At 33.7% G+C, this 59241-nt stretch overlaps 6 protein-coding genes and 1 pseudogene across 9 annotated transcripts; 5 read left to right on the plus strand and 2 right to left on the minus strand.

Annotated features, from left to right (window-relative positions):
- The first annotated feature begins 3604 nt into the window (after window positions 1-3604).
- LOC114191464 (ARM REPEAT PROTEIN INTERACTING WITH ABF2) lies at window positions 3605-12302 on the plus strand. Of its 2 annotated transcripts, XM_028080636.2 has the most exons (19): window positions 3607-3944; window positions 4087-4244; window positions 6585-6757; window positions 6837-6957; window positions 7027-7101; window positions 7207-7301; window positions 7502-7577; window positions 7944-8051; window positions 8393-8521; window positions 8652-8720; window positions 8904-8963; window positions 9082-9205; window positions 9314-9453; window positions 10210-10273; window positions 10400-10479; window positions 10809-10873; window positions 10979-11096; window positions 11194-11318; window positions 11942-12302. In XM_028080636.2, the coding sequence occupies exons 1-19, from the start codon at window positions 3698-3700 to the stop codon at window positions 12033-12035; spliced, it is 2121 nt and encodes a 706-aa protein (XP_027936437.1). In that variant the 5' UTR covers window positions 3607-3697; the 3' UTR covers window positions 12036-12302. The 2 variants fall into 2 exon arrangements, with proteins under 2 accessions (XP_085532252.1, XP_027936437.1); XM_085676126.1 differs by having other exon boundaries at window positions 3605-3944; window positions 6837-7101.
- Window positions 12303-14491: 2189 nt separating this feature from the next.
- Window positions 14492-15664, plus strand: LOC146884888 (2-hydroxyisoflavanone dehydratase pseudogene; annotated as a pseudogene). The gene has a single exon (XR_014996723.1). The product of XR_014996723.1 is annotated as a 2-hydroxyisoflavanone dehydratase pseudogene (transcript).
- Window positions 15665-17480: 1816 nt separating this feature from the next.
- On the plus strand, window positions 17481-24907 carry LOC114192512 (2-hydroxyisoflavanone dehydratase-like). The gene is made up of 2 exons (XM_085676104.1): window positions 17481-18511; window positions 24536-24907. Exons 1-2 carry the CDS (start codon window positions 17671-17673, stop codon window positions 24688-24690), a joined length of 996 nt encoding a protein of 331 aa, XP_085532230.1. The 5' UTR covers window positions 17481-17670; the 3' UTR covers window positions 24691-24907.
- A 1050-nt stretch (window positions 24908-25957) lies between these two features.
- On the plus strand, window positions 25958-27296 carry LOC114190838 (2-hydroxyisoflavanone dehydratase-like). The gene has a single exon (XM_028079885.2). It carries the CDS (start codon window positions 26116-26118, stop codon window positions 27091-27093), a length of 978 nt encoding a protein of 325 aa, XP_027935686.1. The 5' UTR covers window positions 25958-26115; the 3' UTR covers window positions 27094-27296.
- A 1054-nt stretch (window positions 27297-28350) lies between these two features.
- Window positions 28351-31120, plus strand: RANGAP2 (RAN GTPase activating protein 2). The gene is made up of 2 exons (XM_028081678.2): window positions 28351-28538; window positions 29255-31120. Exon 2 carries the CDS (start codon window positions 29266-29268, stop codon window positions 30847-30849), a length of 1584 nt encoding a protein of 527 aa, XP_027937479.1. The 5' UTR covers window positions 28351-28538; window positions 29255-29265; the 3' UTR covers window positions 30850-31120.
- A 2108-nt stretch (window positions 31121-33228) lies between these two features.
- LOC114191014 (putative ATP-dependent DNA helicase CHR12) lies at window positions 33229-44030 on the minus strand. 2 transcript variants are annotated; one of them, XM_028080143.2, is made up of 12 exons: window positions 43709-44030; window positions 43189-43342; window positions 41928-41992; window positions 41408-41596; window positions 40712-40861; window positions 37300-37689; window positions 36639-36898; window positions 36279-36497; window positions 35789-35996; window positions 35559-35712; window positions 34462-35067; window positions 33229-34122 (listed from the first exon to the last, which is right to left on the minus strand). In XM_028080143.2, the coding sequence occupies exons 1-12, from the start codon at window positions 43841-43843 to the stop codon at window positions 33419-33421; spliced, it is 3234 nt and encodes a 1077-aa protein (XP_027935944.1). In that variant the 5' UTR covers window positions 43844-44030; the 3' UTR covers window positions 33229-33418. The 2 variants fall into 2 exon arrangements, with proteins under 2 accessions (XP_027935944.1, XP_027935945.1); XM_028080144.2 differs by lacking the exon at window positions 43709-44030 and having other exon boundaries at window positions 41408-41613; window positions 43189-43246.
- A 1957-nt stretch (window positions 44031-45987) lies between these two features.
- LOC114190246 (methyltransferase C9orf114 protein) lies at window positions 45988-51674 on the minus strand. Its single transcript, XM_028079053.2, has 11 exons — window positions 51418-51674; window positions 51269-51316; window positions 50735-50899; window positions 50556-50622; window positions 49048-49112; window positions 48537-48615; window positions 47775-47890; window positions 47583-47662; window positions 46932-47001; window positions 46487-46564; window positions 45988-46403 (listed from the first exon to the last, which is right to left on the minus strand). The coding sequence occupies exons 1-11, from the start codon at window positions 51613-51615 to the stop codon at window positions 46341-46343; spliced, it is 1029 nt and encodes a 342-aa protein (XP_027934854.1). The 5' UTR covers window positions 51616-51674; the 3' UTR covers window positions 45988-46340.
- Window positions 51675-59241: the final 7567 nt, after the last annotated feature.

Consider the following 59241-nt stretch of genomic DNA (forward strand, 5'->3'; position numbering starts at 1 on the left):
TCTAATTATATAGGTTCATAATTTCATATTGTTAAATACAAGAATGTTGTTCTGTAATATTTGAATATTTTTAGTTAATTCGCTCTCATTATAATGTAATAAATATATAAAATAAATTACAATGAAGAAAATACAAGTGAGTTAGTAACACACCAACCCGAAATAAGTCAGATTACAAAATTTCTGACTCACAACAAAAGTAAGCCGGGTTGAACTAACATTTTTTTAGCTCAACTTGTGATGAACCAACCCTTGTGAGTCACTTTGGATCATTTTGACACCCCTAATTATAATACAAAATGTAAGATCATTACATATTTTTCTACAATTCAAAATGTAAATTTAAATTTTATACTTTGAATCGTATAATTCAAAAAGTAAAAGTATAATTATTTTTATTTTGAACCGTATAATCTAAGTAAAAAAAAAATATTTTTTTGTGTGTTTTGGATAGTATAATCCGAAACGTTTAGAAATGGTACCATCTAAAACTTAAATTACTTATAAGGATATAATTGGTATTTTTAAAAATATGGGGACGCAGTAAGAAATCATACGGTTGGAGGTAGAAATCCTCTTAAATAAGCAATCCCTTTGTTTCTTTTATTTCTTTTCTTAATGGGAAGTGTACCTCACCATTTTTTTTTCTTGTTCTCTCGTTTGATGCGAATCACAAAACACGTCAGGCTCGTGATTACATGATTTATTTTTTAATCTTTTCACTATTTCCCTTCCCTTCCCCAGCGTTATGTTATGGCCTCAAGCATTTTGAACGATTCAATTTTTACTAGCACATATTTATTAATATTTTATTTTTCTCTGTTGCTAGATGTGCTTTCTGTGTATATGAACATTAACTTTAAAATCCACGAATTATATTTGAGTCTAAAAATATTAAGAACCTCTTTAAAATTAAAATTTACAAAAGATAAAAAGAAATTGGTGAACCATAAATACTCATTTTTTTACCCCTTAATTTTTTAGGATTAGATGGAAGCGAATATCTTCTTTTCTTTATCTTTGTTATTATATTCTTTTTTTTCGAGAAGTAATTTGCTCTGCAAAATTGAATTTATAGACTCGTCTTAGATTAACTTTTTCCTTCTTTTTTTTAAATACTTTGACGTGAGTACGTCCGATTTATAACATTTAAAAGTATATTTGTCACTGTATTTTCCTACATCTTGTATCTGATTATTTTTTTTATTATATACACTCTCATTGTTCATAAATATGAATGTACTTCTTTTGTTATTCTTGGAAACTTCTTTCTCTATCGATATGTATAATTTGTGGGTTATAAATGCATTCGTTTTAATAGTTATTTTACGCTTTGAGATGTATATTTTATATTTTATCATTGAGACAAAGCTACATTTGCTTCTTTAAAAGTATAAAGTAAGTACCTTATGCACCAAACAATACTAAACTTTTATGAAAAACATAATTATTTTTTGTTAATAACTTTAAGAATTAAATCAACTAACACAGACAATTATTAAAGGCTTTAAACATTTATCTTGAATATTTCAAAATTTGGATGATACAAAATGTTCAACAGAACAATTCATCGTTAACAATCGTGTTCCTGAGGTATTGTCCGCTTTGAAACGTTGAGTTTCGTCACGATTTTGTCCTTAAAAAACGCTTCAGAAGATGTAGGGATAAACTACGCTTGACCCCTGACTTCTAAGCTATGTTTAACTTATTGTAACTTATTTAAACTGTGACGGAGTTCAACGTTCCAAAACGGACAATACCTCGAAAACGGTAATTGTTCTTAACGATAATTATTGGACGAACTTTGATTGAAATCGATATATATATATATATATATATATATATATATATATATATATATATATATATTCAATCTTTAGATACTTAATTTGAAATTATACCCACTTCACATGTTCTATTAATTATTCTCTAACATTGGCTATCTTTATTTATATTTTAATAAAGTTACCAAATCTCTGTCCTATTTACTTTTACGAATGAACCAAATACAATTATTAAAAACAACAAAGTAAGGGACGTGTGAAACAGAAAAGTGTAATATTTGAAAGAATCAAGGATTACTACTAACATCAAAGGAGGCCTATGCAATCATATGACAATATAGAATCAACAAATAATTGTCAAGTTCAAAATTTATGCCCTTAGAAGTCAAACCTCTTGCTACAGACTTAAATCCAGTTAGTAGGAACATAGTCAAATCTTAAATTAAATTGATTTTGATTTATATGTTTAATTTGGATAATTTTTTCAATAAAAATTCTAACTACTTAAAATTATATCAGTTCACCTATTAACCAATCATATATTTTTAACGTTGATTTCGTTGACAGAAAGATAGATTCCCGCTTTACAATCAACTAGTTTTTATATTGCAACGATTTCTCTGTTTCTTTACCTTTTGGTTAAGTTTTTAATTTTTTTTTGTTAAAAGTTAGTTGGAGAATTTATTTCTAATTATGAAAATGTGATCTCACGTCATATTTCTTATTTTCTCCAAAACAGCAAAAATGAAAAATACTGTATTTTATAAACACAAATAAGAAAATTGTGCAATGATAACTGATGGTCACACGTGTCTATCAGCACTATAACTGATTTTCAAAACCCTTAGTCAATTATTTATTTCCAACATCCACTCAAAATTGATTGTCATGACTAAAATAATTGATTATCTCATACATTTCTAAAATTGAATCGGACATACTTCTCACTCTTTTTGTCACAGAATAAAATAAAATTAGAGTTCACAAGGATAAAATCTTATTCTCAATAATTTAGGTAAAATTTACTTAGACCATTGCACCACATTGATTTATTAAAGATGTAACATGGGTATCTTTGAATCAAATTTTTAACGAAAAGAACACAATGACAAACTTTTTTCTTTAACATAATTTACAATTATTTATATATAAATTGTTTTTTTAAAAATCTCTTTTATATTGATTTAATTAAAAAGAAATTTCAAATTAATACGTAAATCATTTATAGTTTCTAAAACGGTTTTACTTTATCTTTATTGTCTTTATTGTTAAGAGTATTTGCAAAGAAATTTATCTGTACATATTTTAAATATTTAATGTTTGCGTATTTGTATATTTTTATGTCTGTATATTCACACATGTTCAGCAAGTAATTTAAATATTGAATTAGTGATCCAAGAATCAATTACTTGTAGCATATCAGTTACTACAAGCTTTAAAAATTAAATTCGATGTCTAACAATTGACTGTCATATTTTTATAATCGATTTTCATAGTTCCAAAGGAGATTTTAATTGAATAAAGTATTATTTAATTTAGTTATTTTTATTCTTTAAAACTAAACACCAATAAGGCAGCTTCATTTTAATATTGATTATAAAAATGTCTGCTGATTTTTCTTACTTAGAAATAAAAAGGGCATTGTTCAGTGTTCAGCTTTGGCCCATTCCAGACCCCTAAATGATGTGGCCGGTTCAAAGCCAGACACCTCTGTTCTCAAAGTGAGTGTGCGTGTTCTTTTTTTCTTTTTTCTTTTTTTCTTTTCTTCATTGCTACTTTACATTTCCCAAAATACCCCTTCTACATGTCACCGTTCAAATCTCCAATAGCATTTCTCACCCTCTCCTCTCTTTCTCGCACCAGACAGAGCAAACACTCTGTTCTCAGAACCTTCTTTGCTTTTTCTCTCGTTCATGGAGCTCCAGAGACGCCAGGATCAGAGTCTCTCCCAGAGGAAGGGGCAAAAGCGGAAGCTCGACGAGGAACAGCACGACGAGAGGCAGATCTCGGCGGCGCCGTCCACTGCCGCCGAGCGAGCGGCGCTCCTCTGCGACGTTGGAGAACAGGTGAGCATCCTCGAGTCGACTTTCACGTGGAACGAAGCGGATCGATCCGCGGCCAAACGCGCTACTCACGCGCTCGCCGATCTCGCGAAGAATGGTAAATCGATGCCTCCGATCTCGCCGTGTGTCGCTGCGTTCGTTTGGATTGCGGTTGCGGTGTGCTGTTTCTTCTTCTGTGTTTCCTCGTGTCGGTTGCATGTCCGTGTGTATGAATCGGTTGGTGTTGGTTGTGTTTGCAGAGGAAGTGGTGAACCTGATTGTTGAAGGAGGCGCGATTCCGGCGTTGGTGAAGCATCTTCAGGCACCGCCTCTGATTGACCGTGTCCAGAAGCCATTGCCCTTCGAGCACGAGGTTGAGAAGGGGAGCGCTTTCGCACTAGGACTTCTTGCCGTCAAGGTGATTTCATTTTTCTCTAACTGTTATTTTCGGTTTTATCCCATATTTAATCGTCTGCACCTCGTAGGTCTTAGCTTGTTTTAGTTTGGTACTTCATAATTCGGATTGACGATCCTTCGTGTTCTGCAAATTTGGAATTATGAGTGTAATTTTGGTTGTCGCTTGATTTCAAGTTTTGTAATGTTCAATTCACTTTTGATTGTTGTTTATTTATTTATGCATTTTAATATGGAATGCTGTTCCATTTTTTTTGTTTAATGATGGTGCGAGTGATATATGTAACTTCAAGTGTTGCACTTGTGAAAGTCTTTTTTTTGTTTATATTTAACTGAAAATGCGAAGTTCAACACAATAGTAGTTATTTTTTGTCATTTATACTCTTATCTCTCACTTAATATTTAATTAGTTTACATATATGCATTTATAGTGATATAGAAATGAAAATAAATATTTTATTCAAGTTAAAAAATATTCATATCTTGGGTTATCCAAAAAATGTCCAAAAAGAAACTAAGGGAGTAATAGTAGAGACAGTGTTAAAGATCATGCCTGATGGTGTAATTTGTAGGTTGGGTTTGCTAAATACTCCATTTGATTGTGTTTAAAAGACTTAAGAATAGGTAAATTCCAATTATCTCGATTTTATTTGATGTTATTATTTCAAAAATATCCTTACATTTAAACTTGGGCACCAGTTTCCAAATATGACTGGTGGTGATTTAAAGAATGTATTTATTTATTTTATGAAATTAAGAACATTAAATCAACTTCACTAAGATTCTTAGTTAGTGTGAGTATAGCATAGTACTTTCTGGTCTTCTATTAACGTTATCACATACCAATTAAAGTAATTAATTCAGCTGATCTTTTTGAAAAATGTTACCAGTGTACCTTCTAAAATGAACCTTATAACAAGGGTTGGATTGAGTGTTTGTTTTTATTGCATGATTCATTACGATGTGGTACAATGGGTTGTTTTTGTGCATGACACATGAATATGTCTAGAATCTTAAGAATCGTGATTTTGCTGTTGAATCACACCTCGGAGCCAGCAAATCCCGCAGCCCTCATAGTAGTTAATCACAAAATCAGATGTTGCTGCCCCTCCAAACCTGCAACTTCAGTGCTTCAGTTCAGTGTCCTGGGATTCTTTTTTACTTTTAGTAACTGTTCTCTTTATGTTCTGGCACAAGACAAACTGTGTCTGGGATTGGGATGTCAGTTTTAATTTTTTAACTAAATTAATTAAAATATATAACTTGATTACAGTGCATCTAAATTTGAATTTTCTAATTTTTTTTTCCAAGTGTTCACTACAAGAGATAAAAAAAAAATCTTACATGAGTTTGTCTTTATGCAATCTGTTTGGTAATCATTTATTTATCCCATATTTGAGTTAATTACCTGCTGTTTGGTAATCATTTATTTATAAAGGATTGAGTTTGTCTTTATGCAATCTGTTTGTCTCAAAGCTGGTTGAATCATGTAGTCTACCATAAGTTTACCCTTTCTATATTGTTTTGATGGTAGTCAGCGGTGGTGGAACTTGGTTGAGGGTTTATGTGGATAAGCTAGTTAGTGGGAAGGGGGAGAGGAAAGAGGATGTGCCAATTCTTGAAAACTGTGGGATCTGCTAATTTTACAATATTACTTCTGAGCTTTGGATACTTATTTAAGTATTGGATGAAAGCTTGTTTAAAAAATTTAAATGATCACTAATTGAATGAAATTCAATATATTGGGTGAAGGTTAGAAGTAAGGAAAGGAGATGTTCTTAAACATTCTACTTGGTGCAAAAATCACTTTAGTCAATTGGTGGTGGGTTGAATTCTTGTGAAATTCTTAATTAAAGCAAATGTCCCACATAGATTCAAAAAACAAATAAATTTGGAGGAGGGGGATGGGGAGATTGTTCCCTTTAGTCCTGATGGATATCCACCACTGAAAGCCAGTCTGGCCTACTATGTCCATAATTTTTGTTTGGAACTGTAGGAAGTGTGGGAGATTCTACTGATTTCTAAACGGAAATTTATGTATCCGGTTTGTCAATCACTAGATTAATTTAGTGTAGGTTGTAGGATGTGAATATAGAAGCATTGACCATCTCCTTTTTTGTAACCATGGTGAAGCCCAACATGTGCAGTCACTAGGACTGGTGACTGAGTCATGTTTGAGGGGAGTTTGAATTGTGTATGTATATGACATATAATTTCACATAATTTGATGCAACTTTTAAATTTACTGGTACTTTGCTTCCTTTTCTCTTCCGACATATTTCTTTCATCTGTTAAAAAGAATATAATTGCTAAACTGCTATTTTATTTTGAATGCTTTCTACAGCCAGAACATCAACAGCTCATTGTTGACAGTGGTGCCTTAATACATCTTGTTGATCTTTTAAAGAGGCACAAGGATGGCTTAACATCTCGTGCTATTAATAGTCTCATTCGCAGGGCTGCAGATGCTATTACTAATCTTGCTCATGAAAACAGCAGCATTAAAACCCGTGTCAGGTTTTGCCTTCTTCTAAGGTTAGCATATTTAAAATTTATTTTGGATTTGTTCTCAATATTATCTTGATTTGATCTGTAGGTTGGAAGGTGGAATTCCACCACTTGTTCATTTGCTTGATTTTGCCGATGCAAAGGTACAAAGAGCAGCTGCTGGTGCTCTACGAACTCTGGCTTTTAAAAATGATGAAAATAAAAATCAGGTAAGTTGTTGCTGGAACTTGTGGTTTGGATATTTTACAAACAAGTCACACAACATGATGATTTTCCAGATTGTTGAATGCAATGCTCTCCCAACTTTGATTTTAATGCTACGTTCTGAAGATGCCGCCGTTCATTATGAAGCGGTGAGGATAACAAAATTTTAATATAAATGCAAGATTTTTGCAATAATTTTCAGCTTATCTTTGCCCGGATCTTATGTGGCACATGCTATGAATTTGATATGCCAGGTTGGTGTGATTGGAAATCTAGTGCACTCTTCACCTAATATAAAGAAAGAAGTTCTTCTCGCTGGAGCTTTACAGCCAGTTATTGGATTACTTAGGTTTATCCTCAATTCTGGACCCTGATAAACTGCAATGCCCCTTCCCTCTCTACCCTGAACAATCTACCCTGAACAATGAACATGTTTTGTTATTATTATGTGGCCATTTTTTTTTATTTCTGGTAATAATATTCTATCAAATGTGTTGCCTGAAAGATATCTTCTGATTAACATATATAATGCTATACTTTATTTAACAGTTCCTGCTGCTCTGAAAGCCAGAGAGAAGCAGCCTTGTTACTTGGACAATTTGCAGCAACTGATTCAGACTGTAAGGTAAGCGTAAGCTTCAGAATGTAAAGGACAAAAGTAAAACTTGAATTGGGTGGATAACTCCAGTTTTCAAGTTTGAATCACTTAATATTACACACACACACGTACATATAAATAGCCCCCTTTTATACTTGTATGCCTGAATAGTGAGGAGGGGGAGATAATAAACAATTTATAACGGAACTTTAGTTGGAGCAATCGTTTGGTGACATTCCTATTTCCAATTTGATTGTTTTGTACTATTTATTTCTTGTTAAATAAGATTAGATGGTAATAGAATACTGAACAGTATAGTTACTTCTCTTATGATGTATCATAGATAATTTTCTTTTGACCTTAGTTTTTACTGTCTGTGCTGCTTGATTTTAGGTTCACATTGTACAGAGAGGTGCTGTCCAACCATTGATAGAAATGCTTCAGTCATCTGATGTACAACTCAGGGAAATGTCAGCATTTGCGTTGGGAAGATTAGCCCAGGTTATTCCCTTTCTTTTTTCCTTTTTTCCGTTTATGATTTACTTGCATTAGATTGAATATAAAGTTCCATTATATCCTGGAAATAAGTTAGTAGCATCATTCTCTGCAGGATAGTATTTGGATCTGTAACACATTCAATGGATTTTCATGTTCTCATTAATCCTCGTAGAGTTATATGTGGCTTATCTCTGAGAATGGAAATCATCTTAGTGATATATCACACCTTTTTATATCAACTACTATGCACCTGTGTCCATTTACATGTCGAATTCTGGTTCTTCTTACCAACATATGCATTTCTTTTGGCTGAATATAAATATACAATTTTTTGTTGATTTCAGGACACACATAACCAAGCTGGTATTGCTCACAATGGTGGCTTAGTGCCATTGCTCAAGCTTCTTGACTCAAAAAATGGGTCTTTACAACATAATGCTGCTTTTGCTCTGTATGGTCTTGCTGACAATGAGGTATGATACAACTGAATTTGATTGAAATGAAGATTTTCTGTCTTAATTGCTTAAAAAGCTTGTTACTTTGAGACTTAAGTTAATTAACTATTCTCTGTTTTTGGGTTATTTATTTTATTTTGTCCCGTAGGATAATGTGTCCGATTTCATTAGGGTAGGTGGAGTTCAGAGGCTGCAAGATGGAGAATTTATTGTTCAAGTAAGCTTTCTATTTACTACATACTGTAGCCTTGATTTACAGTTTCTGCTTTCACCCTTTGATGCCTTTACTAAAAAATATTAAAATACTTCGTGATTTCATTTGAACATTTGTAATTGAAGGAAAATAGATTTATCTTATTAAGATCAATGTTGACCTTTATGGAATTGATTTTTATTGCAGGCAACTAAAGATTGTGTTGCCAAGACGTTGAAAAGATTAGAGGAGAAGATTCAGGGCCGGGTAAAATGCCATATTCATGATACGTTCTGCTTTTGGTTGTTAAGACTTGATATCTTTAAAATGATGGGGGGTTTTTATAGTATTCAAATTTGTAATGTGATGTTTTTCCTTTTTATAGGTTTTGAACCATTTGTTATATCTTATGCGAGTTTCAGAAAAGGGTTGTCAAAGGCGAGTTGCTTTGGCTCTTGCGCATCTTTGTTCTGCAGATGATCAGAGAAAAATTTTTATTGATCACTATGGTATGTATCTTAGTAAATGTTTTTTCATGGGTTTGGTTCTCATTGTTTATTGTTTTACAAACTCCTTTTTGTATTTGTTTTGAAGAACTTGAGCATCTGTCCATGCAGGTCTTGAGTTGCTTATTGGGCTTCTTGGATCATCTAGCTCTAAGCAGCAACTTGATGGTGCTGTGGCTTTATGCAAGTTGGCCAATAAAGCATCGACCTTATCTCCTGTTGATGCTCCTCCTCTTTCTCCAACGCCACAGGTAATCCTGTTGGCTTATCATCAGTTTTCACAATTTCACTGCGTAGAATTTAATTATAAAAGAATGTTTTCACGAGTTTTATTTTTCCTTCAACTTTCATTTAACGATATGTGAAATTGTTGTTGCATCTGCTGTTATAGGCTTAAAATTTCTTCACGGGTAAGATCTTTATACAGTGTATACGTACTCAATTAGGTAGTAATTGTAATTTGCTTATATTAATGTAACGTGCTTAGAAATACTTTTTATTTAAAATTTCTTTAAACCCTGGTGTCAAATTTAGTAGTCAGTAGCCAATAACAATTTTTAATAGATTTATATTATTTGTATATGATATTGTTAGACTGAATAAATCATAGTTAGTTTGTACAGCTGTAAGCTTTTACAGGTGTCAGATATTATTAACAATAGCTTTTTGCTGTAAGTGGTGCCTATAAATAAGTCTGTGCTCTCATTTCAAGTGAGCAGAAATCATAAAATTTCAGTTTGTTCCTCTTGTTTGCTTTCTCTAAAAGATATTTTATGACGACTAATTACATGACTATATATAAATACGTGGTCCATTGAATATAACGAGCATCTAATTATCTAACAGCCAGCAGTCATCTTGATCAATGCTTGCTGTTTTACATGCTTGCCTCTTGCATAAGAATCCTGATGCCAAGTTTCTTCTTCACCCTGCCTTGTCTAAATAATTCTGGAATAAGATTTTCTAAAAGCTGGTATGTTTATGATCAACTACTATTTATTTTGCAGGTATATTTAGGAGAGCAGTATGTGAACAATGCTACATTGTCTGACGTTACATTTTTGGTTGAAGGTTGATGCTTTTTGTCCACATTGTTTCATTCTTAAAATTGTAGCTTGAAAAGCTACCATCCCTAAGACGTGTTGTGCTTCAGTTGACACGTGTAGTGAACTTGGTGATCTTTGTTCTTCGTTGCAGGCAAACAATTTTATGCACATAGAATTTGTCTACTTGCATCTTCAGATGCATTTCGTGCAATGTTTGACGGTGGTTACAGGGTGAGTTTATTAATTCAGCTTCACCCATGAATAATCTTTCTCCTTCACCCGACCTCTAAAGCCACTCCAAATAAGGATATTATCCCAAGAAACAATTCTTGTAATTCCTTTACATTATTACAAAACAAGAGTGTTGGTTATAAAAGGAACTCCTTTGTTGACTCCACTTGGTTTCATGAGGTATTTATTTATCACCTATATTTTTTACTGCTGATTTGAATGGTGGATCTAATATTAAGTAAGTAATTACCAAAAAATGTGTTTTAATTTGAAGCATAGAGTGGTAGTTCATATTCTGTGATGTGAACATGTGTTTTATTGCATGCCAGGAGAAGGAGGCAAGGGACATAGAGATTCCAAATATTAGATGGGAGGTTTTTGAGTTGATGATGAGGTCTACTAAATTCTGCAGTCTTGTGATTTATTAAAGTTGGTCTGTGAATGCTTCTAATAATTTATGGACATCTTATATCTCATTGTTCGTTTGATATCTATCCAGATTTGTGTATTGTGGATCAGTTGATGTCACTCTGGATATTGCTCAAGATCTTCTTCGAGCAGCCGATCAATATCTTTTGGAAGGACTTAAGAGACTCTGCGAATACACAATTGCGCAGGTGAGCTAGGAAAATCAGTTTTATATATTTATGTTTCCTTGTACTAAATATTAGACTTGATCGTGGGCTTCTCGTTACCCCATGTTTTTTGTCACAGGATATATCACTAGAGAATGTTTCAAGTATGTACGAGCTTTCAGAAGCCTTCAATGCAATACCACTGAGGCATGCATGCATCCTTTTTATCTTGGAGCAATTTGATAAATTGAGTGCAAGGCCTGGGTATTGATCTGATTTCCTAATTTCTGTGTTTACATCTTGTGGGCGTTTTCTTACCTCTATGATGTCTTGATAACTGTGTATAAGAATTTGGTCATCTGGTTTAGTACTGTTGTGCGTGCTGTTTCGTGAAGAATGTTGTTGAATTAAAACGAAATTTGGATCTTGAGACTTTAATAATCTCACTGATCTATTTTTTCTTTTTATCATCATAATGTTTTGTTTTAATAAACTGTCATCCCCCAGTACGTGAATAATGTCACTGGTGAAAATAGCAAATATTCAAGCCTATTATATCCAAAACTCAGTAAGGAAGAGTCCTTTGGAAACATAGATATTCCATGCTTACTGTGGTACAATGTTCCAATTATATTTTGGATGTAGATGACTATGTATTCCAACATTCAAGCAGCAAATAGAAGGTTTATTTGTATGGTTGTTTTTCTTGTACCGTATTCAGATTGGATGCGAGGGATTTGGTATTTTTATATATGGCCTTCTTCTGTTTATACACAGTTGTGTTTTATAGACAGTTTGAAATAAACAGGATAATTAGCATCAAGGCATTTTTTTTTTGGCCGACTGATTCTTCACCTTATATTTCTGTTTATACTAATTGTTTGCAGGCACTCTCTTCTGATTCAGCGCGTAATACCAGAGATCCGCAATTACTTTGTTAAAGCACTTACAAAGGCCAACTGCCATAACAACCGACTGTAGTATGCACCCATTCTATACTCTTGACCTCTAACCGATTGTGTTGTACAGAATGTAGTAGATGTTATTCCTTTTGTTGTACCAGGAAGGGGTCTCCTGTTTGTGATATACAACTCGGCTAGACCGAGTCTGCTTCTTTTATTTTTAAACGAGGTGTAAGCCCCTGTTCGTCTGTAATTTCATTATCATAGATATAGCAAATATGACCTTCACGAACATTTTTTTTTTCATGCAATGTGATGGTTATATGACTTAACAGTTCTTCTCTCAGATGCCTATGTTCAGGTAATTACCATTGTTAACTTTATGATTGTAGGTGTAAATATTTTTCCCAATGTATATATGGACAAAGTTATAGTTTTCTGCAAGGAAATTGTGCTGCTTGGGTAACTTCTGCCAGACTGTCGAATCCTGCCATTTGACAAGGATATTTGTTTTAAATTATTGTAGCGAATATACTTCATTTCAATATTCGTACGATGAAGGCACGTTTTTGATGCTTCTAAATAATTTTCCTATTATGCATCAAATCAGCAACTCTTAATATGGTTTTTGATTAATGTTTGAGAAGAGAAGTCTTTGAAAATATTTCATATATTTTTACAAAAGAATAGAAATCGAAAAAAGAAAAACTGAAGCAAGGCAAGGCTATGAAGGATAGGCTAAGCCAATCCTGGAACAGGTAAGATGTCATGGAATATCATCCTATTTTTCATTTGAAGCTGCTTGTTGAAATATGTATATGTTTTGGTCTCGGGAAATATGTTCACAAGAGCATTTCCGACACCAATGGATTTGCTCCTGAATTTCCCAAAGGATGTTGCTATATTTGTGAAAGTGAATTTCTTTTGGTTTCCATTTATGGATTATGGAAGATGTTAAATACTTCCAAATGCTCCGTTTCACAAATAATACTCTGATCATTCTTGGGAATCCAAACTCAATCTACCACTTCATGTGTCACAATTCCCGCTATACCCATCCTGTGTCTGATATAAAACCACCACCTACATTTAGTTGAACAAAAGGATGAACAGGCCATTCATCTGTTGCAAGTGTATTTCATCTTTGGCTATAATGAATAACTCTTGAAATTAGTAATTTTCCTTTTTAAAACCTTATGTTGAATGAGAAATTTAGTTTTTAAGGTAGTGCATTCATTAAGCTCAAATAAATAATTAATATTAATAACAGATAAGTTATTGAAACAATTATTTTCCTTTCCAAAGTCATGGATACATGATATTTTAATGTAATGTATTTATTGCGTTCAAATAAATAATAAATACTATTTTTACAAATTAATCGATTTTGATTAGAAGGAGGATAAAGTATTAGCAATATAGAGATGTCTTCTTTTATGTACATATTTCATATTTTTTTAGTCTTAATTATATTTCAAAATATAAAACTGAATAAAGAAATTGTACAAGTGTGAAATTGGGTAGACACTTCAACCACGTAACGCTATTACATATTTCGTTTTTTTTAATCTTAATTATATTTCAAAATATAAAAATGAATAAACAAATTTTACAAGTGTGAAATTGGGTAGACACTTCAACCACGTAACACAATATATAAATCTGTCACATTTTTTTTTTCAACTCTACAATATAATATAAATTAAACATAACAATATATAAATCACTCACATTTTTTTCATCTCTACATTATTATACAAGTAAAACAAATCATGTTAATAATGGTAGTTACGTGAACAATGGTAGGTGACTTATATTATATTGTAATTTTGAAAAAGAAAAATAAAACTGGGATACTTCCATAACATAAATACCAAGTCGACAATCACCTTAATAATTAATATATATCATCAGATATGTTGACAACTTTGACAATTTTTTTTATAATATGATATAGCATCTTTTAATTCGTATAAAAATATAAAAAAATTGAGAAAACAGAAAATAAGAAATTATTTTAAAAACGACACTTCAAGATGTTAAAAAGAAAAAATTATTAAAATTTAGTTATTAGAAAATCATATATATAAATATATATATATATATATATATTTTAAGTCTCGGAAGAAAGAGAAAATTATCAAAAATTTAGTTATTAAAAAATTATTTATATATATATATATATATATATATATATATATATTAAGTAAAAAAAATTAGTTAAAATATTATTATTTTATATTACAATGTGGTTGTTTTTTTAATGGTTTCATTATATCACTGATAGAAATATGAGAGATGAATGATGGAGGACGCGTTAACAATTTGGAAGAGGATTTAACGTGAGATAAGTTTCAATCGAAAGTGTGGTTTTGGACTAATAATCTCTTAGGTAAAAAGACTAACAGCGTAACTTTTGATCAAAGATCGTTCAACAAATGCTTAATCCAACCATTAGTACGCCTAAATTGTTTTAACTTTAGTCAAAGTCGTTTTCGTGTTGTATACGATTTCATGTTGGAAGGCAGCTATAAATGAAGGCCAAGGGTTCCAAGCCAATCATTCATGCTTACAACTCGGCAACTTCAGTTAAAAATGGCTTCCACCACCACCAATGCCAATGCCAAAGAAATCGTTACAGAGATACCCGAGTGGGTTCGCGTCTTCAGTGATGGCACTGTCGAACGTCCGCGCGATTTTCCGATTGTGCCACCGACGCTCCACGACTCTAACACAGGAGTGTCGTCCAAAGACATTGCAATCTCAGACAACCCTCCGAAACCAATTTCGGCACGAATTTACCTCCCAAACATCTCCGATTCCCAGACCGAGAAGCTTCCCATCTACGTCTACTTTCACGGCGGTGGGTTCTTCTTCGAATCCGCCTTCTCCAAACTCTACGACGTCCATTTGCTGAAGCTGGTTTCTTCAGCAAAAGTTATGGTAGTTTCCGTGGAGTACAGACTGGCCCCAGAGCACCCTCTCCCTGCAGGTTATGATGATTGTTGGGAGGCTCTGAAATGGGTTGCATCACATTCTGACTCTACCAAATACCCCACACACAACACCGAGCCATGGCTCATTCACCACGGTGATTTCAACAGACTATTCATAGGAGGAGACAGTGCAGGTGCCAATATCGTTCACAACATTCTTGCCTTTCGTCTTGGGCCTCAGCCCTTGCCCGGAGACGTTAAAATACTGGGCGCTGTTCTGGCCCATCCGTACTTTTATGGCTCACAGCCTGTTGGGTCCGAGCCTGTTACCGGAATTGAGCAGAACTTCTACAATCTGGTTTGGAAGTTGGCGTACCCATCTGCACCAGGTGGGATCGATAATCCCTTCATTAACCCTTTGGCTCCTGATGCTCCCACTCTGGCTCAACTTGCCTGTTCTAGAATCTTCGTCTGTGTTGCTGAAAAGGACGGTTTGTACGACAGAGGAGTTTGGTACTATGAGGCTGTGAAGAAGAGTGGGTGGCAAGGTCAAATTCAACTCTTTCGTCAGGAAGATGAGGATCACGTTTACCATCTCCTCCAACCAGCCCTCGATCAAGACTCTCCTAACGCTCACAAATTCATCAACCTCATCGCGTCTTTTCTAGTCAATAATTAGGTGCTGAATTCCTCGCCACTCTTAATTTTCTCCGTTTTCTGTCTGTAATAAAACTATTTTATCATGCTGTTGAATAAAATTTGTTTTGCATTATTCTCTTTCTCCAATTTCAAAACGCACCCTAATTCTTCCTTTGGCCTCCATTTTTGATCTCTTCGTATTATTTTTCTATTTTAATTCTTCTAATCGACTATTTAGGTAGATATTTTCCTCTTTCTTGTATGGTTATTGTGTGAATCTTTCTTGGCTGAGAATATGTTTCGAGACTTACTGAACCTTTAAAAGACATCATTACTTATTCATATTCATTTTGTCTTTTTGTGAAACACTTAGTCTTCCATAAAACGAGTTCCTCAAGATAATGAAGATATTTTCATGGTAGAGAGCTTTCGTTTGTAGTTGCCGAAATTCAGTTCTGTATTCCTTTCGATCCAACTTATAATTAAGTATAAAAGTTCAAACGAAGCAATTTTACCTAAAAAAGATTTCTATATATAAAAATTGTCTACGTCAGAATGTAAATAGAGAAATTATATGAATAATTCAGTAATACAAAGAATTAAAATTATGAATAATTACTGTTGAATTTAAAGGCATTCTAGTAAACAATTACATGTAAAAAAACATTTTAAAATAAAATCAAGTTCTAATAGTATTATATCTAAATATATTACAACGTGTCTTAATGAAAATACGAATTGAAAAAGAAGGCATCAGTATTAATGGTTGATCGGTCACGTCCATTCATATCTAACTTATTTATTATATTTTTCAGTGAATTATTTCACCTCATTCGTGATAACTTTTTATATAACTTTTTCTTTATATCTCTGTTCCTTGACAGGAACCTAACAAATTCTTTATATTTTATATTTTTATCTTTCATGCACCTTATCGCATTATTGCCGTAAGAAAGCATGTATTAGCAATAAACATAGATGTGATTGGAATGTTACAGCATTAGCCGATTATGTTTTACCTTTACAGTGTGTTTGAATCTACTAAAGATAAAAAAAATTACTCTGGAAATCTATTAAGAAAATATAAGGTTTGAGATAAAATAAACTATCTTCACATAAATTAAAAATAATGAATATGTTTTTTATTATTTAATATTTTATTAAAAATTAAAATTAATTCATCTTTAAAACTTTTGTCAAATTTAATTTTCAAATTATAAAAATAAATGAAATTAATTATTTTAATTAAATATTATTAAATTTGTTTAACATTTTAAATATATTTTATCATATTGTTTAAAATTTTTGAATAATATTCACTTTAATATTAAATGAAAAACACTCACGTTTACAATATTAAATAAATTTAATCAAAAAAAATAAATCTATACGTTTTCGTTAAATAAACATCATTTGAAATATTAAATAAATTTAATTAAAATAACTAATTCAAACATTTCTTATTAAAAAAAATTAAACCAAAATTATAAAAAATTATTACAATTATTACGGACTAAAAAAACATATTAAAAAAATAAATAATATTCCCCATCGATCAAATATTTATAATAATATACAGAAAGTTACTTTTTATGTTTATATTTCAAAATACTAATTTTACTCCTTAAAATATAATTGGTTATTAAATATTTGAAAATTAATTGTTATTTTTATAAAATATTTTATAAAATTCTTTATCTTTATTTTTATTTTATCAATAATTATTATCTTATTTATTTTTATATATTTCATTTTATTTTAAATAAATATAATTTTATTTTATATATTAATTTAATAATATTATATTATTATTGTCTATAAATATAATAATACATAATATTATATATATTTAAAAAAATGCGCATATACAGAGTTTAACGCTGCGCTGGCAACAGCGACTGTGTGCGCTAATTATAACTAATTATATTGTCATTCTGGTCTTTTCTTCTCTTTCCAATTGAACACTTCCACCCCATGCGCAGACCCAATGGTTGTGGGACCCCATGTACATGTCCCCAGTCCGTGACATCCTAATATTTATCAAAACTTGGTTATGGGGCTAATCACTCATAAAAACTCCACCAGTATTCTGTCTCAAGAAAAAAACCCAACTCCTCTGTTTCTAATTACTCTGTCCACATGGCTTCCACAAACCCAAAAGAGATCGTCGCAGAGCTACCTACCTACATCAGAGTCTTCAGTGACGGCACCGTGGAAAGGCCAAGAGAAACACCCTTTGTCCCACCTTCAATTCACGACCCTCTAACTGGGGTCTCATCCAAAGACATCATCATCTCTCAAACTCCTCCTGTTTCAGCTCGAATTTACCTTCCCAAACTACCCCCAACCACTCTCCAAGACCATCCTCAGAAGTTCCCCATCTTGGTCTACTTTCACGGTGGTGGATTCTTCTTCGAATCCGCTTTCTCCCAACTCTACCACCGCTACTTCAACATCTTCGTTTCCCAAACAAACGTCATAGTGGTTTCCGTGGAGTACAGGCTCGCCCCGGAGCACCCTCTCCCGGCGTGTTACCACGATTGCTGGGACGCTCTCAAATGGGTCGCGTCCCATTCCACTCAAAACAACGCCGCTGCCAATGAAGATCCTTGGCTGATTTTCCACGGTAATTTCCAAAGAATTTTCATTGGGGGTGACAGTGCAGGTGGGAACATAGTTCACAACGTTGCCATGCGTGCTGGGGCTGAACCCTCACCTTGTGATGTTAAAATATTAGGAGCTATTTTCTCCCATCCTTACTTCTGCAGTTCGAACCCAATTGGATCGGAAGCTGTTACAGGGCGCGAACAGAGTTTACCCTATTTAGTTTGGGACTTTGTTTACCCTTCTGCGCCGGGTGGCATTGATAACCCCATGGTCAACCCCTTGGCTCCTGGGGCACCAAGCTTGGAGGGACTTGGATGTTCCAAGATTGTTGTGTGTGTGGCTAGCGAGGATAAGCTTAGGGATAGAGGGGTTTGTGTTAGGAATCCAAGTGTGAGTCTAAGTCCCACATTGACCAGTATTGAGAAAGTAGAGCACCATATAAGGATCAAGGCCCATAAACCCATTGCCTTAAGGTTTTGGGTTGAGAGTGGTGTCAGTGTCTTATGTGGTTAGGCTCAAATCTCATTGGTGTTGTTCTCCCCGGTGAAACCCCCTCTGTAAAACCTGACAAAGTGGTATCAGAGCCGATGGTTAAAATCGGTTCAGACGAGTGCAGTAAGGTCCCTGTATCGAAAGTCTTCCTGGCAAAGAGTTCCAGGTAAGCGTGTCCCGTTAAGATGAACGGCGGTACGAGAAGGGGTAGGGGGAGTGTACCAATGTGGTTGAAGGGACTCACCCTTGAGGGGGAGAATGTTAGGAATCCAAGTGTGAGTCTAAGTCCCACATTGACCAGTATTGAGAAAGTAGAGCACCATATAAGGATCAAGGCCCATAAACCCATTGCCTTAAGGTTTTGGGTTGAGAGTGGTGTCAGTGTCTTATGTGGTTAGGCTCAAATCTCATTGGTGTTGTTCTCCCCGGTGAAACCCCCTCTGTAAAACCTGACAAAGATTTGTTGGGTATTGGGCTCCCTTCCTATGTGGAGAAAAGGCCCAAAATTTGAGAAGCCCATGTCTCACTTAAACCTAGTGGAGAGGAGGCTATAAAATAAAGAGAGAGGCAGAACAATAGAGTCAGAATACACTGAAAGCCCTAACACATAGAGGGAGAGGTAGAGGGAAAATTCTGTTCACGTTTTTCATAGAGCTGTCGCAGTAAATTCGGCGCTGCGGATTCGTTCACCGTTGGATCGGGCTGAAATTTTTACAGCAGGTTCGGAACTCATTGCTCTTCATTCTGACCGGTCGGATCTTTGATACGAGGTCTGAGTTGGGAGATATTAATTTCGCACTGCAGCAGTGATTTGTAGAGGTTTTCCTCTCTTGTTCTTCTCTATTTGAAAGCTTTGTTGCTTTGTTATTTGGTTGGGTGTTGGCACTAATTTGTGCTATTGATTAAGACTCTTTTGTACTCTTGTTGATCATAGTGAAGCTATTTCTTTGGTCTGGACGACTCGTGGTTTTTACCCTTGATTTGAGGGGTTTTCCACGTTAAAAATCTTGGTGCCTTTATTTGTGCTTTTGGTGGTTTATTATTGCTGCTCTTTGATTATTGCTCCTCATAGATTCTTGCAAGTTAGGGGAAATTATATCCGCTGCATTCTCTGGTATATTGTTTGTTATTGTTTTCCCCATCAGAGTGGCATCAGAGCTCTTGGTTGGGCTATATTTACTTGCTTGAATGATGGAGGCAAATGCAAAGATGGTTGCTTTGAATGGTACAAATTATCATTTGTGGAAGGGCAAGATGAAAGATTTATTATTTGTCAAGAAATTGCATCTTCCGGTCTTTGCTACACAGAAGCCAGATTCTATGTCTGAAGAAGAATGGGACTTTGAGCACCAACAGGTATGTGGTTTTATTCGGCAATATGTTGAAGATAATGTTTATAATCATATTGCTAATGAGACACATGCCAGAGCTTTGTGGGAGAAGATTGAGTCTTTGTATGCTTCTAAGTCGGGCAATAATAAATTGTATTTGTTAAATTGCTTGATGAATTTGAGGTACAGGGAGAATTCTTCTATTTCTGATCACTTAAATGAGTTTCAAGGGCTCCTAGATCAATTGTCAGGAATGGGCATAAAGTTTGATGACGAAGTTATGGGATTATGGTTGCTTAATACTCTACCAGAGTCTTGGGAGGTATTTCGGGTTTCAATTACGAACTCTGCCTCGAATGGTGTTGTTTCTTTTCAGATGGCAAAGAGCGGTGCTCTTAATGAAGAGATGAGAAGGAAGGCACATGGTTCTTCATCTCAGTCTGAGATGCTTGTTACAGAAGCTAGGGGGAGAAGTCAGAAAAAGGAACATAAAGGTGGTAGAGAGAAGAGTAGGAGCAAGTCCAAGTCAAGATACAAGAATTTAGAGTGCCATTTTTGTCATAAAACTGGACACATTCAGAAATACTGTTTTAAGTGGAAAAAGGAGAACAAAGACAAGAAGGGCAAACAGAGAGAGAATGATCATGATGATGATGATCGTGTCACTACTGCTACAGATGGTGATCTTGTTCTTCTTCGTGACTTTGAGTCCGTTAATCTTGTATCTGATGAGAGCATGTGGATTATTGATAGTGGTGCTACACTGCATGTTACACCTAGGAAGGAGTTCTTCACATCTTACACTTCTGGTGATTTTGGAGTGTTGAAGATGGGTAATGATGGTGAGTCTAAAGTGATTGGTGTTGGTGATGTTTGCCTGCAAACCAACATGGGAGTGCAGTTGTTGCTTAAAGGAGTCAAACATGCTCCGGATGTCCGTTTTAATTTAATCTCTGTGCAGTTGCTTGATGATTGTGGTTATGACAATCACTTTGGTTCTAGTAAATGGAAGCTCACTAAAGGTAACTTGGTTATGGCCAGAGGGGAGAAACAATCTAAATTGTATTGGACTAAAGCTTTGGTTGCTAAAGACAGTGTGAATGCTATGTATATGGAGGCATCTTTGTGGCACCGGAGGCTTGGTCATATAAGTGAGAAAGGGCTTAACTGCTTAGCTAAAAAGGATGTGCTTATGGGATTGAGAAATGCAGAATTGGAGAAATGTTCTCATTGCATGGCTGGTAAACAAACCAGAGTATCTTTTAAGAAGCATCCACCCTCAAGGAAGTCAGAATTACTTGAATTGGTGCATTCTGACGTTTGTGGCCCATTAAAGGTAAAGTCATTTAGTGGTGCAGTTTACTTTGTTACTTTTATTGATGATTGTTCCAGGAAGCTATGGGTCTATGCTCTTCAGCGGAAAGGTCAAGTACTTGAAAAGTTCAAGGAATTTCATGCTATGGTTGAGAGGCAATCAGGCAAGAAGCTGAAATGCATCCGTAGTGATAATGGTGGTGAGTACCGTGGACCTTTTGATGTTTATTGCAGGCAGCATGGTATTAGACACGAGAAGACTCCTCCTAAAACTCCTCAGTTGAATGGTCTAGCGGAGAGGATGAACAGGACCTTGGTTGAAAGGGTTACATGTATGCTTTCAGAAGCAAAGTTGCCTAAGCACTTTTGGGGAGAGGCATTGCTTGCAGCTGTGCATGTTATTAATCTCAGTCCCGCAGTTGCTTTGAATATTGAGGTGCCAGACAAAATTTGGTTTGGTAAGAATGTTAGATATGATCATTTGCGTGTCTTTGGTTGCAGGGCATTTGTTCATGTTCCTAAGGATGAAAGATCCAAGTTAGATAAAAAGACAAGGCAATGTATCTTTATTGGCTATGGTGAGGATGAATTTGGCTACAGGTTTTATGATCCTGTTGAGAAGAAGCTTGTTAGAAGCCGTGATGTACAATTCATGGAAGATCAGACCATTGAAGACATTGATAAGGTGAAGAAGACCACACCCGAGAAAGACAGTAATCTCACTGATGGTAATCCGATGAGGTTGCCCACTCACAATTTGGAGAATGTTGAAACGGAAGCTCAAGACAATGAGCAACATGGTGATGTTGATGATCAACAGTTTGGAAGTGGAGTAGAGGTTCCAATTGATGATGCTCAAGAGGAACATGATGATGATGACGATCTTGGTGATATACCTGAATCACCTCAAGTCCAACTCAGGAGGTCTAATAGACAAAAACAACCTTCTACAAGGTATTCCTGTGATGAGTACATAACCTTGACTGACGGTGGAGAACCTGAGTGTTTTGAAGAGGCTTTGGATAGTGAAGAGAAGAAACAGTGGCTGGATGCAATGCAAGATGAGATGAAATCTTTGCATGATAATCACACTTACGACTTGGTGAAATTGCCTAAGGGCAAAAGGGCATTGGAAACTAGGTGGATTTTCAGGGTGAAACAAGATTCAAATTCTACACTTCCAAGGTACAAGGCCAGATTAGTGGTGAAAGGTTTCAGACAGAAAAAGGGTGTTGATTTCAATGAGATTTTCTCACCTGTGGTGAAAATGTCATCCATCAGAACTGTGCTAAGTTTAGCTGCTACTCTTGATTTGGAGGTTGAGCAGATGGATGTGAAGACAGCTTTCCTTCATGGTAATTTGGAGGAAGAGATATACATGAAGCAACCTGATGGTTTTCTTGTTAAAGGCAAGGAAGAATATGTGTGTAGACTAAGGAAGAGTCTATACGGTTTGAAGCAGGCTCCAAGGCAGTGGTATAAGAAGTTTGAGTCTTTTATGTGTGAGCAGGGTTACATGAAGACTACTTCTGATCATTGTGTCTTTGTTAAAAGTTTTTCTAATGATGACTTTATTATCCTGTTATTATATGTTGATGACATGCTTATTGTTGGAAAAGATATTTCCAAAATTGACAGGTTAAAGAAGACACTTGGCGAGTCTTTTGCCATGAAAGACTTGGGAGCTGCTAAAAGGATTCTTGGCATACATATCTCACGTGATAGGAGAGAAAAGAAGATTTATCTATCACAAGAGCAATACATTAGGAAGGTGTTGCAGAGATTCCAGATGGAAAATGCTAAAGCTGTGAGTACTCCTCTTGCTACTCATTTTAAACTGAGTGTTAAACAGAGTCCTTCAAATGAAGTTGAGAAGACCAATATGAGTAGAGTTCCTTATGCATCTGCGGTGGGCAGTTTGATGTATGCGATGGTGTGTACAAGACCAGATATTGCACATGCTGTTGGTACAGTTAGTCGATTTTTGTCAAACCCAGGTAGAGAGCATTGGAATGCTGTGAAATGGATTTTGAGGTATCTTCATGGTACAGTTGATATGAAGCTTTGTTTTGGAGGTGATAAACCTACTTTGATGGGTTACTCAGACTCAGATTTGGCTGGGGATATTGATTCCAGAAAGTCCACTTCGGGCTATTTGATAAAGTTTGCAGGGGGAGCTGTGGCTTGGCAATCAAGACTACAAAGGTGTGTAGCGTTGTCTACTACAGAAGCAGAGTTCATTGCTATTACTGAAGCATGCAAGGAGGTGTTATGGTTGAAGAAATTCTTGCAGGAGCTTGGTTTTAGGCAAGATAACTATTCATTGTTTGTTGATAGCCAAAGTGCTATCCATCTTGGTAAGAATCCAATTTTTCATTCTAGATCCAAACATATTGATGTGAGGTATCATTGGATACGTGATGCTTTGGATGCTAAGTTGTTGGAGTTGAAAAAGGTTCATACAGATGATAATGGTGCTGATATGATGACTAAAGCATTGCCAAGAGGAAAGTTTGAAGTTTGTTGTGAGATCGCCGGTTTGGCGGTTATCTCCACATAGTTGTGAGGGGGAGATTTGTTGGGTATTGGGCTCCCTTCCTATGTGGAGAAAAGGCCCAAAATTTGAGAAGCCCATGTCTCACTTAAACCTAGTGGAGAGGAGGCTATAAAATAAAGAGAGAGGCAGAACAATAGAGTCAGAATACACTGAAAGCCCTAACACATAGAGGGAGAGGTAGAGGGAAAATTCTGTTCACGTTTTTCATAGAGCTGTCGCAGTAAATTCGGCGCTGCGGATTCGTTCACCGTTGGATCGGGCTGAAATTTTTACAGCAGGTTCGGAACTCATTGCTCTTCATTCTGACCGGTCGGATCTTTGATACGAGGTCTGAGTTGGGAGATATTAATTTCGCACTGCAGCAGTGATTTGTAGAGGTTTTCCTCTCTTGTTCTTCTCTATTTGAAAGCTTTGTTGCTTTGTTATTTGGTTGGGTGTTGGCACTAATTTGTGCTATTGATTAAGACTCTTTTGTACTCTTGTTGATCATAGTGAAGCTATTTCTTTGGTCTGGACGACTCGTGGTTTTTACCCTTGATTTGAGGGGTTTTCCACGTTAAAAATCTTGGTGCCTTTATTTGTGCTTTTGGTGGTTTATTATTGCTGCTCTTTGATTATTGCTCCTCATAGATTCTTGCAAGTTAGGGGAAATTATATCCGCTGCATTCTCTGGTATATTGTTTGTTATTGTTTTCCCCATCAGTTTGGTACTTCGAGGGTGTGAAAAGGAGTGGGTGGCAAGGGGAACTGGAACTGTTTGAAGAGCAAGGTGAGGATCATGTTTATCATATCTTCCATCCCGATTCTGAGAAAGCAATGAAGCTGATCAAGTTCTTGCGTTTGTTTCTGCACGAGTAGCTGAAACGTATTTGTCTCATTTGTTGTGTTTTAGTGCGGAGATTTCAATGGTATAAGAATCCTTTTGTTTGTTTGTATGGCTTATGATATTACTGATGTCAGATAGGAAGAGCAGGTTCTTCTACATGAGTGTTGTAACTTTGTTTCTCCATTATTCTCAACTTTGTCTTCTTTTTATCAGCAAGAAAAATCTTTTATAAAAGAATAATTATGTCTATTACATTTTGTAATCTTCTCCCCTATCAAAACATAAAAGTTAAGATTCCTAACACCATAATAACAAAAGGATTGTTGTTAAACCCCTACTCACCTCACTTAAAAGTTTCTTCTCTTCCTTTATTTTTTTTTTCTAGGGAACATAATAGAGGAATCCACTCTAATATAACTTGAAATAAGTTGTTACTTTATTTAGATGTTGGAATATATTACTATATAATTTACAATTTTATAGTTTTATTATTGTATAGTTCTATAGTTATAAAATTATAATATTTAAATTAATAAAATAAATTAAACAAAAGAGATCCAATTAAAAATCACAAAATTTAGTGAGAACGCAATTGCAAATATCCAAAAAATGCAAAAATAGTTCAGGTTTTAGAAAAATTATAAAAATTAGCAAATCAAGTTAGTTTGGTATGATTTTATTGCAAAGAAATTGTAACAGTTTAATACGATTTTGACTCATTAAAATGAAGTTATGTCAAATATTTATTTGACTCACTAAAACGAAGTCATGTTAAGCATGTACAACTTTTTTTTAAGTTTTTTTGTAAAATATAACATAAAATCGTACCAAACTGGTATAATTTCAATTTATATCACATCGAAGTTGTATTAAGTTAACATAACTTAAATTAAAATTTTAAAAAATTTACAATGTAGTAAAGTAGTATCAAAATAACACAATTTATTTTTGATCAAAAGTTCAAATAACACTCGCTTCAAATTGTGTCAAGTTTACGTAACTTATTCATATTATATATATATATATTTAAATTTTACCATTTGGATAATTTAAAAAAAAAAATTGCATTATTTTGATGCTTTTGCCAACTCAGCTAAATACAATAAATCACCTATTGACCTACTTTGACATCGAACAAAAAAGCTTTGCGATAAACTACCGAGAATCCTTGTGCTTTAGTACTTCAGAATTATTCTTTATGAATTGTTATCTAAAACACTTTCCACTAGTTTTAATAGCCAACATGATTTTTAGGAGTTATTTCATTATTTAAATTAATAATATTAACATTAAGGTGTTACCAACATCTTCTATATTTCTATACGTAAGAATGCACGAGTAAGGTGAAGCATCTTGAGTCCCACTCTTTCATGCACATTCATTATTAAACTCTCAAATAAAGATAGTGTGTGTTGTTATTGCACCATTTCTCTGTCTTTCTTTCTATCATCTTCCTTATGGCTTCTGCAACACCCAAAGAGATAGTGAGAGAGCTCCCACCTCTCATCCGCGTCTACAACGACGGAACCGTGGAACGCCTCCTAGGCTCTCCGCAGGTCCCACCCTCCCTCCAAGACCTCCAAACATCGGTTGCATCCAAAGACATAGTAATCTCCGAAAACCCCTCCATCTCGGCGCGCCTGTATCTCCCCAAACTCAACTCCCACATCGCCCAAAAGATCCCAATCCTCCTGTACTTCCACGGCGGCGCGTTCTGTCTTGAATCCGCATTCTCCTTCCTCCACCACCGCTACATCAACATCTTAGCTTCCGAAGCCAAAGTTGTGGTGGTTTCCGTGGAGTACAGGCTGGCCCCAGAGAACCCTCTTCCTGCGGCGTATGAAGATAGCTGGGAAGCTCTCAAATGGGTAACCTCTCATTCCAACATCACCAACGGTGAACCTGAACCCTGGTTGATAAACCACGGTGATTTTAACAGGTTTTACATAGGTGGTGACACTGCAGGTGCCAATATTGCACACAACGCAGTTCTTCGTGTGGGTGTTGAGAGCGGGGGTTTGGTAGGGGGTGTGAAAATAGCGGGTGTGGTTCTTGCTTTTCCGTTGTTTTGGAGCTCCGAGCCCATTTTGTCCGAACCGGTGGATGGGTTTGAGGAGAGTTCGGCCATGCAGGTATGGAGGTTTGTGTACCCTGATGCGCCACATGGCATTGATAACCCTTTGATCAATCCTTTGGGTTGTGGGGCTCCTAGCTTGGCCTCACTAGGGTGTTCCAAGATGTTGATTTTTGTGGCGGGGAAGGATGATCTTAGGGACAGAGGGATTTGGTACCATGATGCTGTTAAGGAAAGTGGGTGGGAGGGTGATGTGGAACTGGTTGAAGTGGTGGGAGAGGAACATTGTTTTCAGATTTACCATCCTCAAACTCAGAATTCTAAGATCATCATCACTCGCATCGCTTCTTTCCTTGTTTGAACACCAACTGGTGGAATAAATTGGAGAAAGGGTGTTTTTGTTGCAGAGAGATGATACTTTGTAAGAGAAAAAGGGTGTTGGTAAAAGAAAGTATCGTCAGTCTTTGTGTTTTGTGTTGTTGCATTCTCACCAATTTTAATCTTCCCTCTTCTCTTTTCTTAACGAGAAATGATAGGTTGCCAATGATGACCACTTTTTTACCATCTTCATAGATTACAAATTAATTTACCTTAGATTACAAGTTAATTTTAAGATGATAAAAAAGTAGTTAAGATGTCAACCTACCATTTTTATTTCTCTTAGTTAATTCAATTTGATCATTATTTTGGGATGTTGAATAGTATATTAACTATTGTAGATTTTGATCGATTTGATTATTTTTGATAATGTCATTTAAATTATTAATGTAAGGTGAACGGTGAGTATGTATTGGCTCGAATTTTTTCTTAATTGTTTAGTTTTTTTTTTTAATTTAACCTGTTGATTTGACATATAAACAATATTTTTTTAATTAAAATAATGAAAATAAATTAAAACATTATAAGTCGACATATGACACGAGAGAAATTATGATTTTATCAAACACTCAAAAAAGAAAAAGATTAAATTAAACAAAATAAAGAATCAAAATTATACTTAAATTTTTATTAGATTATAGGATGATATATATATATATATATATATATATATATATATATATATATATATATATATATATATAATAAATCTCAGTAAAAAAAAAGTTGTTTCGTAACCAATTTATTAAATTACAAAGAGTACATATCTAAATCCAAATTGATAATTTAAAAGTAAACCACTGTTTAAATGTGTGAAACATTACTAAACTAATTATTGAATAAATTAAAAAAAATGATTTATTATTCAGTATGTAAAAGCTATAAATTGATCTAAATATTATAATTTAATCGCAAAAGATCTATAATTTAATATCAAATTGATTACTAAAACTACAATTTGATTAAAAAGCGGTTTAATAAAACTTAGCAGATAGTAGTTATTGAACTCTTTTATAAATTCAAAAATTAAATCAAATTTTAAAAATTTAAACATCTGAATTAACTATTTAACACACCCTAATTAATGATATCTTCCTGAGAAAAAAAAATGCTGAATGAAAACAAGTTCTGTTGTTGGTCGAAATTAGAGGGGTATCCACAAATTCAAATTTTGTTGTCACGTTGATCTAGGGTTGAGGATTATAACGACAACCAATGGCATCCAACTTTTTAAAACAAAACTTCTGTTTTGGTGCTAACAAAAGTACTCTCTTTGATCCTTTTCTTTTGCATCATTAACGTTTCCCTCCTCACCCTCCTTCTCTCTCGTCACTGTACGGTTCTACCATTCAAATTAAAGGATTGTGCGAAACTGCAGAGTGAACTGCAGTAGAGGGGTAACTGATCCTTAGATCGACGGAAAAAGAGGTACCCTTTTCTCATCTATAAGGTTTTTGTTTCGCACTTTGCGGTTTCTTAAATTTGTCTCTCTCCCTATCTATCTTTGTTTATACTGTTCCCAGTTCCTCGCGCTTTCTCCAATGGTTTTCAAAGTTGTGTTTAAAGTTTGTAGCTTTGCATAGTATCAGATCTGTCGCATTCTAACTTAAAGCTGAGATTTTTATTAGGATGGATTTGATTTGTGGGTGAAATGAACCAAACCAAACCAAACTGTTGTCTGTTATTTATTGCTGTCGACGGTTTTGTGGGTGTTCTCTTCTCTTCCGAGGAAACACACACTCGTGACACGTTTTGCTAAGTTTCCTCTATAAACTCTAACCATTTTCGTTTTCTCGTCGTGTTTTGAATGTTTAATTAGTTTCATTAACAATTTATGATTGGAATGGAGAAGTGTCCTACTTTGTCTTTGCAATCAATGCTGCGTTTTTATGGTATTTGTCACAGCAATTATTTCCGGGAGGGATTTCTTATGTTTCTGCTCATATTCAGCGAAAGATTTTTCTTATCCATTCAAAACTTCAATCTATGTTAAGTTGTCCTCAACAGTTGGGGAGTGGGGCCTTCAATAATGACGACAAAATTAACTATTGACTAACTGGTGTATCTCTTCAACTAATTTTTGTTCTTGTTATGTAACCTCAAATGTTCCATTACATACTTACTTACACTAGTTGTTCTTGTAGGTATCATTGACATGGAGCCTAATTCACAGCAGAGGTCATTTTCAATCAAACTATGGCCTCCTAGTCAGAACACCAGACAGACCCTTGTGGAGAGGATGACCAACAATCTGACTACTAAATCTCTTTTCACACAGAAGTATGGAACTTTGGACAGGGAAGAGGCTGAAGAGAATGCAAAGAGGATTGAGGATGTTGCTTTTGCAACAGCAAACCTGCACTATGAGAAAGAGCCAGATGGTGATGGAGGTTCTGCGGTTCAGCTTTATGCCAAAGAATGTAGTAAGCTCCTCCTTGATGTTCTTAAAAGAGGACCTGGTAGAAAGGAGGATGAATCTGCTCATACCACTACGCCTCATGAATCTGTTTTTGATATATCTAAAGGCAAACGGGCATTCATCGAAGCAGAAGAGGCACAGGAACTTTTAAGTCCATTAAAGGATCCAGGGAATTCTTTCACCAAAATATGCTTTAGCAACAGAAGCTTTGGGATAGGAGCAGCACAAGTTGCGGAGCCCATTCTCACTTCCCTCAAGGACCAGCTTAGGGAAGTGGATCTATCAGATTTCATTGCTGGAAGACCAGAAGCAGAAGCTCTTGATGTTATGAAAATATTCTCTTCGGCCCTTGAAGGCAGTGTCTTGAAGTCCTTAAACCTCTCGGACAATGCATTAGGTGAAAAAGGCGTTAGAGCATTTGGAGCACTTTTGAAATCGCAGAAATGCTTGGAGGAGCTTTATCTGATGAATGATGGTATCTCAAAGGAAGCTGCTACAGCAGTTTGTGAGTTGATTCCTTTCACAGAGAAACTCAAAGTTCTCCATTTTCATAATAATATGACTGGAGATGAAGGGGCACAAGCTATAGCCGAGGTTGTGAAGCGTTCTCCTTCATTGGAGGATTTTCGTTGTTCCTCCACCAGGATAGGCTCTGAGGGTGGAGTTGCCTTGTGTGATGCTTTAGGGAATTGTACCCATCTGAAGAAGCTTGATCTACGAGACAACATGTTAGGCACTGAAGGTGGCGTTTCTCTGAGTAAAGCTCTTTCCAAGCACACAGAGCTAAGAGAGGTATACCTTAGCTATCTAAATTTGGCAGATGATGGTGCAATTGCTATAGTTGATGCTCTTAAGGAGTCAGCACCTCAACTTGAAGTTTTAGAGTTGAGTGGGAATGACATTACAGCTGATGCTGCTCCTGCAATTGCAGCCTTTATTTCAGCAAAGCAGTTTCTGTCTAAGTTGAACCTCTCCGAGAATGAACTCAAGGATGAAGGTGCCAATCTGATAAGTAAAGCCATAGAAGGTCATGGCCTTTTAAAGGAAGTTGATATAAGTGCCAACCAAATAACCAGAAATGGAGCTCATCAATTGGCGGTGACTGTGGTGCAAAAGGCTGATTTCAAACTTCTGAATATTAATGGAAATTTCATTTCCGAAGAAGGCATTGAGGAGTTGACGGAAATATTCAAGAGTTCTCCTGACATGCTGGGTCCATTAGACGAAAATGACCCCGATGGAGAAGACATCGACGAAGAATCTGAAGGAGGTGATGCGGATGAACTGGAATCCAAAATGAAGAACCTTGTAGTTGATTGAACCGAAGCAGTTGAAGTACTTTCATCTTCTGCTGCTCAAGCAACACTTATGTAACTTCAAGTTCATCAATTGACAGCAGACAATCATCGACGAGACATAAAATGTCTGCAACATGTATCGAAACCTTGTTTTTAATGTTTCTTTTTTTTAGTTTCATTTCATTAAGGTAGATTTTATCATTTTCTGTTGCTTCCCGGCAGTCATTAGTGTAATGACATTCTGTAATCGATGCTGTGTTATTTTGTTTTACACATGATTCTGCTTTTGATGAGATGTCCGACTACTAGTTGTTTACAGGAGCTAATGCACCTTTCTCTTTTTGAACACATAAATCCTGTTATGAAAATACTAGCTTAAATTTGTGGACTAATGTTGAGATTTTTTCCTTATAAAAGTTTTAAAAAATATTTACCCAAATGGACATCGAACAACTTTAATTCCAGAAATAGACTCTATTATAGCAGTAAGAAATTCCGTTCTTGGATAGTGGCGTTCTCAGATTTTTTTTTCTTCCTTAAATAATAATATTATTTTAAAATTTATTTATTCGAATGGATTGTGGTGCATTTATTTTCTGGAATAGACCTTTTACTGTAGTAATTGGAAATTTGGTTCTCAAGAGCCGAATTTCCATCTGGATTTGTGATTTTCAACAAATAACTATCAGAATTTTGAAAGATTTGTGATTTTTTGTTTTCGTTCTGCTAGAGGATGGGAAAAGAGCATGCACTATGATGTTTTCGATGGCTGAATTAAGTTCTGTTTTCCAACGACCATATTCTGGGAGGGGTTTCTGTTTATTTATTTATTTGTTTTCTTAGTGGGGGAGGGGAAGATAAGTGGGAAAAATTAAAAGTAAAATAAATTTAATTTTTTTACATAAGAATTAAATTAAAAAAGCTTGATTAAAATTAGGAAGAATAAATTTTAATTAGTTTGAGGGAGAAAAGAAATTTAAAAATGATCTAAGTTTGAATATAATTTTGTTTTATAAAAAATTTAAATATTTTAAAATTTTAAAATTGAAGAAAATTGTAAAACTTTGTGAATCTTTATTGTTATTATAATTGGTGAAAACTGTAGTAACAAATGTAAATTGAATAATATGTAGTGTAATTTTTATATTTATATACAAAATGACTATTGCGAATAAAATTTTAAATAATTAATTATAAATGTGTAGTTGTAGATGTAATTGATTTGAGAGAAGGAAGTATAAATAAAATTAATTCAAATGTAACAAATGCTGTATTGTAATATTGGTTTTTGTAATATAATAAGAAGATAAATAATAAAATGGTTCTCCCTTTCTTACTAAAAAAACTCAGAAACCTCCTAAAATTCAGTTTTCAGGAACCGAATTCCGCGTCGCCACCTATCACAATAGCGAGTGAGAATACGATTATTTTCATATTTTATCATTTTAAATATCTGTTGGCTGTTCAACCAAATATTCTTCCATCGTACAGACCAGGTTCATAACTTACAGAAGTTTACAACGTTCATTCAATAAAAAAACCAAACAATAAGGGTGCAAAAGTTTGAATGCAAAATGTAAGGTGGAAAGTGGAAATGTACATATACATAATATAATGTGATAATAATATAAAATAAAACTGGTTTTTAAAAAGCATCTTCCTCTCATCTGTTATTTTTAAAAAATGACAATTTTCGTTTATTTTTATTCACTTTCTCTACACATGGAAGAAATATAATTTTAATTTATTTAAATTTTTTGTTCTTTTCTCACTTTTCAATTTTTCTTCCTTGCAACCGAATAAAGGTGATTATATAATTCGAACCTAATTTTTTTTCTTAACAAAATTGTCCACTTAAACTTATGCACTTAAGGCTCAGTATAGAAAAATATCAATCATAAGAAATACAATAAAATAATCAATGAAAATATATGAATGATCAAAAGTCAAATTTGCTGAAGTTTAATATTATATTGAATCGGTTAGTTTTAGACCCTGCCTACAGATAATGATAAAGCTAGTATTTTTGGGATGGAAAAGATGGATCAAACTTTTTTAAATTAAGAAATATTTACCTCGAAAATATAACAAATTTTAGCTTTGTAAATTAATTTATTACATTGTTCATACTACCAATATATAATCATTATAGATTTTCAAGTTAGAAAAAAATTTAATAAACTCTTTTGGTTCTGCATTTAAACCCAAACAATTGTAAAATCATGAAGCTATATTTTGGTTGTTTTGCTGATAACGTGAAAATTTGAATAAAATTTCTAAACGTTAAGCAAAATTAAACATACATTTAGATACCAATTTGTAATCAGGCAATTAGATGAAATCTGCTTAAACTATTTTCTCAAGGAAAACCAGTGTAATTCAAGCATCCACCAAGAAAATATAACTCAACCTTGAATATTTTCTTTCATTAACATTTTTAGCTAAATATGGATGTTGCATACATAATAGAAAAATCTAGCGTAATACACGACAGTTCCTTGTCATTTTCCCCCTAAGATCTTCTTGAAGAATCACAATCAATAGTCGTGCAAAATTCTGGCACCCATAGGCCATGACTAATTAACCTCATATCAGTTCCAGTTTGCTCTTCCATTTGAAGAATGCCCTCTGGCATCAGATAATGAACCCTGGCCCAGAAAACTTGACCTCTTCTTTTTGTGAGTATTCCATGATAACATATGGTGGTTCAAACCACTTCCAACATCCTCGTATGTATGTTTCAGGAAATTTGTTCCTTCAGATTTGAATCTCTTTGAAGAAGGGGCCACATGGAAACTATCTTCACTCGTGCGATCGTTTGCCATCGGAACACTTTCAGTCCTCAACTGTAAACTTTCTTCTGCTACCGTGTTATCGCTGGCTTGAGCAGTGCTGTCAGATGAGAGGTGGTGGTCTCTTCTTTTTCCTTTAGCTGAAAACTTTGATATGTCTTCTCCGTTCTCCACAGCCTTCATCCACTGCAGATCACTCAATGTATCTGCGTATACCACTTCTTTTCTTTTCCGTTTTCCAGTGACAGCACTGTTGAAATCTTTGGACTTATCATCCTTGTTAATCGGAGAATATACCCAATCTGGCAATTCGTGCTCTTCCATGAGACGGGATCTGTAATTTTCCTTTTGTCTTCTCTCTTCATCCATTTTCTCAAACAGCCAAAACTCCTCATCAGAACGAGCTGCAAGGCGGTTAATTTCTCTCTCACTCGGAACATCTGTCCCAAGTGAGCTTGTACCTCTGCGCATAATCTCTTCTAACATTTCTCTTCTGTCCTGGGCTGCACAAACCAAAATACTAGTGATTCAAATAATCTTTCATCATTTAGCCAAACAACCTACGAGGCACCGACATGGTAAACACAGCCAAATAATTAACCGATTCCAATTGAAATTTTAAATCTTTTAATGCATATATATATATATATATATATATATATATATATATATATATATATATATATATATATATATATATATATATATATATATATGCGAAGGTTATAAAGAATAGGCAGAAATTTGCTGGCATAAATGTATTACGTGTTCTGAAGCAGTGAAAGAAAAAATATCCCCTCCCCATCATCCCCCTTTAGGCAAAAGTATCACAAACTACATACCTGTCGAAGTTGTGTTAAAAAGTCCTGCTTGGATAACTTTGGCATCAATGCCCATTTTTTGTTTTGCACGCTCTAGAATCACCTCCTCGATTGATCCTACACTAACCAAAACAAAAACCCTAACTTCCTTTTTTTGTCCAATGCGATGTGCTCGGTCCTCGGCTTGTTGATCCATTTGTGGATTCCAATCGCTATCAAAGATTATAACAGTATCTGCTGTTTGTAAGTTCAAACCAAGACCTCCAGCACGTGTGCTCAAGAGAAACATAAAGTATGGGGAGTCAGGAGCATTAAATTTCCTTAGAAGATTGCCTCTTTCCTCAGTTTTTGTTGAACCATCTAGTCTAAGATACTTAAAATCATGAAGTCGTAAATAGATTTCAAGAACGTCCATAAGTCGAGTCATTTGCGAGAAAAGGAGGACTCTGTGACCAGCTCTGCGAAGTTTTGGGAGCAAACGGTCAAGAAGTTCAAACTTACCTGATGCTCTAACAATCTCCTCCTTACGTTTATACATATCATAATCTCCCACGAATAGGTAGGGATGGTTACAACACTTTCTGAGTTGCATTGTTAAGTTTTGTAGACTTTTTGATTTTCCAGAACCTGTAAAATATACATATTTGGGGAAAAATCGTTAGGAAGTTCTAAGAAACCAGGCATGTGAAACAAGAGATGTTAAAAGTCTGGGTACTATTTTTTAGTAAGAGAGAAGACAACTAGACACCAATAATAGGTGATTGAAAACCATATTTATGTTGAAGTAGCAAATGGTCATATTTCACCAATTCATAACAAAGTTGCAATTGGTAAAACATATTAATAAGGGAAATATATGGAACTGGTGGGAATAGGCTCATAAGTAACCTCCCAAAAGATGGGTTAAAACTTATTTCACAAGCATGTTGAAGATAAAACTAAATTCATATTCTGAGAACCAGCAATGGAGGCAACAACAATGCAAGAGGGGAATAGGATGAATATCTTTAGCATATCAATATCCAAAAGCAAAGAAAGTACGAGAAAAAATGTACGCTTTTATGTGGCTAAAAGAATTGAAACAGGGAATAACTGGAAGACAAGAAATAGACACGAACCGTTGTCCAACCCAACTCTGCCTACATCAGTAACTTGTTGATAATATACTTTCTGCCAGGCTGACATATCACATTTGAGTATGACCTGAGATTTCCCAGGAAGAAATTTTTCCACCTCATCTTTTTTCCGTCTTAATATGAAGGGCCTTATTACCTAAAGATAGAATGAAACACATCAGAGAAGAGGGGAAAAGAGTACAAGTTTAGGAAACTGGAAGAGAGAAACACACTTGATGCAGACGCCGGATAATCAATAGTTGTTCCTCATCTGTGAGGGAGACATCAACTCGGTCTGCGAAGGGGGCATTAAACCAGTCCTCGAAATTTTGAACTGAGTTAAAAATGTTTGGAAGGAGAAAATTAAGCAAAGACCACAACTCCTGCAAACTGTTCTGAATTGGGGTACCAGTCAACAGAAGTCTTCGTTGGATGTGATAACTGCACCCAAAAAATTTTAAGAATTAGAGAAGAGAGGATCTAAACCACCTGAAGTGTGGTACTACACTATCATGTAAATTGACTTAACCATTGAATACTTTGATTGTCTATATGTTATGAAGGCAATCCATTTTTATTAATTATATATTTTTTCTAGTTCAGTGCAGTCGTCAGAACTGTTTAGAGTTGTTCTAAATAATATAGATGGATATCACAACCAAGAAATTTAGGGAAGTAAACATATTAATCCATGTCACCACCATATGTTGGGTAGAATCATACCCATTGTCTAAGGTTCTTGCCAGAGCAGACTCGTGGTTTTTCAACCGGTGCCCTTCATCAACAATCAAGTACTTCCATTGAATTTTCTTGAGAAATGCTTTATCTCTCATTATAAGATCATAGTGTGTTAATAAAACATTGAATTTCCCCTCCCCTGACAACTCTTCCTTCATTGCCTTCCTCTCATCCAGCCGTCCGTCATAAAGAATAGCTGTGATGCTAAATCAGAAAGAAAAAGAACACGTGATTTGAGTTTTGAAAATTAAAAGTGAATATGATGATGTGCAAAATTCACAAACAAATGCATATCTCCTCTCCCCTTGCGAAGAGGGGAAGCAATAATTTACAATGTTGGCATACCTAGGAACCCATGTTGTGAATTCATTAACCCAATTTGGCAGAACTGCCTTTGGAGCAACAATCAAGTGGGGCCCAGTAACACCCTTGTTTTCCATAAGATATGCTATAAGTGAAATTGTTTGTATCGTCTTCCCAAGCCCCATTTCATCAGCCAAAATTCCATTTAAATTGTTATTGAACAAAGAAAGCATCCATTGGAGCCCCTCTATCTGGTATGGTCTTAACTCTCCACCTTGAAGAATAGAGGGTTGCTCAGTCACCTGTAAACAGCTAAGTTGGTTATTTTCCATCGTGCTGCTACAACTTTTACTAAAACAACTAATAAGGAGTGACTTTTTTATTTTCTTTTCCTCAAAAGAAGAAACTCACAGAAACAGAAAATTATACAACACATTTGGAGGAGAAGAAATCCTCCTAAACGCACAATCAAGAAAACAAAGAAAATAAAAGATATCGATGAAGCACAAATGACATTTCCTCCAGTTATGTCTAAAGGAACCCCCCTTGAAAGACAATGCATTACACCAAATAGAAACAGGCGTCTAATTTCCCAAATAAGCTATTATGGTAAACGTCTAGTAAGAAATAAGTTTAACAAAGCATGAAAATTGTGTTGAAAAACTCTGTATTTTTTCTCCAAGAGGTGTCCATAGGTACTTACCTTTTCTTGAATTGAATGTATGGCAGAATTATATTGCCGCTGACCTTCAAGTAAATCACTCGAATCACCATTATGATCAGAATCGATCACATCAATATCTTCATCAATAGGTGACTCCTTAGAAATTCCATTCTTTTCTGACTCTGGTAAATCTGCTTCAGAATCTTCCAATGGCTCAATACCATCTGAATACTTTTTGTCCTTTTGACGTTGAACAGCTGCTCCTAAATTTACTAGTAGTTTATTCGTTTCTTCAAGAAGCAAAGTTAACCTCTCATTCTTACTCTCTTTCACCATTCTCATGTATGCTTCTTGATCATCAGCCTTCAAGGCTTGGAACCTCAATTTCTCTGCCCGAGTTGCCCTTTGTCTTTGCCTTCCATGCCATGCCTTCACAAGCATTTATGAGAATAAAAACTATTATCTTAAGCCACAATAAAGAGCAAAAAATTCATCTAAAATGAACTGTCCAGGAACTGAAAAAGACACAGCATTAAGCTAAAAATATCTTCATCATATTTCCGAAATAAGCAATGTTTTAATGAGTTTGCAATATAACCAGTACACGTGAGCATATAAGAAAAGTTATCTGTACAACAAATTGTACAACTAGTATGAGGTGTAATCAATCCTTTGTCTCCTATGTTGATAAGTATTGAGAGGAGATGGTCCTATTAAATTGTCAGTTGGAGAGTTATTTTGGATTTCTCGAACAGAAGACTCAATGAACATGGGTGGATTGAAGGATGGAATGGGTAAGATTTGTTTAAAAGAACTGAAATTTTGCGAGGAAGAAGAAAGTAAAGGGGTTTCCTCAAAGAATATGACGTCAATTGATATCTAGTTTCGTGACCGGAGAATAACATGAATAACTCTTTAGAAGACGTGAGTATCCCAGAAAAACACTTTTGATAGTCCTCCAATAAAGGATACATGTGCCTGGAGAAAAGTCATGAACAAACCAAGTACAACAAAAAACATGAGGAGATGTGATATAATGACTTCTAGAAAAACATTTAAATGAGGGATTTTATTTGCAAGAGATGAAGAAGACATCCTATTTATTAGGAAGGTAGTGAGAATCCCATCACCCAAATGATGAATAGGGACATTAGCCTTGAGTAACAAGGTTCGTGCAATTTCAACTAGGTCTATCTTTTTTATTCTTGCTATTCCATTTTATTATGGTGTGCATGGACATGTGGACTGATGAAAGATTCCTTGTGAGGATAAAAAGAGCATAAGTCGTGTATTCTTTAGCATTGTCACTTAAAGAAATTTTAATTATTTTTTCAAATTGATTCTTGATCTCATTGAAGAAGAACTCAAAAATAGACAAAATTGAGATCAATCTTTCATTGAATATACTTAAGTACATCGACAATATTCATCCATAAAAGTCACAATATCCAAAAGATGTTACACTACTTGGACCCTGATGGTGTGTTTGGATATAGAACTTTAAGATGGTAATTCACTTTTATAAAGAATTTGAAATGCTTTATAACAAAATATATTGTTTGGGTACAGAATTTTTAAGGAAAGTTTTGGAATTTTAGGAGAGTAATTGGATTATCTAAGATTAGAAAATTTCAAATTCCACAATAAATGTAACCGTTTAAAATTTTTCACACTCTCAAATTATGTGTCTTTTCTTTGTATTCTCTCATCAATTTGATTAGGGTTGCACGGTCATGGACTTGACTAAGATTGAGCCATTATTGAGATGACTTTTTAGTTGATGTCGAATAGGACTTTTTTTATTACTGTTAATAAAGTTATTTTTTTCATTTAAATTGTTAAGATTATTTTATTTTTATTTTTTGTGGTAAGCAATTGTTATTTCTCGCACGATATTAGCCAAGATTTTCTCTAATGAACGATAATAGCAAAGCTTTTCTCTAATGAAGTCAGGGAGACTATTTTTTTATGGATGTGAACTAGATATTTTCGATTGACGATAATTGTGGTTATTTTTTTTGTCAATGTCTGCAGCGATTGTATTTTTATCATCAACACCTATGTTTTGCTTTGTCAATAATTTCTAAGAATTTTTCTTTCAAATGCTGACTAGGAAGCTTTTGGTGAACATTATGATTTTTTTGCCCATGTCAAATGGGAGAATTTTTAGTTGACATCAATTGAAAAGTCAACAAAAAAAATCCAACCAATAGCCTCATAAATTAATCCCAATTGATGTCAATCAAAATAATTGTGATTGAGAAAAAACTTTATCAGTATTAGTTGAAAAAATCTTGATGAGCTTTAACTGAAAAACAACATCAACTAATATTGACTAAAAAAGATCATCAATGTTGATGTTTTGAATTATTAAAAATTGCTTGATATTTGTTTTTTTTTGGATTTTGGTGGTAATCAAAATATTTTATCCAAACAAAACAATTCAAATTTAATAAATTTGAATTGTCTTATTCAAACAAAAAAATTTGAAAAATAACCCATTTTGAAATGAGATCAATTCAAATTCAATGTATATTTAAATGTCTCAGAAATTATGAAATTCACTATCCAAATGCAAAGTAAATGTCTAAATCGACGATGGAAAAAACAGACTTACATCTTGTTTCATAGTTTACGTAAAGAAGACTAAATATGGTTGTGTAATTGACATGATTCACAATCTGATACACGTAATTTGTTCGTTCCAAGAACCATTTTCAACTTTAATAAGTTTGGACGTCCTATGTAGTCATGAAGTTTTGGAGATGGAGCAGCAAACAAGACACATAAGGAGTTGTTTCTAGACAGTAGAGACCTTGATATTCATGTTATACACCAATTAGTCAACCTATACCACATTCCTATATGACAAGAATAAGCATCAAATGTTCCAGAACAATTTGACGATTAGGTCAATTCAATTGACGAAGAGAAACAAGATTGAAAGGACAACAATTAGGAATAGCGATAACAAACTTCAAATTTAGAGAAGGAGAAAGAGAGACTGGATCAATTCTTTTGGAAGCAACCTTATATCTATTTGCCAAGGCAATAAGATAAAAAAAAAAAAAGGACAGAACAAGGAAGGAAATAGAAAATCAATACAAAAAGTGACCAAAAGCACTTGAGCCAATTATCCATGGACCTTAACTATCCATAGATTGAGAAACGTAGGTTATTGAAACCATAGGTGTTAAAGATGCTTGGGCTTGGTTGTTGGACTTTAAGCAAAGATACTCTGATATTCTTTTTCAGGGAACTTCTTTCCCAAATGTTCTTAACTTCAAAACATTTGCTACATTATCAGGAAAATCCCTCAAGGAGTAGCATGTTTTTTAAGTATGACACATTCTCTTGCAATAAGAACATTGAGACGACCACCTTTACCATTCTGCCCTCCTCAATTTCCATATTTACATAATAAATGAAAAATAAGAGAAGAAAAGTGTACCTGGACACCATCATTCCTCTGTTTTCTCCTCTTCAAAGAAGCTTGAATTTGTAATTGGAACTCACGGACAGTGTTGAGTATTTCTGCAAAAAATTTCCTTGTTCTAGTCTCTATATGATTTTTCTCCTTTTCTTCTAATCTTGATAGTCTCTGCATGTGAGGAACTACATTAGATGAGCTGTATTTTCATTTTATATTAAAACCACACAGACATCAGGAAATAGAAACTGACTCACTACACTTATGCCTTGTATATTTAACTAGTACAAGTATGGATGGTGATCTATAACAATTGAAATTCCAGATAAATTTATATTCCCTCATCTCGCCATAAGCATGCCTATGTGAATTTGTTAGTCCGTTTTCCCGATTTGTGTCAATCATACTATTATTGTTCATTTGGAATATAAACTGATACACAGCTGACAAATTACAAAGTTTTTAGTAAAAGAAAGCCAGTTGTGTCCTTTCTTTGCCTGTCCCAGGTGAAAAATGTTTATTATATATTTCGTACTTACAAACAGATAATATTGGATTTTCTAGTCAAAGCATAAAAGAAAATGTAAAATCATTGCATCAATGAAGCCTGAAAATCCGCAGATGTAGCTATAATCCATGATATCCATGGTAGGAAATCAGCTTGAAACACACAAAAGGAAAGAGGGAAAATAATTATCACTGAAAAACAAAAATTACCTCAGCCTCCCGTTTCTTCCTTAATTGATCATCAGCATCCATTGCAAATGGATCTCCAACCCCATATAATGGACGACGCAGCCTCATCATGCCCCAGTCAAACAATTGCCTGTCTGGATAAGCACACTTAGCATTGAGCCAGTATTCAGAGCTCACATCAGTACGAACCTTCATCTGCAGCTCTGCAAGCTGCCAGAAAATAAGTCCTTGCCAACAAGGACACAATTCTTTGTCATTTCTCGGTTGCAGTTGATAACAAATGTAAAAAATCAACTAATTTCCTCACTATATATTATTTTCAACTTTCATTACATTAAAGAGTTAGCTAAAAAGGTTGTACATACTTTTGCCTTATTATACCAGTCAAACTAGGTGTGCATCAAAAGAAAAGGCAGGACAACAACTATAAAAAAATTAGCAATCAATTTGTGAAAGTTTGGTAACGCTTTCAAATAAGCATTATCATAGACATGATTCACAATAACTAAGCACTGTAGAAAAATTCCAGAATCAATTTTACCTTTAGTCCATAAAGTTCAAGCAAGCATTTTGTCTGCAGGTCCTCTCCCTTGCTTGAAGGCAATTCTGGATAAACACAGTAACACAGTTCTTCAGTAAAATAGTGAGAGCTCCAACTTAGATACCACTACCACTTAATGGATATGGTCATATGAAGAGACATGTTCAGAGACAACTTAAAGCCACTTCAAAACACTACAGAGAAGTTTCAACACAGATAGCTTCATGTCAAAAGGAAACCTTATCCTATTCACCCTCTCTAACAAGCTTATAAAAATATATTGGGAAATATAAGTGTTTCTATGAGGTGCTTGATGTGTCTTTCTAGGTCCTGAGGAGTGGTGAGTCGTTTGACATTGGGAAATGTAAGTGTTTCTATGAGGTACTTGATGTGTCTTTCCAGGTCCTGAGGAGTAGTGAGTGAGTCGTTTAATTCAAAAGTGAAACAGACTATCCCCCTTGATGCAGCTCATGTGATGAAGCAACGGACACAACTACACCATCCAAATCTGGTGAGTTGACTAATTTATCTGCTCTTGAAACACTAATTCGGCGAAAGGTATATAACCTAAAGGTATCTAAACCCAATATAGTTGGCTACACTACATTGACTTGAATTTCAAGCCATTTACATGTTTTTAAACTACACCCTACAGTTAATACACTCTGATTTAATTTATTTATAACTTCATGGCAGATTCACATCAAGAACCTAAACGTACTAAATCATAAGAATTTCTAAGATCTTTGGTACCAAATACAACCAGCTAATTGAAAGTTTTAATGATTGATGGGACAAGAATGATTTTTTCTCAATATATTTGCTGATTGTGATGAATTGTTGTATAATGGTCAGAAAGTAATAAGACTGAAAGTTTTGAAACTTGCTGCCTCAACCCACTTTACTCCTCTTGACAAAGCAATCATCCTAACCACATAAACCTTTTGAAATATGTGCCATAGTACCATTTAGTTCAGTAAACGGTCTTGCACAAGCCATACCTCTAAAGACAATCAGTAGTATAACAACATTATGCAATCACATCAATCACTAGTAACAAAAGTGAAGGAGGTAGACAACATCAGCATTATCCTGGTACAAGAGGATAGCTACATGAATCAAAAGATATCACTTAGTTCGGTTAATGCCCCCACTAAGGGTAGACAAAACAAGCACCAAGAAACTATTTACAAATTAAAACCAAATTCAGCACCAAGTCAACACGGAAACAAACAAACAAATTTTAACTTTAATCATTAACCTTGAAGATCATTCAACCGATGCTGAATCTGACTCCGATACCGACTTTCCCTTGCTTTCTCCAGTTTAAAACCAGACACACAGTTGGGACGCTGCTTCGACAGTGCATCTTCAAGATCCGATATCAAGTCCTCTCCAGAATTACCTCCATCATCCTACAATTTCAATAATAACTAGTAAATTCTACACACAAAAAGAAATGTAGAAGCATACAATACAACATAACTGAGTTATACGAACAATCTAGAAGCAAACGACAGCAGAAGTGCACGGCTAGGTAAACCGTAACACAAAATAGAGTTGAACACAAGAACGACGGAACCGAAAAGGAAATCAACGTTTTGCACACTGAGTAGACGAGTGGCGAGGTAGCTGGAAAGTGCACGAAATTCCAAGCGCATACACACATACAAACAAAACAAGAGAGCACGAAGAAGAAAACAAACGGCGAAACCTAACACAAGATTAGCGATAAACGAAAGGAGAGAGAAAAGAGAGAAAAAGAAAAGAGAAGACGTTACATGATTGCGGTAGATGGAAGAGACGGAATTGAGGATGTGAGGAGGGAGAGGGAGGTCGCGCGAGAGAAGGTTGAGGGCACAGATGAGTGTCTTGGCGTGGTGGCGCCCATTCTGCTTCTCCTTCTCCTTCTCCATGGCGCGAGCGAGTCACAACGGTCCCTTATTCTTTTTTTTTTTTTTTTTGTTAACCAATATTTGAAATTCTCAATTACTCTGTGACTCTCACTCACCACACAGACAAAAACGCACTCTATCACGCCTTGTCTTGTGTTTACTCCGCGAGACAAAAAACCCTCCCTTCGCCTTCTTTGGGTATGAACGTATTTGGGGACGAATTAAGTTATAAGCTACCAACGCGGCACTCCTTTTTTCCCCAATTCCAAACGCGCCTCTATATTTTCCGAAAAGACCTATTTACCCTCTCTTCTTTTTAATGCCTTTTTCAAACCAATTTCTGTCTAGTTATAATTGCAAAGGAAGGTTCTTATATATATATATATATATATTTTTTTTTTTTAAATTCACTCACAAAAATTCTATTTATAGTTATAGCTATTTTCAAATTTATTTGAAAAGAAAATCGTATATGAATAGGTATTTTTATATAACACCTTAGGTAAGATATAAAAGTTTGAATTTGTACGTAGTACAAATTTATTAAAATCATAATAAAATTACCTTAGGCTGTGTTGTCTAAAAAAACAGCTTGTCGAAAGGACATTGTAAGTAAAGATAAAACTTGAAATTTGTGCAAATTATTGAAACATTTTCTATTTAGGTAGATAATAATTGACCTTCCTGGAATTTTATTAAATTTTCAATTGAAATTAATTTTACAATAAGATAATAATATGATCAACATTACCAATTGGTTAGATTTCCTACTATTGACTTTATATGTCGCATATTAAAATGTTGACAAAATATAAGGTGGAACAAAAAATGCAGCCATATAATCTTGGAATGCTGCACTTTAAGCCCATTTCCATGACTACAAGGCATCGTCATCCATTCATACACCACCAATGTCATTTTTCAAAGCAAGCATCATTCCATCAAGACAATGCACGTTCAAATTTATATTCAACCAACATGATTTTGAACTTATATCATACATTGCATTGGACATTTTTTGTTTTGTTACAGAAAGAAAGATAAAAATGCAGAAGCAAGAACTACAGAGTTAGGTATTCCAAGACAACCGAATCACAAGTTGATGAGGAAGGAGACTGCAAGGGGGAGATTGAAATTGGAGCAAGTTAGATTTTGTAATATTGGTTAGTACTTGATTCCATTTTAAGTGTTCTATTTAATAATAATATACTTTAAAAAGTAAGGCTTAAATATATATTTGGTTCCTATTTTCATTGTTTGTTCAATTTGGTCCTCATTTTTGTAAAATCACATTCAATCGAGTCCTTTTGGCAAACGGTGTTAAAATGTTAACGGAACAGTGACATGGTGGAACTGTTTGAGTTACATGTCAAATTTTTGGCAGTGACATTGGCACAGTGAAATTTTATGGCCGTTGTAAGTTTAAAAGTTAGTGAAATTGATTTGGGGAAGAAATGAGGGTTTCAAGCAAAATTGTGACTAGCAAGAAACTTGTATATAATCCAGTTGGTGATTTGGAATTCCTGTTTGAGAAGTATGTCTTGCCACCACAAACGAAAAGCCAGAACAGAAATCAACCAAAAAAGTACAACTTTTTAAACACTAACCTGAACCTAGTTGATGCTCCAATCTCGAATGACAACCTCCAAGCGCAATCTCGAAGCGCAATCTCCAAGCTTCAATCGCAAATCACTCTCCAAGCGCAATTTCCCCTCTTCGCGAACCCTAATTGATGAACAAGAACCTCCACCACCCAAGAACCCTAATTTTCCCCTTTCTCACCAACCCTAATTTTTCCCTCTCGACCACTCCAATACCCAATTTCAGTTTTTCACTCAATGATAACTCCCGCTGCAGTAAACCCTCAATACAAACTTTTTAATTTTTTTTTCACTTAACCATGTTCTATCTTTTTACGTAATTCAAATTTTTTTCCCCAATTTCTTTTTAACTAAACATTGTGCCAAGGTGTGCAATCATATATTCAAAAATTTGACATATAATCCAAACAGTTCCACCGTGTCACTGTGCCGTTAATAATTTTAACACCGTTTGCTAAAAAGACTCAATTGAATACGATTTTACAAAAATAAGGACCAAATTGAACAAACAACGAAAATAAGGACCAAATTGAATAATTTTGACAAAAATAAGGACCAAATGTATATTTAAACCAAAAAGTTATGTTATTGATGTTCGTAGAGTAGTGATCGTGAAATTTAACAACTGCTTCCTACTGTAGTTATCCAATAGATTCAATAACAATTACATTCCTCAGTTACATGTATAGATGGAACACTTGTATTTGCAAGTTTTACAACCCAGGTAAACAATAAATAGTGTTACAACTTCCAAAAGATTCAGTAGGAAAACTCCAGCCACATAAGGGCCAGTTTGGGAGGAGGCAGAGGCACAATTTCTAATTTAGCTTTTCAACTACTGCCTCTTTGTCTCAGTTTCAGCCACAATTTGGGTAATCAATGCCTTAGCAATATGAAACTTTGGACCTCAACAATATTCAACCCTCAAGTACTCGGTTGATTGGTTCTTGGAAGTACTGAAGAGAGATAAAAATAGCTTCCTGTTCAAAAAAGATGAAAAATGACTTAAAACATAATCAATAAGTTAACCATTTGAGGAGGGAAACAATTTGTCAGACAGTACCTCTGTTCGAATTGTTCGGCTCCCCTGATGAGGACACGTATTCAAATATAAATTGAATATATCCTGTGCATTTTTTCCCTGCATATTTTATGAGCAAGAGAATTTATATCCAATACATAGTTCTTTTTTCCTATGTAAACTCTATAAAGAGTACTTAAATTATGAGAATATCCAATATCACTCTTCACGCTGAATTATAATGAAATTAATACATAAATCATTGCATGAGAACCTAAGAAAGACAAGCATCTCATTGAAAGAAGAGTCTTGATGATATTCAGGATTATGACCTATACAGTTTTCCATTTTTTCTAGTAAACCAAACAGAAGTGTAACATCAGAACAGGGAAGCACTCAGCGGTTCTGGCAATTTATGGAATCTCTGATTTGCAGCAGTCTCACAATTACATCCATGTATAGATAACTAAAAGAAACTAAGTAATACCTTTAAGTTATCATCTTCTTCAATACTTTCTTCCAACCCAGCCAATCCACCAAAGGCAATCAACAAATGTCTAGCAATTCAGAGAAACAAGCAATTTATTAATCAATTCAGGTAAAAAACTTGCATCAACAGACATAATTCTTTTAAACTTTATACTTCAAATTTGGTCAGTTTAGAGAACCTCGTTATAAGTAGGAAGTTACATAGATAACAAAACTTTTCATACATCAGCCAAATTTATAATTGCAAAAGTCAATATTATAATAATAAGAAACCAATTTCACAACATATCAAAGAACCCATTCCCAACACAGCCCATATAGCATTTCTTGACCATATTGACCCAGACTCCAAAATGTATAAAAGAAACAAAGTGCTTGATGGTCATTATTGAATTGTTGAGTTACACTAACTTTACTGTCTCGTGTCTTAGGAGCAAGCCGTAGTTTGCAATCAGCACCCATTTGGAAAATTATCATTTTACAAATATATGTTAACGAAAAGAAAAAAAAAATGCGGGAGGGCTTGCAAAACACCATATCTTAGAATTATAAGCCTTTTCACTTAAAACAGCAACATAACGAAAAGCTAAAATCAACATCTAAGCAATCTAACATTAATTATTATGCAGCAGATGTTATAACACAGTACCTGAAAGAAGGAATTTCAAGATCAGATGACTTAATAATCTGACCGTGCTCAGAGGTACCAATTATAAAATCATAACCACCCTGCCACATTAACAAGTCAAATGAAGGGCTCGTGAGTAGAGTTAGGGTGGAACAACAAAATTAGACTAAGGATATTACAAGAATATTTGTCTGTGTAGGAGGGGGATGATACCTTGTATGAACAATCCTTAAATACTGAGCTAATATTATGTGCATATCGTACTCGATATCCCCAATATGCCCCTTCTTCACTAGGCTTAGATGACGAGACAACCTGGCGTGGTAAATCTAGATGAAGTTCACTGTATATCAGCTTAACATATACTGAAAATGTTGAATGCATTTGGCACTCGTAAATGTAATTTCTTCATTAATAGTTTAATATGTAATCAAGGTGCAGTCTTTCCTTTTAGGTTCAGAATTATAGAACTTTTGCAGCAATGATTTGACATGAACATGAGGTATTTGACTGAATGAATATGGTAACTTTCCATATTTAATATATTGGACAGAGATATGTAATTCCTCTAGAAAAAATACAGGCATCACATGTTCTGCTTGACAAACTTGAAATAAAAAATGGAGAAATTGTGTAACAGATTTTAATATAAAAAATATCTTTAAAACAAAAAGGCTGGATGACCTTGATTTCAGCACAGGAGACACAAAAGAACTTCAAGATAATATTGTTGAGGATATGCAGAAATGTATGGGTGAAAAATCAAGCCCGCAATAAATAAAAGGAATAATGTCAGTCAAATAAAAATCTTTTGCTCAATGAAGAAGAAAGCAAGAAGAGAGGGAAATACTTTCAAAAGAATATACCATTGTTTTATCAATTATAGCTAATGTTGTACTGTGCAATTTTCATCAAGAAAATATCATCAAACATCTAAAGCAGATGTAAAAAGAAAAGAAGCAAGGATCGTATTACCAGAATCCAAATTGCGATTGGTACCCATGGCAACAGTTACTCTTTTTCCTGGTTCAAGTATTTGGTCAACAATAGCATTCTGCATATGATGTGTACTGAATCAGATCATAGACAAACAAACTGAAGTCTACTTCATAACCATATTTAAAGAGTAGAAAGAAACTGATCAAAGTTATTTAACGTACAAAATAAAATTAACAATCAACAACTGTTACAACTCGCAAATTAAAATGGAAGATAAGGAAATGAAAGTAAGCGAAAGGAAATGCCATGATGGTATTTCTAGACATCATTGTTGAACTTGTGGTCAGATGCTGAAATCCAAACTTCATGCTAAACATGAACAAAAATACGGATAGAAGGATATGTCTTGCCACATGAAAAATGAAAGAACAAAGACAGAAGAGAATCAAAAGGGACTAACATTCCCTCCGCTCCCCTAACTAATACCAAAAGTATTAAAAAAATGTTTAGCTTCGGGCCAAGAAATGTACAATATCTATGTCCATACCTTCACTAGCCCAACATCAACTAGTGTTGCCCCGGAGTTTGAGTCTCTTTCTTTTACAGTAACACCTATGAAGTTATAGCAATATATCAAAACCTGGGTATAGTAACAATGGAGAAAATAACAAAATGTAATGGCAATGCCAATGCTAAAAACGTTTCTACTTTAACAGGTTTCTCTGTGAGTAAAAGAACAGCAAAATAAAGAGGATAAAATGTTCATTTAAAGTATTCAGAAGGAAGGCGCCAATACAATAAACATCACCAACCAGCTACACCAAGTATTATCCAATCAAATGAGATAGAATAATAAATTAATTGACACCATTGAACTCTATCAAAGACCAAATGTGCTACTAGAGTAAAGTCCTTTTTAATGGTTTCCCCTAAATTTTCCTTAGCTTTTCCCCTACCCTTTCTATCTGAACTTTCTCATCAAGGGTATCATAAAATTTTTGGAGGCTCTATTCTAGTCATGATCCTTTCCCCCCTAATATTAAAAAATAAAAACATACTTTTGAAGAAAAGGCTGGTGCAAATTTGTGAACTTTTAAAATCAGAAAAATCATCAATTAGCGAAGACTCTGTGCAGAGGTCTGCTTGCACAGGTTGTTCTAAAGGCCCGTTCTCACCAGAGCCTCACTTCTCAAATAAGGAAACCGACCCTTAGATGAACTCCTTCCCTATTCTTCTTATTAGGCATAATACTACAACCATCTACCAAATAAATTCATTCCTAATTGTATCTTTTTTCTTAATCTTCATTTATACTTCAGCCTTCTTGTCTCTACCACACTTACTTTTGCTCGTTAGTGATTCATTGCCCAACATTCACTGCCATAGATTATTTCTAGACTAAAAGTTGATTGGTAGAAATACTCTACAAGTTTATATGAAATCTTCGATCACAAATTACATCCAGCTTAAATGCTACATGTTCCTCAAATTAAAGGCTCAACTAATCCCAGCAAAAACTATTATTTCAAATCTTTACATATTTACCAATTACTCTCATGAAAAGGCAACATTAACTGCAATAAGTTAGGTACAGCTGGTTTTGTTATCCAATTATGATTGGATTTTACTTCTACATTGATAGCCAGTATCAATTTTTAATATTGCACAAGTTTTTCAGGTATTGCACCTAAATTGATATTTCTCACAAAAAGCGTATTTTCGGGAATAGATAGCAGAAGTATATGAAATATTAATGATATCCACGGATCAATTTCTTTAAAATATCCATAACTAAATTCAAATGGCAATTTAAAAAGTGTGACAGCAGGACCATATGGAAATACTTTGTTCCCAGTATAAAGGTTCTATATTAGCCTTGCCATCTGACCTAGCGATACCAATACACAGGTGTTGAGTTACAATCTATATTACAAAGGCCAACTCACACAATCATGGAAATTGATCATTTGCAAACATGTATATAGAAAAAATAGAAGTACACTTTCATCCACCACAAAAAATGAATAGCAATTAAATTAGAATGTGATGGCCTACCTTCTCGATACGGACCCCACTCGTGTTTGCGCAAATGGTGTGGAGCATCAAGGGGTGGCAACAGGCCCTGCACACAAAGTGCAATACAAACATCTAAAGTCAGGGATGGACTTACAGTCAACAAAACTAACAAACTTCAGAAATGTAAGGAAAGAAGCAAGTTAGTGGATTGCTCCAACCACAAATCTTAGGCTGTTATGCATTGGAAAGAGAGCCTTCCTCAAATACTGAGGTGTCTCAAGGTACTGCAGGATTCGCATCAGAAAAGCAGCACCACTTTCATCATCCAAATTATCCAGCACGGAATCATTTTCTAGGTTACTTTTATTGTCAAACACAACCACCTACGTGTAGAAATAACAAAATATCTATATCAGAAAAAAAAACCCAATACCAAGAATAATAACAATAAAGATTAATAAATCATTTAGTCTATGTCAACTTCTTTTTTCAGTCTGTATGCCTAATAACACGATGTTTTAGTCCCCATAAGCAAATTTTAAACGTTCTAGTCCTAGTTTTCTGACAGTGAAAATGGCAAAGAATGGAGGCAAAAGGAATAAAACGAACAAAAAATGCAGATGACTAAAACATGGAGCTTTCAGGTATAATACGAAAAGTTGTTGCAGGCAAAGGGTTAAAGGACTAATTAAACCTAATAAGAAAAAGAAAGATAGGAGAATGTAGAAAGCCTGGAGTGAAGGTTTATGAACCTCGTTGATTCGGAAAATGGTTGCGGCACGAGCGATTTGACCAGCCAACTGAAAAGGGAAAACAGTATTAAAAGAAAAAAAGGGATATTGAGAATGGAGAGCGAATGAGAAAATGGAATAACGGAGATTTGAATTGAAGGGTATCCTACCCGCGTAGCGAGCTCGAGAGTTGGAACGTTGTCAATGATGGAAGCAGGCACGGCCATGCTAACTGTGGGTATTTTCTTCCTCTTACTATTTTTCTTGAGCTTCTTCTTATTGCGAGAATCATCGTTGTCGCCATTGTTGCCGTTGAGCTCTGCTTCCACCTCGGTGTCTGTTGTCTGCTTCTTGTTCTTCTTCGCCATTCCTAGTACTACGCCTTCCTTCGACTTGGAGGGTTTTCTTGGGACCTCCTTTTTATTCATCTTTTAAATATCACTTTATAAATAATAATAATAGATTATAGGTTTAATTGATAAATTAATTATGAGTTAAAAATGATTTAAATCCTTATCTTTCCAGAAATTTTAAAATTAGTTAATTTTAAATTTTTTATTAATTTAATTATTAATTTTTTTATATATGTAAATTTAATATTTTTAATTAAAATTTATTAAATTTATTTAAAATTTCAAACGCGTTTTATAGAATTTTTTGACTTAATATTCAAACAAACATTAAACAATCCTGAAATGTAAAATATCAAATAAATCTAACAAAATTTGATTAAAATAATTAAAGTCATGTATTTAAAAAAATGAAAGACTAAATTGATCCAAAATTTTAAAATAGACTAATTTCAAAATTTGTTGAAAAAGTTATTTAATGCATTAATTATTTAAAAACATTCGTTTTTTGAATTAAACTTTTGTCATTTAAAAAATCATTCAGTATTACTCAATTAACAGAAGAACTCAAAAAATATAATTATTTTGAATGTAAAAATTAATGAATTTAATTAAAAGTTGTTTAAATTTATTAAAAACTTATAACTTAATTAAATTAGATTATATAACATTCAGTTTTATGTATAATGATGAAGTACACTGTTCACTGCACACCTAACCGCATCACTGGGTAACTTATGTGAGAACAAATTTGTAATCTTCACCTCGTTTTAGAAAGAAAAATAGATATCAATTAAAATTGACACCATGGAAAAGAAAAAATATTTATTTATATTGATAATTTCCATTTCTTTGGAATAAACTAGTAATTGCAGTGGTCTACGAAGTAGAGTGTGTGTATAAATATTTGAAAAAGAGTGAGGATGTGACGATAGATGTGTGTTTGACAAATTAAAAAGGGGAGTGAAAATAGTATAAATTGGGAGTGAGAATAACAATACTGAAAGGGAAAATTTTGGATCCTGTTGGGCCCAGTCAATAGATAGGCTCGTTTCGAAAGATAACGGCAATTCTTATATATGTCTCTCGTAACTGCTAGATACACCATTTTTTTCTTTTCCTTTCTTATTAAATTTACAAGTTATTGAAACATTTCAGTAATTATGAAAATTTGAAAGAGCGATTTACATTTTGGAATGGAAGAGAGGTAAGGAATAGAGTTATTTAGTAATTAAAACTAAATAGCACTCCCATTTGTATAACTTTTCTTAAATTAGAAAATAAATTAATACAAGTACAAAAGCACATAGACATTAAAAAATATAACACGTCCAACTAATGTGTTTGATTAATAAACATAAGTTAAAATACTTTTTTTCTTCCATTTTTGTCAAGTTTTATCAAATAAGTCCTAATTTTTGTTTTATGTTCAAATAGGTCATAATTTTCGTCAATTTTGTTTAATTTGATATTTTTTGTTAACACCGTTTAAATCATTAACGGTTATGAACAGTGACTGTTACATGTCATTTCGTTATTTTTTTGAATTTTTTTTAAATGTTCAAATGTCAATCCAATAATATGACACGTGTTAATTGAATAAAATTGACGAAAATTGAAATCTAGTTAAACGCAAAACAAAAATTAAAATTTATTTAACAAAATTTGATGAAAATTGAAAAAAAAAATATTTTAACCTTATCCTTTCTTTGTGGTAGTTGAATTGTGTCAAATAGATAGACAATAAAACGGTCAATTTAGCTAATATAATCCAATCTCTAAACAAATAAGGCGACACAACGTACTAAAGAGTATTGAAAATCTTGACCGTTCCGTTAAGAGAAGGTTAGTGGATGGGCATGCTAATACATTTTCTATTTTTAAATTTTATTTTTTATTCAATTAAAAACAAATTTAATAATGTCAGTGTACTTTTAACATATTTAATTATATAAATATTTTTTTAACTTTTAATTGATAACTTATATATTTAATAAGTTAAAATAATTATTATATTTATATGTTAAATTATTTCATTATAATTAATAATTAAAATTTAATTATAAACATTAATAATTTAAATTATAATATTATTATAAATATTTGTATTTTTAAAATAATATACTATAAAAATAATATTTAAAAATTATTTTTTATTTTTAGTTTTAATTTTTTAAAATAAGAAGTGAATAGGTTAGTCTGTTCCACCTTTTTCATCTATCTCTGTCATCTTGATAGATTATACGAGACAAACTAAAACTGGCCGGTGGATAAAAAAAATTTGAATCTGTGCTCTCAACTCACTGTTACCTCTAATTATATTACTAATATTTCATTTACTATGTTATGTTTGGATTTACATATTACTTATGAAGTAAAAAGTAAAAAAAAAAAAAAAAAAAAAAAAAACAAGAGAAAATGAAAATTTATTGAAAACTAGAAAATATAAAAATAAGACAAAGTTATTTCATTAAACTTTGTCCTCTATGATGTGTAAACACGAGAAAGTGAGAATATCAATGTATCTAGTATAATTTAGTCTATTTAAGTGTAGAGTCCAAATAAAAGGTTAAACATGCATAAAATTTTGAACCTTTATATTGTTTAGTTTGTTTTATATATATGTTTCTAGATTCTTATATTTATTTTATTATCTTTAAAATATTTATTAAATATACTTGTTTATCTAACATAAACTTCCATTACAGTTTCATATCTGCTATGCTTTACTATTTATTTTGATTGACATATTTCTTTTAGTATTATATTTCAAAATATTTTAATCGATTAATACGATACTAATAATATTTCAAAATATTTAAAAACTCACAACGGGATTACTACACTATTAACAAAATGTGAAGTATACTTAACCATTACGTTTGCCGATTCCCACAATAGTCCAATATACATGACCCATATTATCATTATTATTTTTATAATTATGACATATAGTTTTAATTAGTTTAAATATATGAATGATGGATGCTTAGCTATAGCCATTGTCCAATGTTTGCATGCTGTTGCAGAACATTAGGCATTTACTGATAGACTCCTTAAATTGTTTTCCTAGTCAGCGCAATTACTACTTCACACATTAATTAACACGTCACATGTAGATCAACTTCATTGATGCATTCAATTTTTCTTTTAGAAAGTTTTCAAAACTAACATTATTTTATCATTTTTTCACATTCTAACTTTAACAGGGAAAAAGGAGTATAAAACGATGGATTAATATAAAACAATGTTGATAAAAAAATCTATGGGTGAGTTGGCTAATTTTGTTGCTTATGAGATTATGACTTTTTTTACAACAAAAACGCGAATGACATCAACGTACATATTGTGACAGAGTTAGAATGGTCGTTTTCACGACATTAAGAATTGTGTTGTTCGTGACTTCATCATCCCTTAAGCATTAATAATGAGTTTTCTTCTTATTTCTTAAAGGTGTGATCTAAGGTAAAATGAACTTTATTTGGATGTTACTTTCCCTAATCAGAATTTATCCTATTCACTCCCTTTGGATTAGGCAATATTCAGTAAAGGCTTTCATCGTCTAGGAAACTTACACATACATCGTAGGTGATTTTTTTTTTCCCTCAAACACCACCACTTTAAAATCACTCATCAAAACGTCATCTTTTCCATTCTATTTCTTAAAATGTCACTTTTTCTTCAATCCGCTTGAGAAATCGGGTTACGGACCTGATTTTTTCTTCAATCATTCGAGAGACTCATCAATTTTATTATTAACGATATTTATGAGATTAATAGTGACTTCAGTATAATAAGTATTGTCATATTTAAATTTTGATAAAAAAATTATAACCTTAATAAAAATAAAAATACTTTAACTATATAAATTTGTTTGAACATTAATATGCAAAGACGACCCATTATCCTAGCAAATTTAAAATCTCCAGTTGATTCATTACAATTACAACGTATTTCATTTTTAGCACAAGAAAATAAATATAATCTTTAGACAAAATTTTAATTATGTTAATTTTGTTCTAATGTTAATATGCAGTTACGATGGCCTTATTTTGTCCTTTACATTTTATAAAAATTTAAAATTTTGAATGGTTATTTCAAAGTTAACTGTTTATAAACATTAATCTTTCTTTTAATAATTATTAATGACTAAATTCATATGTTAAGAATTTAAATAAAACTCTCATAATTAAAATTGTTGTATTAAGATAATAATTTTGTTATTATACTAAGAATGAGATATAATAATACGAGTATTTATTTATTTATTTATTTAATAAATAATTATTCATTAAAAGCGATATTTGAGTACCAGGTTATATATATATATATATATATTTGAGAGTGGAAAGAAAAGATTGGTATGAAGTATAGTATTCGAGAATCCATGGGAGATGAGAATATAATGTTCGCGAAGGTTCTTACTGGAGTTGAATTGTTAATAGTCGTACGTCCTTTCCACCAATAAAAAAAGGGTTCAAAGAAAAAAAGAGCCACAGAATTGGATTCACAATATTTGAACTTTTGCCATCGATCTTCTCCTTTTTGCAGAATTCAATTTTCAAAGTCGAAACCGTTGGCTGCGCCGCGACGACACTGCTGTACATTGAACTGTAATCAACAAAAATGTAGGGGCAGGAGTGTAAGGACTTAAATGTAAAAAGAATAAGACGCTCCTTTTAGCGTATGTGTATATATATAATAAGTATAGCGACCAGATGCGAAAGTTGAGGAAAGATGCAAATAAGTGGTTTTGTGACCAAAAAGCGATGGGTTCGTTATTGGAAGCATGGTGATATTTAAGGATCAAAGCTGCTACATAGCCAGCTTGCAACATAGCAGCTATCTATTCCGATCCTCTCAAATTCAATGCTTTCATATGCCTTTCTCTTCCTTACGTACATTCATCCACCCAACTATCTCTAATATCATATGGATCATACAACATCACCTTTTAACATATTACTATGCCTCATCTTACAAGTAGTAATTTATATATATATATATATGGAAAAAACATGTTATTAATTAAAAATATTATCGTTTTTATCCTTAAAGAATTATCATATTAACAGAAAAATAAAATAAAATAAAAAAATATAAGAATATAATATAAAAACTTCAAATGTGAAAACTCCAAATTCGAAGAAAAATTACAATCGTTCACAATCACAAAATAATACTATGTGAAAATTTGTACAATACATAAATTACCTTTCTATGCTTTTTAACCCCAACTACACCCACACTTCCCAAACAAGAATTAAACCTCAAACCTCACAACACTCTACTACAAGATTATAATACAAGCTTAAAATGTGTTTGATTGCTTGAAGTGTGTTTGATTGAGATAAAAAATATCATGGACTTAGAATTCATTACATAGTCATCAAGACACACTTCCTAACTTATTATAGGTGATGTGAAACTTTTCAAAACATATTATTTTTCATATATATATATATATATATATATATATATATATATATATAGTTTTACCTTTTATTAATAATACTGTTTTTTTATTTGCTGTTATTGTTATTATTATTATTATGATAGAAAAATCCAAAAACAAATTTCTTATATATACTTAATTAAAAGTTATCTCATCATAAATATAATTAATATATTATCATGTACATTTTATAAAATCCCGGACATATACGTTGATGGATATATGTTAGAGATTCTATATGTAGACTTATAATATACAAACAAGTGAATTAAAATTTCATTTGTATGGTGGTATTAAATTTGAATTCACTTTTCAAGTATTAAAGTTATCCAAATGCATATTTGTTATTAAAAATAATTAATTAATTTATTATAAACTGCAACACTGAATATTTAATTGTATGGTAAGAGGAAGTTATGTATGAATGTACTGCTACAGTGAATGTGGGTTCCGCAGAAAATCTGATTATGAATTCTCTGATATGAAAGAATGAATAAAGAAACGGTTACTGTTGCAGGGAAGGAGCAAAACTGGATCGACCGCTTCGAAAAGAATATTTGGGTGATATTTAAAAATGTTTGTGTTGTTTGTCAGCGTCATCTTGTTGCCCACTTGAAAGCTCAAATGCAGGAACTCCCAAGGAAGCATATTGTAGAATACCAAGATGATAGTAGAATATTAGAATATATATGAAATACCTGTAGAAGTAACATGTACTAATTAATGATACATGTGTGCCAGTTGAGGCTTTGTAAGAACAACTTAATAGCTATCTGTTGTGTGCAGTGGTAGTCGCTGTCTCTGAATATATTTAATACTCATGTTTATGAAGCTTTTCAAGGGCTCGATGTACTTGTGCAATTACCAATTTCATCAACCACCATTAACTGATTGACATGTTTGCATGGTTTACGTAGCAATCCAACTATTTTGTTGAGTTCAAAAGGAAGGGGGCTTAAACAAACTACAATTATTAAAAGGGTGATCGACACTCACACATGGTCAAAAAGCTAGGTTGGGGAAAAAAAATTCGACTTTCTTTCCTTCCTTGTTTAAGCGATCAAAAGGATTCTCTTCTCAGTCCCAATAAAGTCATCATAAATTTTATGGTGAAACAATTTCAAAGCATGGCTAACCTTAGGCTTCAATTAATTAAGTTCAAAAGGACGTGACGTATACTTTCACAAAGATTCTCCATTACCAAAAAAAAAACAAGGCTAAAGAACATGCATTTACATATGGATTCTGATGCAAATAACTCACTTTTCCTCTCTAAAAACAACTTGTCATACCTAGCTAGCTACCTCCCCATAGGTCTAACCCTTTAACAGGAAAAAAACAGACTCTAAAATTGGTACTCAGATACCAAATATTTTCTTTACTCTTCTTTCTTATCAGTTGCCGCACATATAATATATTCTTGTCGAGTTCCCTCACAAAAAAAGCTTCGGCATCAAAGCACCATCTTTAGAACTACAAATAGTTAGCAAGCTTTTTTATATATGTGTGTCTGTGCGCTCTTTCCTGTATATAAAATGTGCCAATGCTAAATTTCGTCAAAATTAGTCTTAATCGTTTTTATAACTAATAGTGAATATCTTTTTGTTTCTCGCACTCTTTCGTGACAAGCTGGTTTTTTTATGTGAACACACTCGAATGTAAGTACGATGCCCAGTGTTTTAGGTTTCTTTTATCAGCTGTGAGATGCCATATACGTTTCAGTTCGTGTTTGCTGAGTTTCATTACGTATTATGGTAATTAAAGCTAACAAAATGTGCATAGTGTAAGCAAATAAAATTGTGGTGCTTGCATGTAAAGGTGCTGATGCTTGTACATAGAGATTCTCCTCTGACGAATCAACATTAGTTCAACTCATTTGAATGTTCTTTCAATACACACAGGGAGGTACCAAAGTTTAAAACTTGATTTCTGGCTAGCTGTAGTGGAATACCTCTCTGTCATTTTTTAGGCTTCACCACCAGATGTAAAAGTGATTTTTAAGTCTAATTCAACTCTACAAAATTAAATTTTAAGATGACGATTACACCCACTTATATATTATAAATTAAATTTATTTTTAGTCGACGTGCAACTTCTAACCGCGACCACCGTAAAGCGGTAAAAATTTCACCCTAATCAAAGATTAAATGCTTAATTAGCAATGAATTGACCTGAAGGAGAGAGAGAGA

This window comes from Vigna unguiculata, chromosome 7 (assembly GCF_037176805.1).
Source record: "Vigna unguiculata cultivar grain cowpea cultivar isolate G323 ecotype 2 chromosome 7, ASM3717680v1, whole genome shotgun sequence".
Lineage (NCBI taxonomy): Eukaryota > Viridiplantae > Streptophyta > Magnoliopsida > Fabales > Fabaceae > Vigna > Vigna unguiculata.

What these genes read in the sequence shown, in the direction of transcription:
- LOC114190838 (XM_028079885.2), top strand. Translation starts at nt 26,116, where the DNA reads ATGGCTTCTGCAACACCCAAAGAGATAGTGAGAGAGCTCCCACCTCTC.
- RANGAP2 (XM_028081678.2), top strand. Translation starts at nt 29,266, where the DNA reads ATGGAGCCTAATTCACAGCAGAGGTCATTTTCAATCAAACTATGGCCT.
- LOC114190246 (XM_028079053.2), bottom strand. Translation starts at nt 51,615, where the DNA reads ATGGCGAAGAAGAACAAGAAGCAGACAACAGACACCGAGGTGGAAGCA. An exon ending in CCATTTTCCGAATCAACGAG is followed by an intron (nt 50,900 to 51,268) that starts GTTCATAAACCT and finishes TTCTACACGTAG; the next exon opens with GTGGTTGTGTTTGACAATAA. An exon ending in CAATCGCAATTTGGATTCTG is followed by an intron (nt 47,891 to 48,536) that starts GTAATACGATCC and finishes AACTTCATCTAG; the next exon opens with ATTTACCACGCCAGGTTGTC.
- LOC114191014 (XM_028080143.2), bottom strand. Translation starts at nt 43,843, where the DNA reads ATGGAGAAGGAGAAGGAGAAGCAGAATGGGCGCCACCACGCCAAGACA. An exon ending in CTTCCATCTACCGCAATCAT is followed by an intron (nt 43,343 to 43,708) that starts GTAACGTCTTCT and finishes TTGAAATTGTAG; the next exon opens with GATGATGGAGGTAATTCTGG. An exon ending in GCAAGAACCTTAGACAATGG is followed by an intron (nt 35,997 to 36,278) that starts GTATGATTCTAC and finishes TTTTGGGTGCAG; the next exon opens with TTATCACATCCAACGAAGAC.
- LOC114191464 (XM_085676126.1), top strand. Translation starts at nt 3,698, where the DNA reads ATGGAGCTCCAGAGACGCCAGGATCAGAGTCTCTCCCAGAGGAAGGGG. An exon ending in AGCATTAAAACCCGTGTCAG is followed by an intron (nt 6,758 to 6,836) that starts GTTTTGCCTTCT and finishes TTTGATCTGTAG; the next exon opens with GTTGGAAGGTGGAATTCCAC. An exon ending in CGTTGGGAAGATTAGCCCAG is followed by an intron (nt 8,052 to 8,392) that starts GTTATTCCCTTT and finishes TGTTGATTTCAG; the next exon opens with GACACACATAACCAAGCTGG.
- LOC114192512 (XM_085676104.1), top strand. Translation starts at nt 17,671, where the DNA reads ATGGCTTCCACAAACCCAAAAGAGATCGTCGCAGAGCTACCTACCTAC. An exon ending in GCTTAGGGATAGAGGGGTTT is followed by an intron (nt 18,512 to 24,535) that starts GTGTTAGGAATC and finishes TTTCCCCATCAG; the next exon opens with TTTGGTACTTCGAGGGTGTG.